The 72,089-nt window shown below is 33.2% G+C and overlaps 4 protein-coding genes and 1 long non-coding RNA gene across 6 annotated transcripts in view; 2 read left to right on the forward strand and 3 right to left on the reverse strand.

The window, feature by feature from the left end:
- Positions 1 to 505: 505 nt before the first annotated feature.
- Positions 506 to 4,837, reverse strand: LOC106352975 (sugar transport protein 10-like). Its single transcript, XM_048743961.1, has 5 exons — positions 4,581 to 4,837; positions 4,377 to 4,518; positions 4,157 to 4,217; positions 3,587 to 4,056; positions 506 to 952 (listed from the first exon to the last, which is right to left on the reverse strand). The coding sequence occupies exons 1-5, from the start codon at positions 4,835 to 4,837 to the stop codon at positions 506 to 508; spliced, it is 1,377 nt and encodes a 458-aa protein (XP_048599918.1).
- Positions 4,838 to 9,190: 4,353 nt separating this feature from the next.
- On the reverse strand, positions 9,191 to 13,754 carry LOC106355570 (sugar transport protein 10-like). Its single transcript, XM_013795491.2, has 3 exons — positions 12,658 to 13,754; positions 11,872 to 12,498; positions 9,191 to 10,148 (listed from the first exon to the last, which is right to left on the reverse strand). Exons 1-3 carry the CDS (start codon positions 13,117 to 13,119, stop codon positions 9,702 to 9,704), a joined length of 1,536 nt encoding a protein of 511 aa, XP_013650945.2. The 5' UTR covers positions 13,120 to 13,754; the 3' UTR covers positions 9,191 to 9,701.
- An 8,025-nt stretch (positions 13,755 to 21,779) lies between these two features.
- Positions 21,780 to 24,210, forward strand: LOC125580254 (sugar transport protein 10-like). Its single transcript, XM_048744503.1, has 3 exons — positions 21,780 to 22,496; positions 22,656 to 23,282; positions 23,705 to 24,210. Exons 1-3 carry the CDS (start codon positions 22,035 to 22,037, stop codon positions 24,149 to 24,151), a joined length of 1,536 nt encoding a protein of 511 aa, XP_048600460.1. The 5' UTR covers positions 21,780 to 22,034; the 3' UTR covers positions 24,152 to 24,210.
- A 650-nt stretch (positions 24,211 to 24,860) lies between these two features.
- Positions 24,861 to 29,765, reverse strand: LOC125580255. 2 transcript variants are annotated; one of them, XR_007318016.1, is made up of 6 exons: positions 29,319 to 29,764; positions 29,146 to 29,225; positions 28,610 to 29,004; positions 26,903 to 28,078; positions 26,742 to 26,796; positions 24,861 to 26,672 (listed from the first exon to the last, which is right to left on the reverse strand). It is a non-coding gene; the product is annotated as an uncharacterized LOC125580255 (long non-coding RNA). The 2 variants fall into 2 exon arrangements; XR_007318015.1 differs by having other exon boundaries at positions 29,146 to 29,765.
- Positions 29,766 to 69,435: 39,670 nt separating this feature from the next.
- Positions 69,436 to 72,089, forward strand: part of LOC106356758 (sugar transport protein 10) — a 6,291-nt gene continuing 3,637 nt past the window's right edge. Inside the window, exon 1 of the mRNA XM_013796479.2 lies at positions 69,436 to 72,089. This exon is cut by the window's right edge and continues 1,984 nt beyond it. The gene's annotated coding sequence lies outside the window, so the exon portion shown is untranslated.

Raw genomic sequence — 72,089 nt, forward strand, 5'->3', positions numbered from 1 at the left:
ATAACACGCATTTTTTTTTTGATACATCCTATCGGTTGATCATATCAGATTCAGGGAGAATGCAATTAGTATTACAAAGTGGATTCGGTTATACTAAGTGGGTTGGTTATACTGCGTGGTCCAAATTTCGAATGTCTTCCGACTAATGTAAGATGTGGACCTATCTTCTATTACAGCTCATTATGTTAACCATTTGGGCCGAAGACAAAACTTAGACTGACCAATCAACGATAATTTAATTTCCAAAAGAAATCAAACCAATGACTGACGTAGATAGACAACAACCACCAACCATCAAGAAAGCTACACTACTGCTTGGTTTTTGGTTTATCGTGTAAATCAAGCATTTGGTTTATTCATATAAGAAATGTCTTTTAAAGAAGCATTGTATATATTTAGGTAATGAATCAGGTAATTAACAAATTATCTAGACAGCATTAACGTGAAAACAACTCATAATTGATCAACATATATGACCGAACCATTCCACTTAAACCGAATTGGTTTAGTTTTCATCATGTCCACCAATAACTGCATCATCTGGAATGTAATTTTTCCAGAACCAATGTTGCTTCCAAATTCTTCCCATCTCTTCAATGGGAACACCTCTGGTGTCCGGAAACAAAAAGTAGATGAAGATGGTCATGATGGCAACCATGCCTGCAAAGAAGTAGAAGAGACCAAACTTCATGTGACAAAGCATTGTCAAGAAGAATTGACCGATGAGGAAAGTGAAGAACATGTTGACTGAGACGTTGATGGCTTGTCCCGCTGGTCTGATTTCCAGTGGACAGATCTCACTGGGTACTAACCAACCCAATGGACCCCATGACCATGCAAATCCAGCAACGTACACACATATGAAAACAAGAATCCAGTCTGCTGTTGCTGGTGTCAAGGTTCCGGTTCCCGTGGTTCCGAATTTTAAACCGATAAATGAACCAACAAGAATCTGAAAAGATAAACAAAACATGCATCAATCATATATGTGACTTTGTTTAGGAAAAAGAAAGAAAGAAATATATATACACCCTAATAAATCCCCTATATATTAATTGAGAAGCATTTGAAAAATTAGAACCTTAATTTTGTATTAATTAAAAAAAACCTCAAATCCTAGGTGGCACTCTAAATGCCTTCTAAATTTCATTTCAAAGAATTCTAGAGTATCTAATATAAAGTATAGTTTAATCTAATGGTGTCACATTATTCCATAATTATATAACACTAGAGAACATTATATTAACCTAAAATATATGAAGTGTGTATTTTTTCCTTAAATAAAAGCTACGAAATTACCTAATATGATTTACATATATACGAGAATTAATGATTATGAATAATAAAGATTTGATAACAATTTTTGCATCCTTCTTCATTTTTGTTTAAATTTATATTATTAAAAAAACTTTAACAATCACATTAACCATATAATAAAAAATAAGATTTTTTCTTATATGTTATATTTTGAATTTTTAAAATGACTTTAAATTACAAAAATGAGGAAACCTTTATATGTTATATATTTTTTTTAAACAACTTTAAAATACAAAAATGAGGACACCATATATGTTATATTTTTCTTATATGTTAAAATTTTCTTATATGTTATATTTTAAATTTTTTTAAAAGACTTTAAATTACAAAAATGTAAGTTTTCCTTAAGTATACGACTAAAAACATTAAAATGGCATGTATCAATTCGATGATTGATTTGAAAGCTTTCAAAACCATATGGAAGATAAAAGTCAAAATAATTCGAATGTGAAAACAATACTGTTCACTTTTTCAAGAATATGTTCGCTGGAAAAAATAAGGTTTTTTTGTCATATTTTGTTTAATGTCCACTAGAGAACATTATATTAACCTAAAATATAAGAAGTGTGTATTCTTTCCTTAAATAAAAGCTACAGAATTACCTAATATGATTTACATATATATGACAATTAATGATTATGAATAATAAAGATTTGATAACAATTTTTGCATCCTTCTTCATTTTTGTTTAATTTTATATTACTAAAAAAAATAAACAATCACATTAACCATATAATAAAAAATTAGATTTTTTCTTATATGCTATATTTTGAATTTTTTAAAATGACTTTAAATTACAAAAATGAGGAAACCTTATATGTTATTTTTTTTAAAAAATGACTTTAAAATACAAAAATGAGGACACTTTATATGTTAGATTTTTTCTTATGTGTTATATTTTGAATTTTTTAAAACAACTTTAAATTACAAAATGTAAGTTTTCCTTAAGTATACGACTAAAAACATTAAAATGACATGTATCATTTCGATGGTTGATTTGAAAGCTTTCAAAACCATATGTAAGTTAAAAGTCAAAATAATTCAACTGTGAAAACAATACTATTCACTTTTTCAAAATTGTGTTCGAGGAAAAAAAATAAGGTTTTTATGTCATAATTTGTTTAATGTCCACTAGAGAACATTATATTAACCTAAAATATAAGAAGTGTGTATTCGTTCCCTAAATAAAAGCTACGAAATTACCTAATATGATTTACATATATATGGCAATTAATGATTATGAATAATAAAGATTTGATAACAATTTTTGCATCCTCTTTCATTTTGTTTAATTTTATATTATTAAAAAAAATAAACAATCACATTAACTATATAATAAAAAATTAGATTTTTTCTTATATGTAATATTTTGAATTTTTTAAAATGACTTTAAATTACAAAAATGAGGAAACCTTATATGTTATTTTTTTTTAAAACGACTTTAAAATTCAAAAATGAGAACACCTTATATGTTAGATTTTTCTTATATGTTAGATTTTTTCTTAGATGTTATATTTTGAATTTTTTAAAACGACTTTAAATTACAAAAATGTAAGTTTTCCTTAAGCATACGACTAAAAACATTAAAATGACATGTATCAATTCGATGGTTGATTTGAAAGCTTTCAAAACAATATGGAAGATAAAAGTCAAAATAATTCAACTGTGAAAAAAATACTGTTCACTTTTTTCAAGAATGTGTTCGATGGAAAAAATAAGGTTTTTATGTTATAATTTGTTTAATGTCCAATCCGATCAACCCATGATGTATTAATTATAGTTTTGTTCCATTATTTTTAATAAAAATTGATCCGATCCATCGGAAAAAAATTATATAATAACAACAAAAAATATTTTATATATATAAATAAAATGATCACATATATAAAAAAAACTATCGATAATATATATATAAATAAACTCACAGGTCTTATCCTAGTTACATATTATTTTCAAGAAATTATGGTTCTTTTTACAGTTTCCATGTTCGGTTGTAATGATTATAAAAAGAAAAAAGTAATTTAATCATCTAAATATTCAAGAAATTATTCTGGTCCTTTAAAAACATGTGTTGTTAAATTGTCATTGTTTTTATGAAAAATACACTTTCCATATATCTAAAATATTTCTAGTCCCCTAAATGTCGGAACCGGCTATATTTATGATTGTTGTGCATGCAAACGGATGTTTTAGCGATTAGAGTGGAAAAGCTAATGCAAACACAAATAAAGATAGAAAGAATTGAAGGCTATGTAAAACTGATTTGTACCTGACATATGAACATTTGAATGCCACCTTCAAGGAAAAGAAACCTTCTTCCAAATCTATCAACCGAGTATAGGGAGACAAAGGTCGCGAGCACGTTAACTACACCGGTTATTACAGCCGACATAAGAGCAGCATCATCTCCAAAACCAAGAGTCTTGAAGAGAACAGGAGCGTAGAACATAATGACATTAATTCCAGTAATCTGCTGGAAAAAGGGAATGGCCGAGCAGAAGACTAAAGCCGGTCTGTATTTGCTCTGCCTGATGTTTTTCCATGGATGTTCTACCTTTTTAGCAGCTTCACATGCATCGCGTATATCTTGAAACTCATGGTCAACGTTTTCCGTTCCTCGTACTTTCTTCAACATTTGTTTTGCTTCCTCGTATTTGCCTCTCTCAAGCATTGAGTTTGGTGTATCGGGCAAAAAGAATGATCCGATCACCATAAGAATTGCTGGAACAGCTGCTAAACCTAAAGAAACCCTCCACCCATTTTTAGCCATATATATTAGATGTTCCATAGTTGATCAGATTCGCCACCAAGATTCCAGACGTAATAGCCACCTGGAAACAAATGTTTAGCGCTCCTCTTATCTTTGCTGGAGCCATTTCCGAGAGGTAAACCGGAGTTGACTGAAAAGAAAAACAATTCTTATTGAGAATCAGCATAGACAATATACATACATGATTTTATTTTTGTGGTCACAAAGTTCCGGACCTTTGGTCTATATAATGTTGCATGAGGCATATCACATATATATTTAGATGATATACAACAAATTTAGACCTAACCTGATTAGCAAATCCCACACCTACACCGAGCAAAAGTCTACCGATGATGAGCATTGTGACATTAATGGCAAAGGCGTTGATCAGTGCACCGGTGAGGAAAGCAAGTCCACCGGTAAACATGGAAACCTTTCGTCCATACTTCCTAGTAACAACCGAGCCACAAAGGAAGCTACCAAAGCTGCTAAGTAGAGAGAAGAAGTAAACAATTGGAGCTTTCGGTCATCAAATTTGCAGTAAGCCGTCTCGTGCTTCGCCTTTACCCTCTGCCGCTCTAACAGTGGAAAGAACTTGCTAAGAAACTCATCCATTGATGTCACACCTCCTGAGATTCCAAGGTCATAACCAAAGAGGAGACCTCCCATGGCCGCAACCATACATGTTATGACAACGAAAACTGTGACTCCTCCTTCATAATCTCTTCCACCACTTCCTCCTTCTGACACAAAACCTCCACCTGCCATTTTTTTTTTTTTTTGCTTTTGTGCTTAGAAGGAAGGAAGGAACGAAGTGTTGTGGCTTAATTTGAAAATGGGATTCACTTTGTGATCCTTTAAATAGATAATGTAATGACACTACAATTAGGGGTTGTATTACGTGCATTGTGTAATAAATTTTGATCTTATCTTTGTTTGGCTTACGATTAGCTTGTTAGTAACAAGAGTTGGTTAACGTTAGACACCAAGTTTCATGCAGAATCTTTACTGTATTTGACTGTTTGTTATACCGTTTTTAAGACCTATTTATCTTTCCATGCATTTGTATAAAAACTATGAGTTTTCCAGCGCAAAAACAATAATTTTTAATAAAATATTTTTTTAATAAAAAAATAATAATTTGAATTTGGACATAGTTATTTTTATATTTCAACTTCAACAGTTTGAAAAAAATAATAAACATATTTTTGTATTCCTATTTCTTTTGTTTTGGTTTAACTACTTCAATTTGATTTTATTTAAACTTTAGTAAAGTTAGAATTATATTTTATAAAACAAATTTTTATTTACATTATATTATATTAAATCTAATTAATATATATTTTAAATATATCTATTACCACTTACTTTATATATATATACATATATTCTAATAATTTTTTGTTGGTTATAGTTAAAATATGTCAAACTGAGAAACATAATTTGTTAATTAATCTAATGAACCGATAAATTTAAATATAAATTTAAATAAACTTTTAATCATTTACCAATCAAAAAAATATTTGATTAGTGTTGCTTTAGTTTTGTATTTGTTGATCCACATTTACAATTAATTTTGGTAAAATGTATATTTATACAAAATATGATATATAAGTTCTTGTAAATAATATTTTCGTAACTATATTTACTATTTAGTTTATTTTTATTAATATAATTATTTTAATAGTGATATATGAGTTATTAGTTTTAATATATATTAGTAGTTTTGTCAAAAATAAATACTTATATAGAAAATTAGCATTAATGATGATGTAGAAGTTAATAGTTATTACCATATTTAAAAAAAATAACCAAAAATATATAAAACTTTATAAGAAAAATTGTACATGTCACAATTGGATTAGTGTCATGTTATATTTTTCCAAAGCTATGTCATCATTTTTTCTTAAAGTGATTTTAATGGTGACACATGTAAAAATCATTTGGTAAATAATGTTTATGATATATAAGACAGTATATATTCATAATGATCATGAAAAATATAATACCTATTTATAAAGTTTCAATACCTATTTATCTTCTTTTTTCGTTAAATAGCTTTCAAAAATTAAAGTGATAAAAATAGATTTCATTAAATGGTTAAATAGCAATTATATCCTCACTTTATAATTTTAGTTAATTATTTATTAAATAATAAAATAAATAAATAAATATTAAAAGTTTCCAAATGATAAAATCAAAAATAGTTTTTTTCAATTTCTTCCCTTCTAAATCTGTTTTTGAATTTTATTTAAATTCTCTTTTCAGAAATTTTTGTTTTTAATTCTTTTAAATTTTGTTTTTTTTGGAGAAACGATCTTTCTTAAAAAAAAAATTTAGAAAGATCTTTCTGAATTTGCAAAAATAATAATTCCTAATTCATGAATGTCTTTGGAAATATGTAGATAGACTTATTGATAGTGGTTTTAAAACTGGTCCGACCCAATGGTTGGATCCGGTTCGATCATGAACCGGTCACGTACCTGGAACGGGTCTAATAATTGGTTTGACCATGAACCGATTACGTAACCTGATTGGATTTTTGAGTTATTGAACTTATAAACCATTAAAACTATCAAAATCCATAAATCAACTATATGAACAAAAAACTATTTTATATTTATTATGTTTAATGTTAAAATTTATTTATATTTTAATTATATATCATATTTTTTCACATTACTTTAAAATTTATATACTAGAAAAATATTAAACCAAGTTATTGAGCCAGACATGACCCGGTCGAACCATATTGAACCGTGATCGAAATAATATCCGGTTAAGCTTCCGGTCCAGTTTTAAAAGCATTGTTTATTGAATAAAACTTGTATATATATTTAGAAATGTTTCCTAAATGTGTATGGTATCCTCCTAAAATTGATGTATATGCATATTTAGTAAAATATTATTTAGTATTTTATTTTAAAAAACATAGGAAAATGATTATAAATATGTATAAAATCTTTATAAAATTTAGATATCAAATATATGAAGGCAATTCGAAAACATTAGCAAGATGTTAGACATATAATTCAAGTTGAGTAATGTATTCATAAAGGACTTACTATATATAAATTTAAATATATATTTTAAATACATATTTGTAAAAGTTTTCCTAAATATTATGAAAATATTATACTTATTTATCAATATCTTATTAAATCTTAGAAATATATTATACTTATTCAGGAATGTATTCATAAAGTTAAATTCAGAAAGATATCATACACATTCAAGAAGGTGTTCATAAATTCTTTATTAACAAAAATCGTTTCCAACAAAATTTCAAAAACGACAAATTGAAAAGAAATTAAAAAAACAAAAATATATTCATTTCAATTTTTTATTAAATATTTTTTATTTGTATATCTGTAAAGTATGGATGTATAATTTTTATTTACCTCTTTAATGCAACCTATTTTGGTTATTTTGATCTTTGGAAACTCTTTTTCTGATAATTTTTTTTATTGCTATTATATAGTATTTCTATAAATATTTTTTGAGATAAATATTAATTATTTTGATATTTAATATTTTAAAATTATAATAATATTATTTGATAAGTCAGTTTCCTACGTGTTGCGATCACACTAATTCTTACGATGATTATTTACTGAGATACCCTTAATTAATTTTTAATATTATATCTAATTGTCTTTATTAAAACTTATTTAATAATTTCAGTCAATTAGAATTTTTAGTTTTAACATTGTTTTCTATAATTTTCCTAATAACATATATAATAAAAAAAAATTTATAAAATAAATAACGAAAAATATATTTACAAAAGGAAAAAAATTATTTTAAGAATTTGTTTTTTTTTATAAATATGATTATAAAAATATATTATATTTAAAATGTGATTTCACAAAAAAAAAGTTTACAAAAAAATATTAATATTAAAAAAGAATTACTCATCTCTTCAAACTATGCTCTTAATAAACTAATATATATATATATATATATATATATTAATTTAAATAACACAAATCAAGATATCTTTGATGAATTAAAATATTTATAACTACAATTATTGAGATGATTTAGTCATTTTTACTTAAATTTGTTTAGTTAATTTTTTTATGGAGATTTATATATATATTTTTTTTCAAAATACATAAATAAATAAAATATACAAACTTAAAAAAATATGATTTACCACCAAAAATTAATTAATGCTTTATTGTTTTTGGTTTATAATTTTCTTATATATTTGCACAACCTGATAGACTTATAATAATAATATATAAACCAATATGATTGTTATGTTTAAACTATTTAAAATATTTTCAACTTCAGTTTATACATTAAAAAGTATAAAATTATTTTAAAATTTACAAAAATATCTTTTAATTATTAATTTATAAATATTTTATTTATTCATAAGGTTTCAAAATTTTATTGGTTATATCCGTTTATGAAACTTTGTATTTATCATCACTCTAGTTTCTTTTATATTTTTGTACAAATATACATCAAATTATACCAAAACAAATTACAAGAATATAGTTTACATATTTAAGATGAAGAACTCAACTAATGCAATGAATAAAAATAATCAATTTTTTCCTGAACTAAAATAATTATATATTATACTTCAATCTGAAGAAATATATGATTTGAATATAACCCACAAAATGAGTAGCTGGAACGATCCAAAGTTTTATACACAAAATAAAAATTTAATTAAAAATAATAAAATATTATTATTTATAATTATATTTTATTTATTTTTATACATAATTTTTATAAATTATGGAATGGCTCAAACTTATATAACTGAAATTGAAATATTAAATACTGCTACAATTAAGTTTTTGTAAAATGATATATATATATATATATATATATATATATATACAATAATTTTGATAATATTATGTATATGTTTATTTATGTAATTTTAAATCGATCAATACTTTATTTTATTTTTATTTGATTCTCAAAACAACATATATCTACTTGTACTTATATATAAATAAATTCAAAACAAAAACTAGTAAGCTATAAAATTAACGGTTTAGGGCCTATGGATTATTGTTGTGAGTTTAGAGTTTATGATTCCTGATTTACGGTTAGAGTTTTATAATTTTCTTTTGAGGGTTATGGTATATTGCTAAGAGTTTAGGATTTAAAGTTTATGATTTTTCATCACCAGTCATTTGATAATAATCTGGCTATTAAAGTATATGTACTTTGAAATGTTATATTCTAACCTCTACAGATTATATTAGTCGGATATATAACTGCATAATTATCTTGTTTATGGTTTAGGGATTATTTCTTTGGGTTTAGGATTCATGATAGTGTTTGAGTTTATGCTTTCTTAGTTATGTTTATGGGGGTTTACTGATTATTCTGTTAGGATCTAGAGCTTAGGGTTTAGATTTATCTTTTATGGAATACTGTTTAGGGTATATTTAATAGGATTTTGATTTATGGTTTCATTGTTAGTATTCAACTTCGAGGAATCCTAAACCATAAACATATAGAGTGTGATTGGGTAAAACGAGCGTAGGAGAATGAGTAAAATTAGTAGAGGAAATGATATAATAAAAAATTAAGACTAGCGCAACAACCCGGAATTGAGAAACATATATGCCCAAACTAATTCCACTTAAAACGAATTTGTTTAGTTTTCATCATTTCCACCAATAACTGCATCATCTGGAATGTAATTTTTCCAGAACCAATGTTGCTTCCAAACTCTTCCCATCTCTTCAATGGGAACACCTCTAGTCTCCGGAAACAAAAAGTAGATGAAGATGGTCATGATGGCAACCATGCCTGCAAAGAAGTAGAAGAGACCAAACTTCATGTGACAAAGCATTGTCAAGAAGAATTGACCGATGAGGAAAGTGAAGAACATGTTGACTGAGACGTTGATGGCTTGTCCAGCTGGTCTGATTTCCAATGGACATATCTCACTGGGTACTAACCAACCCAATGGACCCCATGACCATGCAAATCCCGCAACGTACACACATATGAAAACAAGAATCCAGTCTGCTGTTGCGGGTGTCAAGGTTCCGGTTCCCGTGGTTCCGAATTTTAAACCGATAAATGAACCAACAAGAATCTGAAAAGATAAACAAAACATGCATCAATCATATATGTGACTTTGTTTAGGAAAAAGAAAGAAAGAAATATATATACACCCTAATAAATTACATATTATTTTCAAGAAATTATGGTTCTTTTTACAGTTTCCATGTTCAGGTTGTAATGATTTTTAAAAAGAAAAAAGTAATTTAATCATCTAAATATTCAAGAAATTATTCTGGTCCTTTAAAAACATGTGTTGTTAAATTGTCATTGTTTTGATGAAAAATATACTTTCCATTTTCCATATATGTATCTAAAATATTTCTGGTCCCCTAAATGTCGGAACCGGCTATATCCTTTAGAGCATGATTAACCCCGGAATCTTAAGATGTGATTCTTAGCGGAAGTTAAGAAACTGTTTTTTAATTTTTAACTAAAAAACCTAAGAACCGCTTCTTAAATAAGGACTTTAAGAACCGCTTCTTAGTTTTTTAGTTAAAAATTAAGAAACAGTTTCTTAACTTCTGCTAAGAACCATACTCTAAGAACTCCGGGTTAATGATGGTCTTATATATTAAAGGAGAAGCATTGTAATAAATACATTCACACTGTAATAGACACGTACGTGCCAACCTCACAATGATTTGATAATAAATATGCTAACGCGTTCATACTATATTCATAAATGTGTTCACAATATATATTTCGTATTTTTTAATATAAAACTCACATGCATGGTTCCAATAAAATTTTGGATTTTTCGGTTCGAATAAAAAAAATAACAAATTAAAAGCTAAACTATATAAAGATATATATATATATATATATATATTATTTTTATTATTTACGGATAAAATTGGGAAAAATATTTATAAATTTCGATTTGATTCGTTATCCGTTTTGATTTGAACCAAAAAATATGGATATCCATAACTCTACGAAGCAAATCAAATACTAAAATACAATTAAAAAAAGCAAATCACTAATACCTATATTTTTAAGAACGAATATCTAATTCGATATGTTATATGCATATATATACATATATGTACATAATTATATATATATATATGTTATATATATTATAGTTTATATAAGTTTTACAATATTCTTATGAATTAAATTTATTATATGAGGTATTAAAATTTATAAAGTTAAATAATATTTTATTTTTGTAATAAAATGTTATTATTAAAATTTTCAATTATTTTAAAATTTTTTATTTTATCTACGGATCAAATCGGATATTCTTTAAAATTCTAAATTATTTCTTTCACTACTGACCAAATTGTAGTAAAATGATTTGTCTTAATAATTTTCTTTTCTTTTTCTTGAACTATTATCCGCTTACAAACTATGATATGAAACCATTGGTTCGACATGACGACTATCTAAAATTCATAACATGAAAATAAACAAATAATAGTAATTTTTGGTTTTTACCGAAAAAACTAAAAAATCAAACATTCTAACCGAATAAACAAAAATAAATATTAATTTAAAATAATAGTTATATTTTAGGAGATTAAAAAACCAAAAAATAATTTAAAACCGAACTGATATCCAGATTAAACAAATTTAATGTGTTTTTATTAAAAATAACGAAATTAATAATCACATCCCGCGCAAGGCACGGATTATTAGCTAGTTACGATTGTTGTGCATGCAAATGGATGTTGTATGATTAGAGTGGAAAAGCTAATGCAAACACAAATAAAGATAGAAAGAATTGAAGGCTATGTAAAACTGATTTGTACCTGACATATGAACATTTGAATGCCACCTTCAAGGAAAAGAAACCTTCTTCCAAATCTATCAACCGAGTATAGGGAGACAAAGGTCGCGAGCACGTTAACTACACCGGTTATTACAGCCGACATAAGAGCAGCATCATCTCCAAAACCAAGAGTCTTGAAGAGAACAGGAGCGTAGAACATAATGACATTAATTCCAGTAATCTGCTGGAAAAAGGGAATGGCCGAGCAGAAGACTAAAGCCGGTCTGTATTTGCTCTGCCTGATGTTTTTCCATGGATGTTCTACCTTTTTAGCAGCTTGACATGCATCGCGTATATCTTGAAACTCATGGTCAACGTTTTCCGTTCCTCGTACTTTCTTCAACATTTGTTTTGCTTCCTCGTATTTGCCTCTCTCAAGCATTGAGTTTGGTGTATCGGGCAAAAAGAATGATCCGATCACCATAAGAATTGCTGGAACAGCTGCTAAACCTAAAGAAACCCTCCACCCATTTTTAGCCATATTAGATGTTCCATAGTTGATCAGATTCGCCACCAAGATTCCAGACGTAATAGCCACCTGGAAACAAATGTTTAGCGCTCCTCTTATCTTTGCTGGAGCCATTTCCGAGAGGTAAACCGGAGTTGACTGAAAAGAAAAACAATTCTTATTGAGAATCAGCATAGACAATATACATACATGATTTTATTTTTGTGGTCACAAAGTTCCGGACCTTTGGTCTATATAATGTTGCATGAGGCATATCACATATATATTTAGATGATATACAACAAATTTAGACCTAACCTGATTAGCAAATCCCACACCTACACCGAGCAAAAGTCTACCGATGATGAGCATTGTGACATTAATGGCAAAGGCGTTGATCAGTGCACCGGTGAGGAAAGCAAGTCCACCGGTAAACATGGAAACCTTTCGTCCATACTTCCTAGTAACAACCGAAGCCACAAAGGAAGCTACCAAAGCTGCTAAGTAGAGAGAAGAAGTAAACAATTGGAGCTTTTGGTCATCAAATTTGCAGTAAGCCGTCTCGTGCTTCGCCTTTACCCTTTGCTTCTCTAATTGTGGGAAGAACTTGCTAAGAAACTCATCCATTGAGGTCACACCTCCTGAGATTCCAAGGTCATAACCAAAGAGGAGACCTCCCATGGCCGCAACCATACATGTTATGACAACGAAAACTGTGACTCCTCCTTCATAATCTCTTCCACCATTTCCTCCTTCTGACACAAAAGCTCCTCCTGCCATTTTTGTTTTTGCTTTTGTGCTTAGAAGAAAGGAAGCAAGGAATGTTGTGGCTTAATTTGAAAATGGGATTCACTTTGTGATCCGATCCTTTAAATAGATAATATAATGACACTATAATTAGGGGTTGGATTACGTGTATTGTGTAATAAATTTTCATCTTATCTTTGTTTGGCTTACGATTAAGAGAAGTAGCTTTGTTAGTAACAAGAGTTGGTTAACGTTAGACACCAAGTTTCATGCAGAGTTTTTACTGTATTTGACTGTTTGTTATACAGTTTTCTTTCCTAGACCTTATTTATCTTTTCACTTGTATATAAAAATATAAGACAGTATATATTCATAACGATCATGAAAAGTAGAATCGTGGCATTTAGTTATTTACAACTGTTCTCGTTGTTCTAGCTAGGCTGGGCGTTCGGGTCTTCGGGTCGGGTTTGGGCCGGTTCCTTTCATGTCCGGGTCTTTCGGGTCCTAAATATTTAGACCCAATAGGTACTTAGAAATTTTCGGGTCGGGTTCGGGTCGGAATCGGTTCGGGTCTATAATTAAAATACCCATAAAATATCTGTAATTTTTCGGGTCCATATCGGGTCCGGATTGGATTCGGGTATTTAGGATCTAAAAAGGACATGGCATACCCAACGCGATCAAATTTAGTCGATATTTGTCATATATATCTAAAATTTTACAAAATAACTTAAATAAAACTATTAATAATTAAAATAAAACAGTTTTAAAGTCTAAATTTTACATTTTAAAGCTTCATATTACTTAAAAAATGTTACAAAATAATAACAAATATTGTTAACAAAAGATATTTCAACTAAATCATAAAATAATATATATAAAATAGAACAAAAAATCATAGTTTTAGATATACGTTTTTTTTAAGTCGGGTACAAATCGGTTCTTTTCGGGTCGGATTTATTCGGGTCCGGGTCTATTCGGGTCGGTTCTTTTCGGTTCCGGTTCTTTCGGGTAAAAGAAATTTAGACCCAAAAGGTATTTGTAAATTTTCGGTTCGGTTCCGGGTCGGATATTTTTTAGTTGGTTCTGGTTCGGGTTTTCGGGTCCAGGTTAAAATGCCCAGGCCTAGTGCTAGCTACTTAATAGTCTTTTTTAATTTTTATACGTTAAATAGCTTTCAAAAGTTAAAGTGATAAAAATAGATTTCACTAAATGGTTAAATGGGTTTTGAAAATATGACTCAAAAATTATATATTAAATAAAAAAAATATTAACAAATTCAAAATGATAAAATCAAAGATAACGTTTTTGAATTATGTTTCTCAAAATCTATTTTTCAAATTTTCTTTAAATTCTCTTTTCATAATTTTTCTTTTTAATTATTTTTTGTTTTCAAAATTGTTTTTGGGAAAAGATATCTCTTAAAAAAACCTTTAGAAAGATCTTTCTCAACGTGTATGATATCTTGAATGTCTAAAAAATCATAATTCATGAATGTCTTCATATAAATATGTAAATAGACTTATTGAATAAAACTTGTATATACATTTAGAAATTTTTTCTAAATGTGTATGTTATCTTCCGAAATTTGATGTATATGCATATCTAGAAAAATTGTATTTATCATTTTAAAAAACTTACGAAAATGCTTATAAATATATATAATATATTTATATAATATATATATCAAATATAGGAAGGCCTTTCAAAAACTTTAGCAAGATATTATACATATTTAAGAATATCTGACTAAATATACATATAATTCAAATTGAGTAATGTATTCATAAAGGTCTTACTATATATACATTTAAATGTATTTTAAATGGAGTCAATTAGCTCAACATACCTAACTTGAATCAAAATTAGGAAATTACTTCACAGCTGGAAACTCACATTTACTGTAGCAAAAAATACATAAAGTGACCATTTTATATTTTTTGATTGGACACATAAAAGAAGATAGAGGAGTGAAAGCTTCTTCTTCATCATTTATATTTTTCGGCGTAAGATTTCTTCTCATTTTATTCATTGATGTTGATAGCTTCAACTTCTGATGTTCTCTGGTATGGAAAAGCCGTCATTTTAGAATCCCATTTGGCCAAGACGGGTTACTAAGATTTTTTGTCTCCCACCATTGACGGCTTGTAGCTTCCTGCAACATAACTTTGAAGCTAATCCTCTCACCAACACAGCTGAGGAAGGCTCGTATCTCATGCATCCAGCTGGTAAAGAATCAGAAGAGTGGAAGAAAAATCCCTAATTTCAAGTCATTGTTCCTTTCTTCAACTTCCTGTGTCGACTGCTAAAGATTCCTGTAAATTACTAATATGTTAACCTAAGAAGTTGAACGCTACATTTTATCGTGTTATATGAATTGTTAGTGGGTAACTTATTAATCCCAAGGTATGCTGCCAATGAATATATCGATCGATGCTTTGTTAGCGAGCTATATTTACATGTAAAGAGTAAAAGAATCATTAGCATATATAGAAGTAAATACTCAGATCAATCTAATATGTTTCCTACCATCTAAAACATAATGTTAAACGCAAAATAATAGTTTATATATAATACGATAACTGTTAACCAATAAGAATGTAGAAGCTAAAGAGATAATGACAGAATTATTCCGCTACCTTAAGTTTTAACATCTAACAAATTATGTATCAACTAACTAAAATTATTTCCAATATTTTACCATCCATTTAAATAGGCGGCAACAAATCTTAGTAACAGCTAATCATTTATGTATTAACTAATACTTTGTATTATCTAAACAACTATTTATCAATTACCATCACCCACGGTTTGTTAACATATAACAAAAACATTTATCAGCTCACAGTACCAAATACATAGCAACTAACCATATATTTAAGTTAACAACAACTTAAACTGTTAAATCGTATCTACAACACTCGCAGTTGAAATGTGTTAGATCCATGTCCTCATCTCAATCTCAGTAAGAATCCATTCTTTCTTTAACTCGTGAATCAAAAATATCTCTATGACATGCCATGAAATCAATTTAAATCTTCCATATCATGACCGATTGGAACTAACCGCCGGAGTAAATACATAATGATCTCGTCGATCGAGAGAGACGTACTCGTTAGGACCATATGATGTGTTGAACAGAGAAAATATATGATATGTAGCCAAAAAGAGAGACGCAGTGGTAAAAAGTTGGCTCTAAACCTCGTCATGAACATTATCCTAGGTACGACAAGGCTTGGCGACTGTTTCAATCAAGGTAATCGTTTTCATCTGCCGTTTTCAAGAAGGTATAGGAGACGACAACAATAACAGAGGAGAAAAGACGAGGGCGGTGGTGAATTAAATCTTGTTTACGGAAGAAGAAATATACAAATGAAATCATTAGAAATAGAAGTGAACATGATTTTTAGAGAAATGTATCTCCTCTAACGCTCTCTCCTCCCTCATCAAAGAAGAAGACTCTGCCGGTGGTGTTTGCTCGGCCAGCGTCTGTCGGCTCTCGAGCAACGGCGTTGAGCCTGTCCTAGTATCTTGTTTCGTTGTAAGGTCCTCGGTCTCCTTGTTGTGAGATGAAGCAATGGTCCACCATGTGAGCTGAGGTTTGTTGTAGGCGTATGTGTCCCAGATCTGAGAAGGTATGATGCAGCAGTGACTCTTTCAACCCAGCCAGTGGCTTCCTGTCCTAATGGCTCAGATCTATCCGCCCCCTTCCTTTGTGTAGGCGCGTGAAGCGCGTGAATCACCCGGGTTTCGGTGCGGTGTTTAAGCGAGTCTTGTGGCTCTCCTCTCTCATGGTGGTGGCTCTGTTCCAACTTCTTATCCTGCAAGTGGATCGGGTTTTCTTTTTAGATAGTCTTATGGTTTAAGGTCCTCTCCCTCTCTAGATGTACTCAAATCTGGTCTATAGCTTCAGTCCTATATGGATTGAGCGGAGAAGATGAAATTGGACTCCATTGACACAGATCTTGTCAGATCTGTGATTAGGTGGTTGGTGTTTGGAAGGATTGTTGGGCCTTGCCGAAGTTTGAAGGCGTGTCTGAGGCGCGTGGAGAGTCCTATCAAAGGCCAATGGCAAGTTTTCGTTGGATTTGGAGGACAAGCTACAGTGACGGTTTTCTATGGCTAACAGACCGATTTCTTTTCTTTTGATCAGTAGTATTGTTTCTCATCTAGGGTTTTTAGTTTATGGTCTGTTTTGATGTCTTTGTTTTGTCTAGGCTCTGATCTTTTGCCTCAAAAATCTTCGTTCTAGTTTGGCTCTGGGGTCATAATATTTTAACCGCCGGCTAGTGTCTGGCGTGTCTTTTAATCGCCGGCTTGGTTTGGACTTTAGATCTTATGTATCATCTTGTAATCCCTGGTGTTCGGGTTTGAAATATTATGATTAATAAAACCTCATATAACAAAAAAAACAGAAGTGAACATGTTGCTGAGAATTGTAAGGAGATAGAGGAGAGAGACATAAAGGTGGGTGAATGATATTATTGGATTATCAAATTGTAACGGTATTATTAATAGTGAAATGTTGTGTACTTAATTATGGCTTTTTATGGGTATATGGAACGTAAATACTCTTTTAAATACATATTTATAAAAGTTTTCCTAAATATTATGAAAATATTATACTTACTTATCAATATATTATTAAATCTTAGAAAGTTATTAAACTTATTCAGGAATATCTTCATAAATTCAAATTCAGAAATATATCATACACATTCAAAAATGTATTCCTTAACTTTTTATTAATAAAAATCATTTCCAACAAAATTGAAACAAAAAAAATTGAAAACAAATTAAAAAAAAACGAAAATATTTTGATCTTTGTATATATGTTTTTGAAATATTTTTATTTGTATATATCTGTAAAGTATGGGTATAATTATTATTTACCACTTTCAAATTCGTAAATTTCAATTTTTTTAATAAATATATATTATACAAGTATGGGTACAATCTGTTATATATATATGGGGAATTGGGTTGTATAATTTTCAAACAAATTATAATTCATTTGATAACTACAATCTGTTACAGTATTTTATGTAATAATGTTATATTACCCTGAAATTTAACCTGTGTAACCTGCTGAAAATTATTTATTAAAATAAATATTAAATAAATGATTTAATAAATTGTGGTTATCATTGATGCACATCTCTTTCTTTTCTTCTTCCTCTTCTCCTCCAATCTCTGTTTTTTTTTTCATACATACGAACACAAACCAGTTCATCTCAAGACGAAGAAAGAGCATGGATTCTGGGCTTGTAGAATTGAGTTTGGAGGAGAAGATTGCATAGTAGAAAACGACGAGGTGACGTCACGATTTCTTTTTTTTTTAGTCTCTTTAATGTTGTTGATCTTGATTTTCTTCGTTGTTATTTAAATTGTTATAATATGATGTATTGATATGGTATGGTGAAAAATAATTACTCTGGACCAGTGAATGCGTGTATCACCATGTCTGCAAAAAGAGGACGATGTGAAGAAAATGAACTCGTCGACTATACTATATGTAGTGAAAGAAAATTATAGTCTAGTACGATTCTTATATTTTTGTACCATTCGCAAGTACCAAACTAAATAGTATGCTACATTTGTTATATTATTGTACCATCGATTGTTTGATAAATTCATTATTTATCAATTTCTGGTTTACAACTATATGTACTATACTATGTATTTTTTCTATACTATTTGGGTTTAGAGTTTATACTTGGGTTTAGGGTTTAGTGATTAAGATTTAGGGTTTAGTATTTGGAAGGTAGGGGTTGAGGTTTGGGTTTAATGACTGTATTATGTATGTTCCATTTGACGATTAATAAAGAGTGTTTTATTTTACTCACCAATTTGTACTATACTATGTATTTTGTTCCATTCTATTTGGGCTTAGAGTCCATATTTGGGTTTACGGTTTAGTGATTAGGATTTAGGGTTTAGTATTTGGAAGGTGGGAGTTTATGTTTGGGTTTAGTGATAGCATTTTTGGGTTTAGTATTCAAAAGTTAGGTCTGAGTTTAGCATTGAGGAGTTGTGTGTTGGATTGGAGTCCTATACTATTCAAAAATTAGATTTGGATTTAGTTTAATATTACATAATATTATATATTATTTTCAGATTTTGATAATTGAGTTTAGGGTTCAGTAATTAAGGTTTAGGGTTTAGTATTTAGATGGAAAAGTGATGTTTAAAGTTTAGGGTTTAGTATTTAGGAGTTGAGGCTTGGAGTAAAGTTTAGTATTTACTAGATGTGAGTGAATTTTGAATCTTATTATATTTCACTGATATGGTATAGAAAAATCAGATGCATATTTATGTGTTAAACAAAAGTGTGGTATTGGTTGTATTACGTATGATAATTAATTGTGGAGTGTCAAATTGTTGATGTCATCAACTTTCTCTTTTTATTACGGGCAACTTGAACAAAAAAAAGTAATACCGGCTTAAACTTAACATAATTGTTATGGATTTAATTATGTCAAAATCAATGCTCTGCACTTAATTTCCTTTTCAAATTTGGTCATTTGGCAAATTCACCTTATATATATTATACAAGTGAAAAGATAAATAAGGTCTAGGAAAAAAAACTGTATAACAAACAGTCAAATACAGTAAAAACTCTGCATGAAACTTGGTGTCTAACGTTAACTAACTCTTGTTACTAACAAGCTACTTCTCCTAATCGTAAGCCAAACAAAGATAAGATCAAAATTTATTACACAATACACGTAATCCAACCCCTAATTATAGTGTCATTATATTATCTATTTAAAGGATCGGATCACAAAGTGAATCCCATTTTCAAATTAAGCCACAACATTCCTTGCTTCCTTCCTTCTAAGCACAAAAGCAAAAACAAAAATGGCAGGAGGAGCTTTTGTGTTATTTTGAAAATATAGAAAAGAAAACTAAAATTTAAAATCTTATTAACTGAAATTAGTAAATAATTTTAATTAAGGCAATGAGATATAATATTTAAAATTCATTAAGGGTAGCTCAGTAAATAAGAATCGTAAGAATTAGTGTGATCAAAACATATAGGAAATTAACTTATCAAATAATATTATAGAGATTTTAAAATATTAAATATTAAAATAATAGTTTTTTTATCTTAAACATATAGTTAGAGAAGTACCCTAGAATAGCAATAAAAAAAATTTATCACAAAAATAGTTTCCAAAGATCAAAATAACCAAAATAGGTTGCATTAAAGAGGTAAATAATAATTATACCCGTACTTTTTAGGTATATAAAAATAGAAAATATTAATAAAAAATTTGAAATGAATATATTTTCGAATTTTTAAATTTCGTTTCAATTTGTTTTTAACATTTTTAGGAAAAGATTTTTATTAACAAAAAGTTTAAAAATACCTTCTTAAATGTGTACGATATCCTTCAGAATTTGAGTTTATTAAGACATTCCTAAATAAGTATAATATCATTCTAAGATTTAATAAGATATTGATAAATAAGTATAAAATTTCAAAAAAAATTAGAATTTTGTTTTATAAATATGTATTTAAAATACATTTATGCATATATAGTCAGACCTTTATGAATACATTACTCAACTTGAATTATATGTATATTTTTAGTCAGATATTCTTAAATATGTATAACATCTTGCCAAAGTTTTTGAAAGGTTTTCCTATATTTGATACCCAAATTTTATAAAGATATTATACATATTTATAAGCATTTTCGTAAGTTATTTAAAATGATATATTAAAGAATATTTTCCTAAATATGCATATACATCAAATATAGAAGATAACATACACATTTAGGAAAAAAAATCTAAATTTATGTACAAGTTTTATTCAATAAGTCTATTTACATATTTATGAAGACATTCATGAATTAGGAATTATTATTTTTCGCAAATTCAGAAAGATGTCATACACGTTAATATTTTTCTAAGTTTTTTAAGAACTATTTTTCCCCAAAAAATACATTTGAAAACAAAAAAAAAATTAAAAACGAAAACTTCTGTAAAGAGAATTTAAAGGAAATTTAATAACAGATTTTGAAAAATAAAATCAAAAAATTATCTTTGATTTTATCATTTTGAATTTTATAATATTTAATTATTATCTTATTTAATAAATATTTAATTAAAATTATAAAATGAGGATATAATTTTTATTTAACCATTTAATGAAATCTATTTTTATCACTTTAACTTTTGAAAGCTATTTAAAGAACAAAAACAAAAAAAAAAGACTATTTAGTAGCACCAGGGCCGGCTTAGATAGGGGCGAGCGGTGCGACCGCCCCTGGTCCAATTTGTTGTCCCCCTATTTTTTAATAGATAAGGGTCCAATTTGTTTTTAAAAATACATGTATTTTAATATTAAAAATAAGAAAAGGGTGCCAATGTTTTTTATATGAAAGTATTTTTTTATTTCCATAAATTTATTTTTAAAAACATTTCTGGTATTTTGGAAAAAACATATATCTATTAGATTTTTTAAAGAAAAATAATTGTTTAAGGAAAAAAACATATATCTATTAGATTTTTAAAAGAAAAATATTGTCATAGGGTCCATGACACCATTGAGCCGGCCCTGACTAGCACAACAAGAACGGTTGTAAGAAATTAAAAGCCAATATTCTACTTTTCATGATCATTATGAATATATACTGTCTTATATTTTTATACAAATGAAAAGATAAATAGGTCTTAGAAAACGGTATAGCAAATAGTCAAATACAGTAAAAACCATGCATGAAACTTGGTGTCTAACGTTAACCAACTCTTGTTACTAACAAGCTAATCGTAAGCCAAACAAAGATAAGATCAAAATTTATTACACAATGCACGTAATCCAACCCCTAATTATAGTGTCATTACATTATCTATTTAAAGGATCACAAAGTGACTCCCATTTTTAAATTAAGCCACAACATTCCTTCCTTCCTTCTAAGCGCAAAAGCAAAATAAAAATGGCAGGAGGAGCTTTTGTGTCAGAAGGAGGAAGTGGTGGAAGAGATTATGAAGGAGGAGTCACAGTTTTCGTTGTCATAACATGTATGGTTGCAGCCATGGGAGGTCTCCTCTTTGGTTATGACCTTGGAATCTCAGGAGGTGTGACATCAATGGATGAGTTTCTTAGCAAGTTCTTCCCACAATTAGAGAAGCAAAGGGTAAAGGCGAAGCACGAGACGGCTTACTGCAAATTTGATGACCAAAAGCTCCAATTGTTTACTTCTTCTCTCTACTTAGCAGCTTTGGTAGCTTCCTTTGTGGCTTCGGTTGTTACTAGGAAGTATGGACGAAAGGTTTCCATGTTTACCGGTGGACTTGCTTTCCTCACCGGTGCACTGATCAACGCCTTTGCCATTAATGTCACAATGCTCATCATCGGTAGACTTTTGCTCGGTGTAGGTGTGGGATTTGCTAATCAGGTTAGGTCTAAATTTGTTGTATATCATCTAAATATATATGTGATATGCCTCATGCAACATTATATAGACCAAAGGTCCGGAACTTTGTGACCACAAAAATAAAATCATGTATGTATATTGTCTATGCTGATTCTCAATAAGAATTGTTTTTCTTTTCAGTCAACTCCGGTTTACCTCTCGGAAATGGCTCCAGCAAAGATAAGAGGAGCGCTAAACATTTGTTTCCAGGTGGCTATTACGTCTGGAATCTTGGTGGCGAATCTGATCAACTATGGAACATCTAATATGGCTAAAAATGGGTGGAGGGTTTCTTTAGGTTTAGCAGCTGTTCCAGCAATTCTTATGGTGATCGGATCATTCTTTTTGCCCGATACACCAAACTCAATGCTTGAGAGAGGCAAATACGAGGAAGCAAAACAAATGTTGAAGAAAGTACGAGGAACGGAAAACGTTGACCATGAGTTTCAAGATATACGCGATGCATGTCAAGCTGCTAAAAAGGTAGAACATCCATGGAAAAACATCAGGCAGAGCAAATACAGACCGGCTTTAGTCTTCTGCTCGGCCATTCCCTTTTTCCAGCAGATTACTGGAATTAATGTCATTATGTTCTACGCTCCTGTTCTCTTCAAGACTCTTGGTTTTGGAGATGATGCTGCTCTTATGTCGGCTGTAATAACCGGTGTAGTTAACGTGCTCGCGACCTTTGTCTCCCTATACTCGGTTGATAGATTTGGAAGAAGGTTTCTTTTCCTTGAAGGTGGCATTCAAATGTTCATATGTCAGGTACAAATCAGTTTTACATAGCCTTCAATTCTTTCTATCTTTATTTGTGTTTGCATTAGCTTTTCCACTCTAATCACTAAAACATCTGTTTGCATGCACAACAATCATAAATATAGCCGGTTCCGACATTTAGGGGACTAGAAATATTTTAGATATATGGAAAGTGTATTTTTCATAAAAACAATGTCAATTTAACAACACATGTTTTTAAAGGACCAGAATAATTTCTTGAATATTTAGATGATTAAATTACTTTTTTCTTTTTTAAAATCATTACAACCTGAACATGGAAACTGTAAAAAGAACTATAATTTCTTGAAAATAATATGTAATTTATTAGGGTGTATATATATATTTCTTTCTTTCTTTTTCCTAAACAAAGTCACATATATGATTGATGAATGTTTTGTTTATCTTTTCAGATTCTTGTTGGTTCATTTATCGGTTTAAAATTCGGAACCACGGGAACCGGAACCTTGACACCAGCAACAGCAGACTGGATTCTTGTTTTCATATGTGTGTACGTTGCTGGATTTGCATGGTCATGGGGTCCATTGGGTTGGTTAGTACCCAGTGAGATATGTCCATTGGAAATCAGACCAGCTGGACAAGCCATCAACGTCTCAGTCAACATGTTCTTCACTTTCCTCATCGGTCAATTCTTCTTGACAATGCTTTGTCACATGAAGTTTGGTCTCTTCTACTTCTTTGCAGGCATGGTTGCCATCATGACCATCTTCATCTACTTTTTGTTTCCGGAGACCAGAGGTGTTCCCATTGAAGAGATGGGAAGAATTTGGAAGCAACATTGGTTCTGGAAAAGTTACATTCCAGATGACGCAGTTATTGGTGGACATGATGAAAGCTAAACCAATTTGGTTTAAGTGGAATTGGTTCGGTCATATATGTTGATCAATTATGAGTTGTTTTCACGTTAATACTGCCTAGATAATTTGTTAATTACTTGATTTATTGTCTTATATATATATATGCGAAGCTTTTTTATATTCATTTACATATTTTGTCTACATTTTCTTGGTCTTGTAAGTCCCTTATCTCACTACAAGAAAACATCAATTTTGTAACTACAAGAATAGTTGGAAGATAGTTGCAACTATAGATATTATGACTATTTTGCAACTACTTGATTCAGTTAGAAATAGCTCGTCGCAAATAATGTTGGTTGCAAATTAGTCCCAAAAGAGCGACTGAAGTAAGACTATATAGTTAGTGGTATATTAGCAACTCCTTTGTAACTAAGGTCGCAGTTGCAAAAAATAATTTGAGACCACGGTTTTGGTCTTCTATTAGTTAGTAAATAGTAGTTGCTAGTTAGTCTCTTTTTACTTGCGACTAATTTAAAACACTAGGGATAGTTTTTGCATTTTAATCTATTTTTGTCCCTTGCTTACTAATATAGCATTCAGTTTTTCAATGCATTTTATCTTCACTATCTCCTCTTGTCTTGTTTACATTTGTTTTCGCTTTCTGTCGTTTGATTTGTCTTAATTTTGGCTTGTGTAATAACTTAACCCTGCTAATTCTTCTTTCATTCTTTATTGATTGATATTTTTATCTCGCTTAGCTCTGTGTTGCCACTAATTTGCTCGAATCATTTTTCATCATCTGCTTCGTATTCTTTATATATTCATTAACTATTGTCTCCAATCTCTTTAAATCCTAAAAATCATACATGTTCTTTTGTTTATTAAATCACATATTAAATATTGTTGAAACTGTTTATTTAGTCTAATAAATCCTTACGATTATAACTAAGATGATGGATAAAAGACTGATTATAATTTAGTTGAAATTAAAGTCTAAAGCAGAAGTTATTAAACTTGCAATCCTTCTTTTTGTCATCCAATATAGCTTTAGTCAAATCAATTATATTGATTTAGAAAACCCATAAGCTATTTCAATCCCAAACAACAAAAAAACAGGCGCATTTGTTATTGACGCTGCGGCGGATTTCTTTTACTATAAACATAATTTCTTGTCACAACTGTTAATAAACCCAAATGTGTTTACAAAAGCTACCCATATAAGAGTTTCATACTCATTTCTCTTTCTCCAGTCATCTCCTATGTTAGTAGCTATCATAATACAATCATCAAACAAATGACATATCTCTTGGTTCCATATAGAATATGCAAAAGGACTGTTTTCTGTAGACTCCATGATCACTGAGTATTATAAATATCAAACTCTGTCTATGGTCTATTTATATGTTAAGAAAATGCCTCGAAATGTAGCTTCCAAATAATGATTTCCAGGTCAACACATTGCATGTTAACCTCCACAATGGGATCAGCGGATCTGCAGATACCGCTACATGTCGAGTTGAACGCAGCTACACATATGTTCCTTGCTTGTGCCTTTCATTCACAATCTGTAATTCTCCCAAGAACCAGAATCAATGTTAAATGAGGTAAAAGTTTTAGAGTCACAACAGACTTTGTATAGCCAAGCCCAATAAACCAAGCACCCAACGTAACATCCCCACTTGCCTATTTGTGCAGAAAATGACTTGATCATTATATAGTAGCACCGAGAAGTTAGATGGAGAATGAGGTATGAATGCAAAGTAGACAAAACAGTTAAAATCTTACTGATTATGAGATAAAAAGAAATCAATTCTCTTGAAATGGCGTATAACTGTCCAATAGCGTAACAGAAGTACTTGTTCCTGTTCTCACCAAACTTCCAATTCTAAATGTATATATAAATCAATTAGAGTTATTGTCAGCACTCTGTTGCGATATTTGTTAGCTAAAATAATCCACCCAACATAATAGGAAAAAGAAACCAACGAAATTGTAAAGCTAACCATCAGCTGAGATGCTTTTGTTGTCCTGACACTTTGCAAGCTTAGTGATTTCACTGTCAAAAGCAACAAACTAAGCAGTCATATACATCCCAGACATTTATTTACAAACGGTTCCTAGCACAGAAAATGCATATTATTATGTTACGGATGATAAGTTTGATGCATATTTCTACTAAACATTTGTGCCTACTGAATTACCTTACAACACCCATTGCATTGTGATTTTGGCATGTTAAAGCTGAGAATCAACATTGGAGCTTGTGTTAGCATTTGGAACATGAAATATAGCACCATCAATTTTCAGTGTTAATTTCATTTACAATAGCTGTGCAAAAGAACTCTGCTAGTAAGGTAATCATGATTAGTAATTCTTTACATCTTAGTGTCGTACAACTTCAAAACGATAGACACTTACAATCGACGACTCTCAAAGATGGACCGCAAACCATCTAACGATATGCTTACCTCGTCGTATAAGTAATCCATGTCACTTTCCTCCCACGGGTAACGTTGCTGGTGCATATCAATTCCCTCCACCTCTTCCTCATCATTAGGATACTCTGCAATATACCCTCTGTAAGGTTCAAATTTATGTCGCTAGAATTATCAGAGAAAGAAATATAAAGTACCCTCCAAATCTTCAGGAGCATCGACATTTTTTTTATTCAATGATCTTCATTCAACCTAATAACCATCAAAATAAAAAGAATGTGAGGCACGTAATCTTCAAAATCCAAGTTTAATGAAGGGAAAAAAAAACTCAGGAAGACATAAAATGTCAAACACTCACTGGCTTCTTCTTCTTTTACTTCTTGGCTCCCGTGAATGAACTGTCAAAACCATCATTATTTGCAGGAAAAAAGATTAAACAAAGCAACTGATGAAAAGAAACAAATATGTTTCACAGCACATAAACTCTTCTTGAACAATCAGGCAACAAATAGTATGTCTCCCGTGTGACTCAGCTGAGTCCTCGATGGCATCCTGAACGACAAATGTCTTCTTCTTCTTGGTTAGATCAAAGGGTGCAAGCTAAGGATGACGATGACCAAAGAAAATTAAAACCACACAATCATGATTTATCAGGCAAAATAAAAGAACCGATGATGAATTTATTAAAGATGGGGAGATGTAGAGACTAAAGAAGAAAAATTGATTCATGAAACTCAAAGAGTCAATCTGTATTTCTTAGATGAGTCATGAACCGATGATTAAAAATTGAAAGCCCTAAACTTCCATTGAAGAGAACGCTTACAGACCAAAGAGGTTTATTGGGCTTTTTTTAACGAATCTCATTTCAAAACGTGAGTTATAAAGTATTTATTAAATCATTAGATAAAATAAATAAGTGTGGGTCCCACAGAGAAAACCGAAGAAGCAAAGGTTTCCGACCATCATAAATATATATTTGTGTCAGCCATCAATGTACAAAGAATCCTTTAGCTCAGTGGTATAATTGTTGTTGTTTAGATCTTAATAACCCGGGTTCGAGTCACAGACTTGACACTTTTTCACACTTTTTAAAAGTGGGATCCACATATTACTGACGTGTCGCATCAGGAGTGATGCAACTGCCCTATTATAATGTAGATTTATAAGTTAGTGGCTAATTTAAGTAACTAATTTGTTACTACAATATTTATTTTTAGTTACAAATTAGTTGCAGTGGTTTGCGACTATTTAGCAGCCACATTATTGATATATGCTTATAAATTAGTTGCATAATTTAGTGACCAATAAAAAATTAAATTGAATTTCTTGTTTAAAAAAAAATATTAATTTAGAAATAAAAATTTATTATAATATTAGTTTTGGAATCAGAATTTATATATTAACTTCGAACTTAATTTGAAAATCAAAAGATAGAAATACAACAATTGAAATATTTTAAATTCCTATAAATGCAGAAGAAGTCGACTTTAAAATCTTTCGTTTCAGTTTCGAACCGGAACCATTAAGACCAAACCTACAAAATGAAAAGATAAAAACAAAGTTACAAGTAAGGCAAGAATGTATAGAAAGCAAAGAAATGAAAAATTGAACCAAACATAATCAAAGCTCAAGATGTCATTACTAAAACAAGAAAACCATAAGTGAGAGAAAGACTTAACATGTCAAATTCAAGCACTGAAACAAATTGTAAGGCTTATGAGCCAAATAAGCAAGTAGTATTCCCAAGAGGTGTCGTACTTTAAGCTAGAACATATCATTATGAAAGTAAACAAACCATAAGTAAGACACAGACTAAACTTGACAAATTCAAGCATTTTAACTAGTCGTAAGGGTAAGGCAAAAACAAATAGATTATCATGAAGTTAATGTAAGAGTTTTAAGGCAGACAAATAAACCAAACACAATAAAAACTTAACCAAAATGAAGTGGATTATCATGACGATGTAACCATAAGTGGTGGAAATCAGCCAAACTATTAAGATATGTTTTAAACACACAACTAAACTCACCAAAATGAAGAGTTTAAGACAAAACCATGACTTACTTTTGCAAATATGAACTGGATATGTGTGTTTGCAGGTATTCTTCTCTGGAATTAGACCGGGCATCATTGGATGGGAAAGGAAAGACCTAATAATCAAATGGATCGCAGGCAAGGAGCTAAGATAAAGTGAGTGCTCACCATTTGACACTTACAAGCTCAAAAAACACCAGACTCCACCGACTGAAGGAACGACATTACCTTCGTACAAATCCACAAATCAAAGAGACCACACAATTTTATTTTATTAAACATCTAGAATTAGAAGAACCCAAATCTACAATATGAAGGAGAAAAGGAGAGAACCCATTACCGAGTGGTGCAGGCTTCTTTCTCCTAACAGGCTTCTTCTGAGGCTGATTGTTGACATAAGCTCCCACTGCTATACTCCCCTCCCTCTGCCACAGTTATCAACCCTTTCATCAGTCTACTAAAATTTAAAAAATTGGTGGCACTTCCTTGACATTTCAACGAACACATGGTGTGCTAAAAAAATGAGAAACAGAAGAACAAAAATAGGGTTAGGCTAAGAATATAACCTGGTGGAGAGGGAACGAGTCCAGTATCTCTCTTGGGTCCATTGATAAAACTAGTTCGAGCCCCTTTCACCGACCACACTCTGTTTCTCAGACACACATCGAAATTAAAACATTGTTAGATTACAGAGCCGAAAACAACAACAAACGGAAGGTTTTTTTTTCCCCAAAATTACAAATTTTCGGCTGCGGAAGGCTTCTCAAGCCTCTTCCTTCTCTGATAAACCTCGACCTGAGGTACTTCTCTGAACCCATCTCCGTCTTCTTCCTCTGATCTAATTATCTCAGACCAAAGATCAACTGTCACCAAACACCAACCTTTTCATGTTATACATAATTCTGAGTATGAAGTGTGATTATCTAAAGACTTTAGCAAACTGGAGTGTGAAGACAATCAAAATTAGGTGAAGAGAAAATTCTGAGATTGGAGTGTGAAGAAAAGAAAAAAATGATGAACATAAAGGTCTAAAATGAAGAAAGACGATTTGGGTATCGAAAATCTATTCCCTAGAAAATGAGCGCTATATTAAAAAACATTGGACCTTAGAGCCAAATTGTGCGACTAAACTGTAACTATCTAAAGGCATATAGTTGCAAAATAGTGACATATGTAAAAGAAAATTACAATGAAATTTACCACTTATTTGCAACGCCTCATGTTTTGCAGTTTCAAATTAGTGGCTAACAAGTAACCCTAACAATACCCTAAACCTTAAATATCATTTATTTGCTTTTTAAACTAGTATATAAGAGAAAACACTTGTTATAAACTTATCAAATTATTAATGTACAATAATCTAATTGATTAACCCAAATCTAAATCATTGCACTTGAATGTATTACAAGTGACTATTTTGTAACTTCTATATGTTTTGCCGTTGCAAATTAGTAGCTAAAGATACTTTTAACTCTAAATTTCATCCTTTTATTTTTAAAACTTATATGTAAAAAGAAATGATTTTATTTAAATAAAATAACTTGAATCATTTTTGTAAAACAATCTAACTGGATAAATGTAAACCTAATCAAAATTACTATACATGAATGTAATACAAATAGATGATACATGTTTGTAAATATTTGTGAATGTATTAAATTTATATAAAAAATACCCATTTATGGGTTTCTTACATTATTCTCTAATGATACATAGTAGAAAATGTGAAAATAATGTATTTTAGACAATTATTGAAACAAATATGATAGTAGTCGCAAAATAGTGACAAAAATTGCTACTAATTTCGACTAAATAAATTTTTAGAAGTTGCAAATAAGTCACAAAATAACTGTATTTATACATATATGTAGCAGACATTACAACTAATTTTTTACTATATCTGGCATGTGTGATATGTTTTCATACCAATATTTAGCCATTGAATTGTTACTCTTTTTACTACAGTAAAAAATGTCACAAAATTGTTGCTACTAATTTTCCACTCCTACAATTCAGTAGTAGCAAAGCAATTACAAATTGAATACACATACTACTATTTTGCAACCACAATATTAAACATACTAATAAAAATGCTATTCTTTTGATTAAAGTCACAAAAGTATAATAAATATGTAGCTACTATTTTGCAACTATGATAATTAAATTATACAAGTAACTGATTTATAACTATTAAATTAAGAATATAAGTTTTAGTTGAACATATATTGCTTTTTTTTTACTACTATTTTGGGACTACATAATTTAGTGACAAGAGAGTTACAAATGAATCCCAAATTAGCAACCGTATTACTACTGCATGTTTTAGTCGAAAAATTGCAACTAAGGTACAACTCATTACACATAATAACATAATAGTTGCAAATCCATTAGAAGGTAGTTTCACATATTTGCCACTACCAACCGTAGTTGCAATTGTAGTCACTAAATTAATGTTTCTTGTAGTGTCTGTTAGATCTTCTAGCTACTTTATTCAACTCGGTCATCTTTTTAACGCTAAACTAGATTCTGATCGGCGGCGCGGTTGAGCGGAATTATTTATATTTGTATTTTTAAAATTATTATTTTATTATCTGATGATGTTTTATAAACTTTGGTTCACGTCAAGATTGTATTGTTTGATTTTTGGTTTGGTTCGGTTCCAGTTCGATTATGGTCTTTAATTTTCCTTTCAAGAGATATAGTCAGTTATTTATGAATAAGGGTTTGGTTTAAGTTTTGTTATTTAAAGTTTTTGGTGTAGTTCATCTAATTCTGCAATAATACTTTATTTACAGTGACATGTGCGCTTGCGCGAATTATTTTTTATTTATAGTTATAAATTAATATTTATATTAAAGAGTATATGATGTTTGTTAAGTATTAAGAGAGTTAAGTATTAAGAGCAGCATTATCGGGTAAAACTGTAAGGAGTTCTAAAAGAAAATAATATAATAATATTCTAACTACATGACTGTATATTCATTTTTTAGAACCTGTTGAACAGTTAACAAAGCTACATCTGTTCTTTTGCCATCCAAACCGGTTCTAAAGAGTTGAGTTTTTAGGATTTTTATTCTTTCTCTCATGTGTTTTTTCTCATGCTTTAATGATTTTATCTTTTCTTTTATTTCTTAGAACTTCTACTAAAACTTAAAATTGGAAGTGCTCTAAGTACATAATAGTAGTCTTCATTTGTTTTTGTGATTGTATTATTAAATAAATGCATTGTTATCGTGTAATTTCCCAACTTAAGAAATGTGTTTTTCTTAGATTACATTTAAAAATGTATGAGTATTTACATTTTTATATTTTTATAAAATATGGGTTTAATCTTTTGGATAAATTTAAATGTTAGAACCACAATATACGTTCACAATTAAAAAAAACATAAAATGTTGTTTATTAAAATACACGTAGTGTTAAAGCCGTCAAAATTATACAATCTCCAGCATATTACTATTGTACATTTAGTATTTCAATTTGTTTAATTTTTGCAAGTCTTTTACGTGATCATATGTGAAGCCAAGTTAGACAATCTATCATGATGATGCTTCCTATTGTTCACCCTATCACCAAGTAAGTTTACGTCCACCTTCTTATTATCATTAAAATATAATTAAAATTAAAATTAATTCACTTTTATTTTAAAAATTAAAATTAAAATCACATAAAATATTATAATTATATTTTACTGATAACTGAAATTTAAATTAATTGCTTTTTGGAAATAAATTTTTTAAAAATATTTTGTTAGAATTGTTTTAGAAATATCATTTGTATTTGAAATAAAAAATAAAATATTAAAATATATCAATAATATTAAAACAGAAGCACTTTTTATATACTTGCAAATTGTGTAGGTTGAACCATTACATTTATTTAATTTCCTATTATTTCTCATACAACTAACTTAGTTATTATTAAATATATATTATATCTAACAAATTATTTTAATATTTCAAAAAAAGATATCTAAAAGTTTCTTTTCGTAAGATTTCATTTTTAAAATATATTTTAATACATTTTTGCTTAAAATGTAAATACACATTTCTTTTTAATATTTACTTTTAAATAAGAAAACTCATAATTTATATTAACTATAATTATAAAAGAAAATTAACTCATTTTTGATTTATAGAATCAGAAATAACATTTCTATAATATCTATATATACATAATTTATATTTGTAATTAAATTACTACACCAATTAATAAATATAAAGTAACTTAATCCATTTATTAACTATTTTGTAAATTATAAAATAACAGAACAACATATATTCATGAATTTTACAACATACTTCAACTTATTAAGCAAATATTAAACTAAGATATGTAAACTAATAAATAATTTCATATTTTAATATGTATATTTAAATTATAAAATTATAAAATAATTCAATATATTTACCAAGTATGAGATGGGTTGAATGACATATAGTTAATTTATATAATAATAAAATAAATTTTGACCAATATGAAAAACTAAAAATAAATTCATACTATAATTTAAATCTATAAAATATAAGTTAAATTGATACGAGGCGGGTTATATAATGAATTATCGTATTTTCATAAAATTATATTCATGTAAAGTTTAATTAAAAAATTTTTGTCGACGCTCATCTTCTAAGATCAAGTGGTAGCCGGTCTTGAGTCGTCTCGAAGATTAATTTATTCAAAAAAAATATTTACTGAAAATTAGAAATTTTGTACATATATACTGTAAAAGGTTTGTTGGACCATTTCATTAATAACCTAACCACTTAAATTAAATACAAATCTATAAATACTTCTTTCCTATTTTTGTAAGAATCCTGAACTTAGAATATATATTTCCATAATCTTGCACTCTCTAAATACTTTTCAAAACATGTAATAAATGTATCCACCATATTTTAACATTGGTGTTCTTACTAAATAATTTTCCATATTTTAACATATATATTTATTTACAAAAACATACAAATATATTTATAGAAGTTATTGTATCTTAGCATAAACAATTTCTATAATATTTTGATAAGACTATAAATCATATAAATGCACATAACGCAATAACCATGACCGAAAAACTTGCATGTAGTGCTTGAAATTCTCTTTCTGCTTTGATATGTGTTAATTTCATACCTCCGATTTGATTATCTGAATCAGTGGTTGCTTCTACATAGTTTTTAGTAATAGATATCAAATAATATACCATATACATATATATATTTAAAATTAATGGAATATATAAAATTTGATTTTTGGTCTAAACGGGTTTGAGATTGAATTGAAATCGATCAAAAAGGAGATGAATTTAAATAAACGGGTTTGCCTATTTTAATTCCTGAACAAAACATCTGATAAAGTTTTATTAGATTTCATAATATAAATCATCCTGCACTTTGAAAACGCGGATCAAAATTTAGTTTTATTCTTTATTTCTGGCTTTTTAGTTGAAGGTACAACACAGATTTTAGGTACATTAACTTTTAGGCTTAAGTATTGGAAAATAGACGATGTGTAATTTGGGATTCTGATTGTGTTAATACCGTAGCACTTCTAGCAATTAAAAAATTAAAGAAATATGTTAGCCTTCACATAAAATTGTTCTTCTTTCATCGTATTTTGGTATCAATTATTATATTTTCATTCTGACTTTTCTTTATATATAATAACTAGTTAGTAATCCGCGCTATGTGCAAAGTGAAATAGTTTATTAGAGCATGATTAATGTGGGGTTCTTACGATGGGGTTCTTAGCGGAAGTTAAGAAACAGTTTTTTAACTTCCGCTAAGAACCTCACTCTAAGAACTCCGGGTTAATCATGGTCTTAGATTATTTATTGTATGTTGTACTAAAGAATTTGTTGTATAGTTTTTTCCTGGAGATGAGCATTCATATATCCGTTCGGATTCAGTTAATATATTCGGATTCCGAATTTTTAGGGTTAGAAATTTAAATCGTCTTCTGATATATGGTGTTTTATACATCTTGTATATATGCTTTTCAATTGGTTTTCAAGTCTTTATCAAGTCTTCCTAGTCCTTATCGAGTCTTCCTAGTCCTTTTCGAGTCATTACAGGTCTGGAGTTGCATTAGATAGGAGATGCACCAGCTGGAACAAAAGAGGCAGAAAACAATGCAATTTGGTGATTTTCACGCAGAACAGTCTTGATGACTGTTCCGGATAGCGGAGCAACCCCAGTGACTGTTCTGGATAGAGCGGAACAACCCGAGTGCCTGTTCCAGCGGCAGAGATTTTTAAGGAAACTACAACCTATTTCGGGATTTGCCCTAATCTCTCTATTTTCTCTCTCAGCCGCCTGTGGCTTTGATATATCTTCTTTTTCTGTTTCTCCTGACTATTCTACGCTACTTTTTACACAAGGAACCAGACCTTAGAGTTGGAGACTTTAGATTTTGCTACTTTGTAAAGGGAGAAGGCCATCTCTCTCGATTTAGAGAAGAACCCCCTGAACCCTATTACTTTATTTCAGTCATATTTCATGCTGCTTTATATCTCTGTCTCTGTGTTTTCTTGCTTCATGGCTGAGTAGTCAGCTTGCTTAGTCTAGGGTGTCAGGGTGTTAGATCCGTGAGCTTGACATAAATAAGTTATAAATCGATTGTCTTCATTCACTGTTTTTCTTAAGGCTTGCATCAAGTTAACCACTTAGTGCCTGATTCTAGGTTTAATCTATTCATCAAAAGTGTTATAGGTTGCTAGACATAACTTGAATGAGCATCATATCCCTAACCAGATAAAGTAGATGTTAGGGTGTTTTGTGAACAGATCGGACTTGATCTTAGTGTTTTTCATCGCATCTCAGTCCAAACGACAGTTTAGGTACTGAGATCGATTGACAAAAGGTGAAGCACCACGACAGTGGGCTGATCTATCTTAAGTGATTCGAGTTCTAGACTGGTCTTTAATCGAACTTGAATAATTGTTTGGCTCACACTTGTTTAACACCCGACCAAACCACCCTAGGCTAGCATTTTAATCATTTGAAAGCTTTAATTAATCTTATTACTTGCTTGTTACGAAACCTTAATCTCAAAACCCCATCATTGTTTTAGCTAAGTATTGATCCCATAAAGATAAAGTGTAATCGTTGGTCTCTGTGGATTCGATCCTAAAGTGCTACATCGACATACCATTCGATTGTGGTAGTGTACACATTAGGTTAATTGGGTTAATTGGTGTGCGTATACACGTAATATCATCTTCTAATATTTACAAATTTTGGTTCGGATTTGGTTTGAATCATTGCGTATTCGGTTTGGATTTGAATTCGGATATTCATTTTAATTATGTATTTTTTTAAAAAAAATCCGAATATACTTAATATTAAAATAATATATAACATAAAATTTTGAATAATGTAAGATTAAATATTTAAATTTACATAAAAATTAGTTCAATTTAAATATTTGGATAGAGAACAAATAAATATTTTCAGTATTTTGAACATTTTCTATTATTTTTAGATACTTACTTGTGACTATGTTGATTTTTTTAGATATTTTCATATTTTTGAATATCTAATAGGTATAAAATTTAAAATAATTAACATATTTGAATATATATTTGTGATTTAGATATTTTTGGTATCCAAAATATTTTAGTTTGAATCAGATTCGGGTCTGGTTATCCGGATATTAAACTTTTAGAGCCATCAGAGTACTTAATCAGATTTAGTTTGTGTTTAATATTGCTTTCAAATCTAGTTTAGTTCGGTTCTTTGAATCCAAATGTTTTACCTAGACTTACTTTCTTCTACCAATATAAAGAAAAATAAAATAAATGTAAAATAAATATTCTCGGTTTATTTAACATACATAGTTATTAGACTATACTTTAAAAATACCAATAAAAAGGTTGAGAATCGTGTCAATATTTTTGGGCATGTTGTAAAACTGACGTAGTCTAAAACCAATAACATTTATTTTCTTATAAAAAATTCTTGGTAAATATAATAAAAATACGATACAATCGAGTGAAAAGTGTTAGAGTTGCGTGAAAAATAATGTGATCTCTTCACCCAGCACCTGAATTCCCTTTTTCAATCGATTTCACGAATTTTCTTTTCTTTTTAAAACTTTTCTGATTTTTTTCTTGCAATCTGATTATGTTTCTAATTTTTGGCCTGATATGAAAACCCCGTAAAGAAAAACAGTATTTCTCTTAACTAAAGATCTAACTTTGTGTGTGGTATATTTTACCTCTGTTTCTTTAATTCATAACCAACCACAATTATTTATTGCCTTCGTGTAAAGAAGCCTCAACCATGACTAAGTTCGGCAAGATACGAAACTTTCAATTTCTAAAACATTTTCATTCCATCATTTTAGTTGATGTGAATCTTAATCATTTTTTAATTTCTTTCTTTTAAAATGATATTATTCAATAGTTATACGGAGATAATTTCAGTTCACTATTATAAAAGTTAAAAATGCAAGAACTAAAAATGAACTAATTAAAAAAAAATTAGTGTGAACACATTAAATTGTCTGCCGTAGAATTAAAAAAGTTAGTATGTGAATACACTAATTGTTAAATGATCGTAAAACCGATATATCAGCATACTCAAATTAAAATCGATGTGAGACTGTCACGTGTTCAATGTAGTATGAAACCATTAAATGATAATACGACAATGCTTCTTTTTTAATATATAGGAGATTATTCAGTTTGCCATGTTGTAAATTCATGATTCTACAGAAGGAGGTGGAGAAGAGAGAGCAGGTGCTCACGCATCGACCAAGAAGAAGTTTAAGCCACACCGTTTTATTAATTATATATAGTAACCCAAACCGGTTTATTAAACCGTCTCCTTACACTTTATTTGAGAACTAAAGAATTCTATTGCTAAAGCAAGAAACAAGTCATAAGGAGATTAAAAAGTCATCCATAGACATTTCAGTGTATCCTAAAGGAGTAACCTTTTTTAAGTGATTGAAGTACCTCATCTTTAGTAATTTTTCTAGGTATAAGTAATTTAATTTAATTTTTTAAACAAAGTAATTAAACATCTAAAAGGAGAAATATGTTATAACTAAAAATCTTTTTGAAAAAGATACTCCATCCGTTTCATTTTAATTGTCATTCTAGGTTTATACACATGAATTAAAAAAACATATGATTTGTATATTTTCAAAACAAAAACACAATTACCTATAAACCTAACTATTTTTCAACTAATTAGGAAAATAAAGTGAAAAATCTTATTAATAAATTTTGTTTTGAAACTCTAAAACGACATTTATTTTGAAATGAAATTTTTTTCCTACGATAACAATTAAATTGAAGCGGATGGAATACAAACTAGTGATGTGCATAAATGAACCAAGTCAACTTCTCGACTAAATCTAATCCTAATCGGTCGATTCTTGTCTCAGTGCGTATTATCTTGTTTGTTTTTAAATTTATAAATGTGCCCAAATATTCCTAAACACGTTAAAATTTAAATTCGATGCCCAAACGTACCTTTCAACCGTCACAGCGTCGTACCTTTGAAGTTTGAACCATCACAGCGTCAGTCATACAATAAACGTAGCCGGTTAATTGTTGAAATAACAAAGATGGGAAAACGGTTGGTTCGTGTCCAAACATTTTATAAACGATTTTAAAATGCCTCAAACAGATATAAATTAAGAATATTATTATCATAGCTTTTTCTCTTAGATAAATATATCTTTGAGATCAAAGTATATTATTATAATATTTAATATTCTAATATATAAAATACATTCCAATAAAATATTATATAAATCATTTAAAAATTACAATAACTAAAACACAGTAAAATATTATCAAATGTATGAACACTTGAACATTTTACTTTCTCGCTAATGAACGGTGCATTAGCCACTTGCGCGTTCAAAAATGAGAAAAATCCATGCACCTCGATACAACCATAAACATATAAATCACTGAATTAGATACAAATATTGATTTAAGCTATATAACCATGATTGGACGAATATTGATTTTAGTAATAACCCGCGCACATGCGCGAAGTGAGTTTTTATAATAATGTTTGTTTATTAAATAGTCTTAATATTATGTAACACTATAATCTTTATCTATTATAAAATGACGAATATACATGTTGGTCTCTTAAATATATAATCGTTGTTGAAGAGTTAACATATTACATTTCATTTTAATTATTTTTAAGACTTCATATGCACGAAAGAAAATTAAGTTTTGCGGGTGACACAAATCACCAAAACCAAATAGGCAACATCGATTGTATAATGACGAAATGAGATTAGGTTTTCTGCTCTCGATTTGTTTATTATTGACTTTCCATAAGTGAGTTTATTTTCTAGCTCTATAAAATTGTGCTTTCATTTTCGTCTTTGTTTTATTGATATGATTTAAGTTTCTTTTTTTAACTTCTTCTATGAATTCGGTGAATTAAATTAGTGTCAATTTAAAAAAAATGAACATCTATAAAAATTAGTTTCACTCCAGATACATATCTAAGAATCAAAATTTTGAAGAAAAAATCACCGGCAAACTATATTAACAAATTAGTGTTCAAATATAATATATTAAGATGTTATATAGAATATATAAGTGCGGACTTGAAATATAAATGTATGTCTAGTATATATTCACCAACTCTGTCTAAATATCATCTAATTCTAGAACAACAAAACAAATTACTTATTTCACCAGTTCGGGTAATATTTGAATCCAAACGGGTAATATTCGAACCTGAATGGATATCCAAAGATAACCAAACATAAGTATACTTAACCTTATATTTCTAGTTTACTTCTCTCATTTTATTCAAAATATTTATATTAATCATGCTTGTTGTTAAAAATTAGATAATATACATATAATTATGGACAAAATTATTTGCTACTCATTTAAAATATATATCAAGCTTTTGGTTCTTGCATTAACAAAAGTTGCATCTAAAATTTTAAAACAACAACTATATTAGTGTTTTTTTATTTTTAAAGTTTTATCTTCAAACCAATTAATAGTTTATTTTTTTTTAAATTTAAAACCAGTTAAAATATATTTTAAATACAAAAAAACTTAAACAATGAATCATTAATTTATTTTTTCTTCAAAATTTAAATATCCAAACCCGGCCCAAAATATCCAAACCCGAACATAAAATACCCGAACCCGACTCGAAATGTAGAAATATCCGAATGGGGTTTATACTTTTATACTGAAATACCCGATACGAACCCGAACGTGTATCCGAATGCCCACCTCTATGATATATGATCATCATTTGTATCTTGCTTGAACAAAAAAATAGTTAAACCATTGATCACAAAATTTTCAATGTGGAACTTTTACCTTTTTTTAGTAATTTATAGTCGTTTTTTAAAATTCAAAATAAAAAATATAAGAAAAAATCTAATTTTTTTATTACATGCTTAATGTGATTGTTTAATTTCTTTTAATAGTATAAAATTAAACAAAAACAGAGAGAGGTTAGAAAAATTGTCATCAAATATGTATTATTCATAATAATTAATTGTCATATATATGTTAACCATATTAGTTAATTCTGTAGCTTTAATTTAAGGAAAGAAAAAAATATTCTTTTGTACACTACTAATTAATTTGATAGTTAGTTTAATAAAAATCATAGTATATGTTTATATGGAAAAACTTATTTTTCTAACAATTCTAAGAATCATGCTCGATCGTGATGACACGTGACTACAAAAATATGTTGTAATGCTCCAGGATTAATATATAGGGGATTTCGATGTTACGAACTCTCTACGGAATCAACACAAGGAATCAATGCAAAATCCTGTTGGAAAGGCCTTGATACGAAAATGTCGAGATCTTGACAAAAATTCAGAATTTCATACGAAAATTGTAGGGTTTTTCATGCCGTGCGTTATTATGAATTATTATTTCCACAAGTTGCTAGTAAAACAAACAATTTGTATTAGAGAAATGTCAAATACATGGGAAGAAAATAACAGACAAATATTTTGTTAGCGAGTAAGATTACACTTGGGAAAGCATCGTCAAATTTGTTGTATAATAAAAGTGAGGTAATTGTATATTATATTATTCTTTTATGTATTTGGTATATTAGGAAGAAGAAGGAAACGATAGTGGAGTAGAAAGATGCAAATTGATTGATTTATTTCTCAGCACAAACACATTCCTTTTATAGTACAAAATATAATGTTTAGTCAGCTCTTCTTTACGGAAATAAAGACACGTGCTTATGACAAGATGATGTTAAAGTGAGACATGTGTCTTTTGGATAATCATCTATATTATAATACTCCTCCTTGATTATCCATCTTGTATTACGTAGTGCCTCGTTAAAAACCTAGTCATAGAAAAACCCATTGGGACAAAAACCATGACAAGGAAAAAAGATTACACTGCCGTAATCTCCCCCTGAGAATAGTAGATATAGATTTCAAATTGATATTAGGAAGAAGAAGGAAACGATAGTGGAGTAAAAAGATGCAAATTGATTGATTTATTTCTCAGCACAAACACATTCCTTTTATAGTACAAAATATAATGTTTAGTCAGCTCTTCTTTACGGAAATAAAGACACGTGCTTATGACAAGATGATGTTAAAGTGAGACATGTGTCTTTTGGATAATCATCTATATTATAATACTCCTCCTTGATTATCCATCTTGTATTACGTAGTGCCTCGTTAAAAACCTAGTCATAGAAAAACCCATTGGGACAAAAACCATGACAAGGAAAAAAGATTACACTGCCGTAATCTCCCCCTGAGAATAGTAGATATAGATTTCTTGTCACAGGTCACGCAAATGCCGCATTCCGATACCATAGTACGTGTTTTCGGAATGTTGTATTCGGAAGAGCTTTTGTAAACAAATCAGCTGGATTGTCGCATAACCGTACATACACAATGTCCACCTCTTTATTTTTCTCGAGCTCCCGTATGTACGAGAAAAATCTCGGAGGGATATGCTTTGTTCTGTCGCTTTTGATGTAGTCTTCTTTGAGTTGAGCGACACAAGCCGAATTATCTTCAAATATTTTCATCGGCTCTTTCTTGTTAACAATTCCGCTTAATTCTTGTATGTGGTGACTCATTGACCGAAGCCACACACACTCTTGACATGCTTCGTGAAGCGCAATAGTTTCTGCATGATTCGAAGATGTCGCAACCAGAGTTTGTTTCTGGGACCGCCAAAAGATCGCGGTTCCACCAATTATAAAAACATTGCCGGTTTGTGATCGAACCTTATGAGGATCTGATAAGTATCCTGCATCTGCAAAACCAACCATACTAAACTCGGTTTATCTAAAATAAATCAACCCTAAATCAATTGTACCTTGGAGAGAACGAATATGTTCTCGACGCCGTTCTAATTTCCATAAATAGGAAATGAGCTATATCTCGCAAAGACATTAGTGTCTAAAAATATATTTAATCAAACACAACTCGCAAGATATATAAGCTCATATATGCTTTATTACCATTAGCATCTCCAAAGTACTTATTTATATAAGATCTTGCCAGGATCTTTCAAAATATCATCTCCTTTAACATCGAGAGATCTATTTACCATTGGAGTACTCAACGGAGTTGCTTTATCCATATAAAAGCGTTTCAACAACCTTTTCGTATACTTTCATTGATGCACAAATACTCCTTTTCGGATCTGCTCTATCTGGAGCCCAAGACAAAACTTTAGCATCATCAACCTCCTTTTGAGTTCCAATTATGTTCAGGTCATCTACATATACAGCAATGATCACAAAGCCAGATGACGATTTCTTTATAAAAACGCATGAACATATCGCATCATTCACATATCCTTTACTCAAAAGATATTCACTTAAGCGATTGTACCACATGCGTCAGGATTGCTTTAATCCATAAAGTGATCGCTGTAACTTGACCGAACAAATCTCCCTGGATTTTTTTCTTTCAATGCCCCTGGCATTTTCAATCCGTCAGGGAGTTTCATACATATATCGTTATCCAACGATCCATACAAATATGTAGTCAAAACGTCTATAAGATGCATTTCAAGATTTTTAGATGCCATTAGGCTCATCAAAAATCTAAACGTAATTGCATCCAATACCGGGGAATACGTTCCTCAAAATCAATTCCCGGTCTCTGAGAAAAATCTTGGGCAAATAATCAGGCTTTATATCGTGTTACTTTTCTCACGAATACCCACTTATACCCAGCAAGATTTATATTCTCAGGCGTTATGACTATAGGTCCAAAGACATTCCTTTTATTTAGGGAGAATAATTCAATTCGAATGGCCTTCTGCCACTCCTCCCAATCATGTCTTTTAACATTCCTAAATGGACCTTGGATTGGGATCATCATTTTCATGATTGATATCTTTGGACACAGAAAAGGAGAACATTTCATCAACATCTTTTATCTATTACTTTTCATCAAGGGCGTAGTTGATGGAAATCTCATACTTTTCTGTTCCCTTCTCGTCATCTGGATCCATATCTTTATTTGGTTCTTCATGAACTTTTTCATCCATGCCTTCTTTCGGACATTTTCAGTATCATGTTCTTCTGGAACCTTTCCACTTATGTCTTCTTTCAGACATCTTTCAATATCAGGTTCTTCTGGAACCTTTCCACTTATGTCTTCTTTCAGACATCTTTCAATATCAGATTCTTTTGGAACCTTACTATTTTGCTCATCCAATTTCTTTTTTCTTTCGGGGATTTTTTATCTCTAGAACCCGCTAGTCTCCCCCTCTTTAACTGAACCCTAGGCTCATTCATTTTGTTACCATCAGTTTGTTCTTTAGGAACATCAACTCTTGATGGAACATTTTCAGCGGGTATATCATGTCGTATCTGTGAACATATTTGGTAACTGGTTTGCCAAATTATGCAAATGCACAATTTTCTGAATTTCCAGCTCTCATTAATTCATAGGAGAGTCAAGGTGTAACAACGACTATGTACACCATGTAATCTCTTTGGGATTTTTTTCTAATTCCTCCCCCTAACGCAAGAAAATCATCCTCATCAAATGGCAATCGACAAACTGTGCCGTAAATATATCACCAGTTACTGGTTCAAGATACCTTATATATGGTTTGTTCTAACTCTTCCAGAGTTTTATACATTCCCGAGAGCATCTTTAACTCTCCATGGACTACTAAATATCAAGATGTAATTCAAGTCATTTATGTCCTGCCAGACATTTTAATATACTGCATCTATTTTTTAATATACTGCATCTATTTTTAAATATTCTTTTTCGAGTGCGAACATAATTTTTTCAATGTTCCACTTACTAGAATTCTTTAATTCTCCCCCTCGAGATGATGACACTCCATGTCTAAAATCTCATACTGAATCCCACTCTAGAACCAATAGCATATCCAGTTTTCCCATTTGGGATGAATTATGTTTCAAATTCTTTAGAATGATATCTTAATTTGGGGTCTGCTTAAAGAAATCACATATAGTGAACTTGTTTGATGATTCATCACCCATGATGGTTTCTTTTATTTTCTTGACATGCTATATGTGAAAAACTTCTGGTTTTTTAACATTTCACAATAATGTCGATAACATTATTGAAGATGGCTATATATCAGTAAAATTCAGGTTTACCACTCATTTATAATTTTGCCATCTTTTTCTTATGCAAGCCTTTTCACCATAAGCTCTTCTAGAGTCAATAGTATTTTTTTTTTATATTACTAGATACTATACTTATATATTTTGAGAGAGGAGAAATATGTGTTACCTTTAGTAGTCATGTACGATGACCCAATATCCGCCAGGTATATCTATCTACATCCTGAATCTCACAATCTTATTCAGGAAGATAATTCTCATATCACATCGATATTTTATTTTCATTTTCTGGACCAACCAGAAAATCTGAATCATCAATATGAGTATTCAAGCTATGAAAATGGTTCGGGCTCATAAGAGACGAAGTTTAATATATTTCCTTTCTCTTGTTTCTTTTTGATTCTCGATATAGATCGGCTAAATATTTGGTGTACGACAACTATGTACCCAATTTTCTTTCTGGCCGTATCTATAGCAAACCTTTTATGTTTGCCTTTTATTACCCGACCCTTTCATTTTCGTGGAAGTTCTCATTATTCTCATAGGGACGGAATCTTCTTCCTCGTCCTCTTCCACGACCATGATAGCGGTTTCAACCGCATCTACACCCTCGTCCTTTTCTAGTAGGACCGACTTGATGGTTTAGTATCATGATTTCATTTTTGTTTTTGTTTTTTTTTTCGGTTTACTCAGAGGATTTACATCAACTCCGATTCTTTCTTTCAAGGATTTAACTATCAAAGATCTTCTAAATCTTTTCTCATGATACACCTCATCGTATAAACCATCATTGAAGTGGGGTAAAATATCATGGTTTTTTTTTCTCATCCGATATCGTTTCAACTTATCGATGATTTCTCAAAGCTCATTTTCTCTCAGGTGTATCTCTACACCTACTGCCCAAGTCATATAATTATTTCTCGTAATATCAAGGGCATCTACTTTGAGCTTTGTCAAATGTGACATGATAACCGTATTCATAGAATAATAATATATAAAGACGAAAATTGAAATGCATAATTTAAGTGCAGAAATTAAAGGCAAAAATTTAAATTGCAAAAATTTAAAGAGCATAAATAAAATCGGGAGGCTAAGCCTACCACATGATCCGAGGAGTCATAGACTACCATATTGATCATTTTGTCAAGGTTTGAGGAGACATGGTTTACCATATTAACCTTTTCTTTTTATTCAAGGTCCGAGGAGACTTAGTCTACCATTTTTGACCTTTTCTTTTTATTTACGGAGCAAAGCCTTTCACGTAACCTTTTTTTTCAATTCACGGAGGCAAGCCTTCCACGTGTTTCTCTGATCGTGAAGGCATAGCCTACCTTAACGATCAGTCGGGGAAGGCAACGTCTATCATCCTGAAAAATAAACGGAGAAGACCTAGCCTCTCACTCCGGAACAATAATAAAATTTAAATAAATTAAGTATATTGAAACATATAAATTTAAACATTACCTCGACTGGTTTAAGAACTTAAACCTCAATTGGTCAGAGTTTCGTGCTAATAACGTGTTGTATAATAAAAGTGAGGTAATTGTATATTATATTATTCTTTTATGTATTTGGTATATTAGGAAGAAGAAGGAAACGATAGTGGGGGAGAGAAATGGAAACTGATTGATTTATTTCTCAGCACAAACACATTACTTTTAGACCCTGTTCTAAAAATCGGCCGCCTAGCCGCCTAGGCGGCCGCCTAGGCGCTACGCGTCACTTTTCCGCCCCGATTTATGCCAAATCGGTTTAAAAAATCGGATATCCGATTTTTTCCGCCTAGACCGCCTAAATGACCGCCTAGCCGCCTAAATGACCGCCTAGCCGCCTAGGCGGCCGCCTAATTTTTTTTTTTTTTTTTTTTAATTTTTTTTTTAGTTTTAATAATATTTTTATTTGTTTATTTGATCTAAAATTTTATAAATATCATTTATATTCATAATTTTGATGAAAATTACACTATATTAAATTTATATATTCTATTTGTGTGTTTTATACAATCATAAACATGAAAATGTATTAATGTTATACACAATTAAAGATTAACATGTTTTATAACATAGTAAACCATCTAAAAATTCCGCCCCGCATAATTTCCGATTAATCCCCGATTTTTTCTTTAGGCGCTAGGCCCAACCCGACTGCCCGACTAGCGCCTACAGCGTTCCAGAACAGGGCTTTTAGAGTACAAAATATAATGCTTAGTCATCTCTTCTTTACGGAAATAAAGACACGTGCTAATGACAAGATGATGTTAAAGTGAGACATGTGTCTTTTGGATAATCATCTATAATATAACACGTGCTTATGACAAAATTCACTTTCTTCGTTGTATTTTTACAATAAATGGTGTATATATGTTTATGTAATAATTTATTTTTCGAAAGTTCTGGATACTAACTTTGTAATATTAAATTCTTATTGATAAAATTTATTTGTTTGCCTAAAAAATTAAGGCTGGCAATGAAAAAGAAATAAGGTATATATGCTCCATATGTATATATACTGAATTAGATTGAACATTGATTTCATTATCACTTAACAAAGGATCACTAATCATTGGGGCTGTGAGAATTGTTGTACCTTTACACAACCATAAGTATATAACCACTGAATTATATACTATACTAGGAGTTAATTCGCGCTACGCGCGGAGCTATTTTGATTTTTAAATGATAACTATATAGTTATTCATTTGGACGTTGTATTCTGAACAACAACAAAATTCTAAATTGTATGTTTGTGTGAATAGTAATTTCTGTAGAAAAAAACAGAAAATTATACATTTTTCATATAGATGTTTCATATAATTTTCCATTTTTTATATTATATATTTACTTATTATTTAAATTTTCTTAATTTGTAGGGCAACTCTTTCAAATAGTCGTTTTTAAGTTTTTGTCACAAAATAATCATCAATAAGGAAATGACCAAAATAATCCATTTTATTTTGAAAATTTTAATATTTCTTTTTTATTTTTCAAACTTTGAAATCATATCCACAAAACTCCAGCACATAACTCTAAACCCTAAGTCTAGTTTATTTAACCTTATAGCATAGATGTATTTTAACTCTTTAATAAATGTTTAATTCAGATAAATGTTTAATTTAGTTTTTCTATTTTTTTATATTGTATATTTACTTACTGTTTATCTTCTCTTACTTTGTATAGTTATTTATTATAAATTTCTTGCTTTTATATCAATCATAATATTACGATATATATTTAATATAATATTTTATTTCTTATATACTATATTTACTTATTATTTATTTTTTCTTATATTTTATATTTACTTATTATAGTATATAACATTTCTATATGATTAATATTACTAACAATAATATTAAAATTTTACATAATATTAAATTATAAATCTATTATAATATTAGAATAAAAATAAAATATCATAATAATATTTCTTATTATTTATTTTTATACGAATATTTTTATGTCTTTTTTTTACATCAATCATCTACAAACTCATACTGACTCTGTAAACCAAACCGGTAACTTTGTCCATGTGAACGACGAAAGACGGTTGTTTCCTAGCACGGCGTGCTAAGCTATCCGCCTTTTGATTTTCTGTCTGAGGTACATGAACGATCTCTGAGTTTAGAAAGCTTCTTTTCAGCAGTTTAATGTCTTCCTGATAATTGTCAAACGCTGGCCATTCTTCTGGTTCTGAAACTATCTTTATCAATTGAGAATAATCTCTCGCAAATGTGACCTGAAATTACCGTAAATTCCTCATGCATTCCATTGCCCATATTAGCGCTTCTACCTCCGAATGAAGAAGTGAAAGACTTGCCCGGACATTCCGTGCCCCTAGCAATCCATCAAAACCAGCTAAAGTGATGTACCAGCCTTGTCCTGAGAATTGTTCCTTATCTTTCCATGAGCAATCTATGCAACACCATTTTCCTGGTAATGTTGGTACAATTCTTTCATGTACTTGATTTGCAACCCTCTGATTATTTTTTACATGTGCCTCCGCCCAAAGTGTTGATTCTAATTCCAGTAGTTTAAGCGTATCTCTTGGATCAACATCCAAATTGCTAAAAACTTTGTTGTTTCGACCTTTCCAAATATACCATAATATCCACGCAAATTGGTGATCTTCCATTTTTGGATTAACTCTCCAAAAAAGATGATCCTTATTTTTATGTCTTATAGTCTATATTTACTAATTATTTATTTTACTATACATTTTTCAGATAGATGTTTAATTTAGTTTTTCCAGTTCTAATATTGTATATTTACTTATTTTGTATTTTTCCTTATACTGTATATTTACTTATTCTAATATTACGGTAGATGTTTAATATAATACTTGTATTTCTTATATTGTATATTTACTTATTATTTATTTTACTATACATTTTTTCAGAGATATGTTTAATTTAGTCTTTTCATTTTTTAATTGTATTTTACCTTTTTTTTTATACTATAAATTTACTTATTCTAATTTTCTTGTTTTTATAGCAAATTATAATATTATGATAGATGTTTAATGTGATAAAAAAATATTATCTTATATTCTATGCTTATTTTTCTTATATTGTATATTAACTTACAAAAATATTTGAAAATAATAAAATGTTAAACTATACATTTTCAGATAGACTTTTAATGCAGTTTTTTTTATTTCTTATATTGTATATTTATTATCTAATTGTTTTGTTTTATATCAAATCATAATATTATGATAGATGTTTAATGTAATATTTCTATTTCTTATATTATATATTTACTTATTATTTATATTTTTATATAGATTTCAGATAAAGGTTTAATGTATTTTTTGTATTTTTATATTGTATATTTACTTATCATTTATTTTTCTTATATTTTATATTTACTTATTCTAATATTATAATTGATGTTTAGTGTAATATTTTTATAATGTAAATTTACTTTTATTTATTTAACTTTACACTTTTCAGATATATGTTTAATTTAGTTTTTCCATTTTTTATATTGTGTATTTACTTAATGTTTATCTTTTCTTTATTTTTATTTTTATATCAATGATAATATTATGATATATATTTAATGTAATATTTTTATTTATTATATTGTATATTTACTTATTATTTATTTTTCCTTATATTGTATATTTACTTATTATTGTTTAATGCAATGTTTCTATTTCTTATATTGTTTATTTACTTATTATATATTTTTTCTTATATTGCAAATTTACTTATTATTTATTTTCTATTTTTTAAATAATAATGCCACATGTCATATTTTGGAAGAATTTTTTTCGCTGATGTGGACGCTCTACGGAGCCTCAAAATGTCCATTTTATTAGTATAGATTATACTATATTATACTATATATTAAAGAAAGTCAATAAAACAAAATAGGTATAAATTTTGAAATCAGTTTTGACTTATGTTAAAGTACTCTTATTTAACATTTCTGTGCATCTCTTTCAGTTTATGCAAAAGGGTTACCAAATAATAAATTTCTTTGCTAAACTTTCTAGGTACAAGTAATTATACAATTAGGAAAAGAGAAAACAAAATTTTCTTCTTCTATAAAAGGTAATATTTCAGTTTAAAGTCTCTCTGCTTCTGTAACTTAGAATCAATATTTGTCGGTACACCGGCCGATGTAATCTTATGATTGCCCGTTTGGATCAAAAATCAATATATTTGATATTAAAAAAAATATTCGAAAAAATGAAAGCAATTTTTTTTCTTTTATAAAAAGAAAGAGAAAACAATATGTTCTGACTCAAAAAATTTCTTGAAAAAGACACAAACAAGTAAAGAATTATAATATCGACTATATAATATTTTCATATAGCATAATTAATATATATTAAAAAAGCAGGATGCTTAAATTAACCATGTCTGACAAACTTTAGAATGGAAAATAATCTTCTTGGTTTTATTCATCGTAGGAAAGGTTACATACATATACATAATCTTCCTAAAATTGATATTCCCATATCGCGTAAGATATATACAATATATGTTAAACAATAGGATATCTTAATACCTCCCCCTCAATTTGGAGCATACAAGTTTGCTATGCCCAACTTCTATGCCCAACTTGATGAAAAATGCATCAAACTCCTTCTTCCCTAATGCATTCGTGAGTATATCTGCTAATTGATCTTTTTGTTGAGACATGGATTGGTTTAATATAACCATGAACAATGTCATCCCGAACAAAATGACAGTCTTGCTCAACATGTTTTGTCCTCTCATGGAACACTGGATTAGAACTGATATGAATTGCAGGTTTGCTATCACACTTCAGAGACATTGGTCCATCATGTGCTATTCCGAGTTCTTGAAGGATTATCCTGATCCATCGTAATTCAGCAGTTGCCTCTGCCATTGCACGATATTCAGCCTTCGCTGATGATCAAGAAACTGTATCTTGTTTTAGACTCTTCCAAACAATCGGTGATGAACCATACTGTATTATCCAAGCGCTAAGTGACCTTCTTGTTAATGGACACCCCCCCCAGTCCGAGTCACACCAACCGCTTACATGAGTTGATGACTCCGCACGCAAAAGTATACCTTGCCCAAGTGTTCCTTTGAGATATCGTACACACTTCAACGCAGCCAGCCAATGCTCCTTCCTGGTCTTATGCATAAACTGAGAGAGAGTATGAATAGCATACGACAGATCTGGACGTGTTGCTGCTAGATATATAAGTCGACTGTTGGGGTCAAAATCGGTCACGACGGAATCAATGTCTGAAAGTCCGTAAAAATCGGCATGAACGTTTTTACGAAAAATAAATCTTAGAAAAAGATTTATTTTTACGAAGAATCTTGCGGAGAAAACACATTCAAGAAAAATCGGAGAAAGACTCGAACAAGGTTGCCGCGTGTTGGGGTCGAAAACAGTTACGACGAAGTTAACGTCCAAATCCCCGAAGAAGAAAACGTAGAAACCTTCTTCGACAAATACTTTTTCGAAGTAGATTCTTCTTTACGAAAATCTTTGCGGAGGAAACGCGAGTCATCGGACAAGAGCTCGAAAAGGGTCGCTACGAAGCAACCGAACGCGTGTTCCGCTCGGTCGCTGCATAGCAACCGAGCTCGAGCTCAAGCCAAAGCTCGGTCGCTACGTAGCGACCGAGCTCGAGCCGAAGCTCGGTCGCTACGTAGCGACCAAGCTCTTCCGAAACGTCGATACGACATTAGTCCATGCATTCTCGTCTACCCTTCGATGATATCTCCCGAAGACCGTAGCGAACCCATTTCACGTTCCCCGCCATTCTAAGTTATCGATCAAACTTTGCCGCAAAAACCGCGGAAAGTTCGTTCTTAATCGAAAAAAGCCGTAATAAACGCTTCGAGTCAGAAGACGGCCCAAAGGGACCTAAGACATGACTCGAGGCCCAACTTACGATTTCTTAACCAACAGCCTGTAATCCGCAAGATGGTTTACGCTTGGTTCGCGAGGAAAGATAAATGTCAAGTTTCCGAGGATAAATACGAAATTTTGAAGATAATTACGAAGATCAGAAATAAATGGAATATCTCCATTTTTATGCTATGGCGGCTTAAGGGCATAAGGGGAAAAGGGTAAACCGACCTTGGAGCCAGTATATAAGGAGTCCTAGGCGAGAGGCATGAAAGAGGACTTTTTCACAGCAAACTTAGCACCTAGATCGATTTTAGGCAATTTTCCGTTTTTGTTATTCGAGCTGCGACTCAATTAGGTTTTTGCCGTCTTAGGGTTTTAGAACTACGAATCTCGCCGAAAGCTCTCGTAGCCCAGGCACTTACTTTGTTGTAAACGCTTAAACGCAGATTCAGAATAAGAACTATCTTGCTCTCTTTTTCGATTTCTTATTTTATTACTGTTCTCGTTTCGTGTTCTGATTGCTTGGCGTGTGGTATTAGCAGATATCCGGGACCTCTGGGAAATTAGGGTTTTCCTACTTTCCTAATTTAAACGGAAATCGACAGTGCGAATTTCGGTTCCCACAGTTTGGCGCCAGAAGGAGGGGGGGTACGGATCAATCTAACTCTCAGCCACAAAACGCTTGATCAAAACAATGTCTGGAAACACGAAAGACAAAATCGCAGTTCGCAACAACGCTGGTAAGACAACCCCAGCCGCCACTGCGCATATGGCCAACGACTACGCAAACGCCATAGTGTCTAAAAAAAAAACCGAAAAAAAAACGGAAAAAAAAACCTAGCCGCGACTTTTCACCAACAGGAAGTGCTACGAAACTAGCTTGCGATTTCTCTGTCTAAACATAAAGGAAAATGATAAATTTTATCAAATCCCGTAAGTTTGGCTCATTACTTTTCGGAAGGTAAAACTTGTTCTCCCAAAAACCGCAGAAAACCCCTAGGTTAATCGCGGAAAAAGGAAGCACAGCAAATCGATTACACAGCTCGGTCGCTACGTAGCGATCGAGCTCTAGCCAAGCTCGGTCGCTACGTAGCGACCGAGCACGCACAAGGCTCGGTCGCTACGTAGCGACCGAGCACACACAGAGCACGTAGCGACCGAGCACGCACATAGCTCGGTCGCTACGTAGCGACCGAGCCTTCACACAGCTCGGTCGCTACGTATCGACCGAGCACGCACACAGCTCGGTCGCTACGTAGCGACCGAGCACGCACACAGCTCGTTCGCTACATAGCGACCGAGCACGCACACAGTAGCGACCGAGCACGCACAAAGCTCGGTCGCTACATAGCGATCGAGCTCAAGCCAACTCTCCACTCGCTACGTAGCGACCTGCAAGGCCTCAGAAAGGTCCTCATTTGTGTTCTCGTTTGAATCCTCATCGAAACGCTTTTCGTTTCGCCTCGATCGGAGTTTCCGTTGAGATTTTACGACGAAAACAAGTAGGACTCTTCTTGGCTTGCTTCCACTCGCTACATAGCGACCTGTCAGACCTTCACTCGCTACATAGCGACCTGTCAGGCCTCAGAAAGGTCCTCCTTTGCGTTCTCGTTTGAATCCTCATCGAAACGTTTTTCGTTTCGTCTCAATCGGAGTTTCCGTTGAGATTTTACGACGAAAACAAGTAGGACTCTTCTTGGCTTGCTTCCACTCGCTACGTAGCAACCTGTCAGACCTTCACTCGCTACATAGCGACCTGTCAGGCCTCAGAAAGGTCCTACTTTAGGTTCTCTTTTGAATCCTCATCGAAACGCTTTTCGTTTCGTCTCAATCGGAGTTTCCGTTGAGATTTTACGACGAAAACAAGTAGAACTCTTCTTGGCTTGCTTCCACTCGCTACATAGCGACCTGTCAGACATTCTCGCTACATAGCAACCTGTCAGGCCTCAGAAAGGTCCTCCTTTAGGTTCTGTTTTGAATCCTCATCGAAACGCTTTTCGTTTCGTTTCAATCGGAGTTTCCGTTGAGATTTTACGACGACAAGTGGAACTCTTCTTGGCTTGCTTCCACTCGCCACGTAGCGACCTGTCAGACCTTCACTCGTTACATAGAAACCTATCAGGCCTCAGAAAGGTTCTCCTTTAGGTTCTCTTTTGAATCCTCATCGAAACGCTTTTCGTTTCGTCTCAATCGGAGTTTCCGTTGAGATTTTACGACAAAAATAAGTAAGACTCGTCTAAACTCCTTCGCTTGCTCCTACTCGCCCTTACCTCCATCTTTGTGTTCTCCTTCAAATCTCGATCGAAACGTCTCTTGTTTCGTCTTGATTGGGGTTACCATTGAAACTTTACGATAAAAAAAAACCCGCAAAGATTTGTTTTCTCGCTTGGATTCATATTAATCGTATAAAACGGCAACGGTTAACCTAACATCTTAGCCGCCTCAACTATACGATTACGTTGAACCTTTTTAATTGACGTCGTATCTAAGGAGAAGATAACAGCCAAGTTCGGAAGATAAATGTCAAGTTTAAAGGATAAAGACCAATATCGAAAATGGCGAACATACACGAGAAGAGGAAGGGGAAATAAGCAAGCAAATATGAGAAGAGACAAAACTGCGTCTTCGAGAGAACTAAGGTATTTCCGACTTGAAAATTTTGAAATCAGACTTGGAATTTTCGTAGGAAATTACTAAGAAATAAAAACGCCTTTGAGACTGCCATAGAACTTTAGGGAACGAAAAACCTAGGTGGATAGTCTAGCGAACTAAGTCTTAGGCGATTTTTCTTGTCTCGATATATCGTTCCATAACTGTTCAGCCAGATATTGCAAACTGATCTAAACTCTCTGAAAATCGAGAAACAATCGCCACGCATATCAAGCTCGCTTCCTAAAGAGAGAAAAAACTAGATACATGAACGTCGTCTTAAAACCGATTCGTTTCTAGCAATTTTCTCGGAACCGACATATTCCATGTCGTCAAAGTGGAAACAAATCAAATCACAGTCCAAGCGTCGTCTTTAAATCGTCCAGGATTATTGATCATTTCAAACCTTAGAAGAAGAAACATACACAACCCTTCAAAGTATCGGTTCAACTGATTTCTGTCGTAAAAAAAAAAAAAAAAGAAAAAAAGAGGGGAGTAGGTACGTATACTATACTCGTATACTCCCAAAGTTCAAAAACTTTTGCAAATCGTCAAGAAAACGATTTTGTCAAAGCAAATCGTCTCAAATAGGCAAACGACAATCTAAAATTCGTCTAAACGCTAGCAACATATCCAGACGATCATGAACATAATTTCAAAGACTATACATCATTTCTTGTCGCAATCATGCGTACAGAAAACATATACCAATATCAAACTGAAAATCGACGATTAGCCAAAGTATTGAAGCCCTTTCCAGTTTTAGAAAGCCAGTTTCGCTTAAAAATTTCTACGAGAAATCTTCAATCACCAAAGCATTTCTTTCAGTTTCCGTTGTACCAAGTGAGTCACGGAATAGCATCGAAAACATTTGTGACGAAGAAAACTCGAGAATAGATGTAGCATCGTGCACAAAGAGACGCTTTCCTCTCGATGGTGGCTAGATCCACCTCTGGTCGACCAATTCGTTCCAGAAACGAATGTGTCATGAGAATCCATTCACAAGACCTATGAAAAACGTTCTGCGACTAGATCGTAATGAAATAAACTTCGGTAACACTCCATGAGTAACTCCAAGCAACTTTCACCAAGGATCAAAATCACAGCAGAAACGTTTCTCGTGAAACCCACAGAAACAACGCTACTTTAACATATGTTTACATATCACCGATCTACAACCTTCGTAAAACCAGTCCCCGTTACTTACGCGAAAAATCCTTCGTACAATCAGACCAAGTCGTACGAAGAAACTTTCTAAAGTTAACATAACAGGCTTTATGAAGAACCATGCGGCTCGCTGGCTTCTGCTTTTCTTTTCCCTCGGTCACATCCGAGAAGGCAGTCGTCCCGCCACTGACTCCACACTGGTTATGTAGCAAACCTCTTGGGCTTCTTCTTCCTCAGGCAAAAAAGATTCTATTTTCATAAGACTATAGGTCACATTATACGAAATATTCATCGTATAACTGAAACCTAGAGCGGAGAATCGTTTTCTACGACTATCGGCCATATTAGCATGGATAACCCCGACATATTTGGCCTATCAATCTCGACAAGCACTCTTTGGCCCTCGGTCAATTAAGCCTTCCACTAAAGGTCCAAACCAATATTTGCCATCCCCTTTAAGGACGATCGTAAACTAACATGACCTTAAATGTTAAAGTACCATGGTCTAATCCTTGACCTACAACATCCTTGGCTATCTGAGTGAACACATCCCTCACGCCAAGCCAAACTATTTGAGAAACCATAGCTCCATCACTTAACGGTTAAACGACAATCTACGATTTGTCTAAAAACGTCGTGTGACTATTAAGAGAATATTATCGTATAGCCTACAGTCGGAAGTCATATGATAAATTCTTCGTAATGAAACTCAGTCATAACAACCAAATAGTTAAAGGAAGATCTAAACTTTTTGAAAATTGACCGAGTTCAATACGCTCCACAATGCACTTTAAGCCCGCAACGTTTTACCCATAATACGCGGCATGTAAGGAAAAATTCGTAACAAAGCTTCTAGATCTATACGAAACATCCTCAAAAATGCACGAAATAGATCTCGGGAAGCCAACACTTCACAAAGCACTATGAAGGAAAACGCTTCTTCCCATGGAAAATTTACGCGACACCTCAGTCCTAATTCCTCGATCGCAAATCAAATTATTAGCATCCAAACAGGAACAACAATTTTGGCTGCGAACATCCGCAGTCAAACAAGAACGTTTCTCAAACGCAAGACTAAGACTAAACCCTTGCAACATCGCAAAACATCTTCATGCCCGCGAACATTTCAAACATGAAACGCGGCATACGAAAGAATAACAAATCTTCAGCCTCGCGAGACATTGCAGACGCCTGAAGATTTGTTCTTTGACGAAATTTCATTCCTCGATAAAAACACTTTCTTGGAAGACCAGACAGTCATACGCACTAACATCTTCTCAAAACATATCCTTCGCGAAGACTCGAAACGGTATTTTTTATCATTAAGTTTGTTGCTGATCACAACGAACTCTTAACGTCCTAAACAGACTTAGCCATCTCGTGGAGATGACTCTCGTACATCCGACACAAGGATAATAGCGCTATAAAAGAAACCCAAAATTTTTGGTCAGCACTTCCAGGAGGCTTAAAAATTGTCCTTGGAGAGATGCTCGGTTCCAACCATACAAGTCGTATAAGCTGAGAACCTATCGCGGACTTTAAATCGGTATGGAATCAGGATGAAACTGAAACGGGATACGTAAGTCGAATTAGTCATCGCACCCTCTAAAACCAGGAGTAAACCTAGGTCTTGCCCTAAACCCAGCGCACTGGTCTCTAACATCTCTAGGCATAGTATCAAAAACCTTGATACGAGATCCCATAATTTGTCTCTTTGCCAATATTCGAGCGTCTTCAGAAATCCCGCAATGTTTATACACCGCGGAAAACTCTCGAAACAGATCACGGATATAGCAGTTCACACAGAGTTAGATTACGAGATGACAACTCGTAGTCTTCCTTCTACACCCATATAAAATGCCATCGGCAGTAACACGCCTGATAACCGCTACATAAAAACTAGACCGTAAAGGTCTCGGTAGAAAACAAGTCATAAGAACCTTAACTCCAAGACGAACTACGAAAGGCTTCATCCCTTCAACAAGGGTACGTAGGCAGCCGTCATAAGGCGCAGCCCCAATCTTATCGCATTTTACTCTTAGAAGAGCGAGAAGACCACTTACCACGAACCTTTTCGACCATTAATTCCGCCTAACTCACCTAACTTGCCAAGCCACTCGCTAAAACCTCACGCTAGAAGCTCATGGTTCTAACGAGCCGGGGGGCTAACTGTTGGGGTCAAAATCTGTCACGACGGAATCAATGTCTGAAAGTCCGTAAAAATCGGCATGAACGTTTTTACGAAAAATAAATCTTAGAAAAAGATTTATTTTTACGAAAAATCTCGCGGAGAAAACACATTCAAGAAAAATCGGAGAAAGACTCGAACAAGGTTGCCGCGTGTTGGGGTCAAAAACGGTTACGACTAAGTTAACGTCCAAATCCCCGAAGAAGAAAACGTAGAAACCTTCTTCGACAAATACTTTTTTGAAGTAGATTCTTCTTTACGAAAATCTTTGCATAGGAAACGCGAGTCATCGGACAAGAGCTCGAAAAGTGTCGCTACGCAGCAACCGAACGCGTGTTCCGCTCGGTCGCTGCATAGCCACCGAGCTCGAGCCAAAGCTCGGTCGCTACGTAGCGACCGAGCTCTTCTGAAACGTCGATACGACATTAGTCCATGCATTCTCGTCTACCCTTCGATGCTATCTCCTGAAGACCGTAGCGAACCCATTTCACGTTCCCCGCCATTATATGTTATCGATCAAACTTTTCCGTAAGAACCGCAGAAAGTTCGTTCTTTATCGAAAGAAGCCGTAATAAATGCTTCGAGTCAGAAGACGGCCCAAAGGGACCTAAGACATGACTCGAGGCCCAACTTACGATTTCTTAACCAACAGCCCGTAAGCCGCATGACGGTTTACGCTTGGTTCGCGAGGAAAGATAAATGTCAAGTTTCCGCGGATAAATACGAAATTTTGAAGGTAATTATGAAGATCGGAAAAAATGGAATATCTCCATTTTTATGCTATGGCGGCTTAAGGGCAGAAGTGGAAAGCATAAACCGACCTTGGAGCCAGTATATAAGGAGTCCTAGGCGAGAGGCATGAAAGAGGACTTTTTCACAGCAAACTTAGCACTTAGATCGATTTTAGGCAATTTTCCGTTTTTGTTATTCGAGCTGCGACTCAATTAGGTTTTTGCCGTCTTAGGGTTTTAGAACTAGGAATCTCGCCGATAGCTCTCGTAGCCCAGACACTTACCTTGTTGTAAACGGTCAAACGCAGATTCAGAATAAGAACTATCTTGCTCTCTTTTTCGATTTCTTATTTTATTACTGTTCTCGTTTCGTGTTCTGATTGCTTGGCGTGTGGTATTAGCAGATATCCGAGACCTCTGGGAAATTAGGGTTCTCCTACTTTCCTAATTTAAATGGAAATCGACAGTGCGAATTTCGGTTCCCACATCGACCAATGAGACGTATGTACTGTTCTGGATCAGCAAGTAAAGGTCCATCAGCGAGGCTCAGTTTGTGATTCTGATCAATAGGAGAACCAGCCGGTTTACACCCCAACAGGCATGTTTCCTCGACGATATCAGTAGCATACTTTCGCTGACCCAAGTAAATCCCTGCAGGACTTCGCGCAACCTCTAAACCCAAAAAATACTTCACCGTCCGAGAACTTTCATGTGGAAACATAAAGACAAATAATCCTTGAAGGACTTAATCGCAGTAGGTGAATTTCCAGATATGATCAGATCATCGACATAGATAAGAATCCTTAGTGAAACTCCATTCTTGTTATACAAAAACAAAGAATAATCAGACCTTGTTTGTGTAAACCCATACGCTCGTAGAGCCTCTGCAAGTTTAGCAAACCAGCATCGAGGAGCATGTTTTAAACCATACAGCGACTTCTGAAGACGACACACTCTTGTTTCACCATCAGGACGAAAACCTGGTGGAAGCTTCATATAAACTTCCTCTTGGAGATCTCCATGTAAAAATGCATTGTGCACATCCATCTGATGCACCTCATGATTCATCTTGGCAGCAATATCCAGAAACAAACGCACCGTTTTCATTTTAGCTACTGGGGCAAAATTTTCCTCATAGCCTAGCCCCTCCTCTTGATGAGTCCCCAATACCACCAAACGAGCTTTATAACGTTCCACCGTACCGTCAGATCGATATTTTATTGTAAACACCCACTTACATCCAAGAGCTTTCTTATTGGGGGAAGATATTCAAATCTCCAAGTTTGGAGATCTTGAAGAGAGTCATATTCTTTATGCACTGCGTTTCCCCAATTCGGATCTTGCATAGCTTCTTGAAAAGTCTTTGGGACGACAGAAGTCTGAAGAGCCATCAAGAATTGTTGATGCTTAGGCGAGAACCTGTCACACGAGACATAGTTTGAGATAGGATATGTCGTACCTGAGGATTGCTGTGGAGAGGGTGAGAGTGAGACGAGAGAGGACGAGGGACAAGAGGACGAAATCGCATCTGTCACATAATCGTGCAGCTTCACATTCTTTTTCTTTGTACGGTGACCACGACCTAGCAACTCTCCAGTTGGACCCGTTAAGTTATCTGCAGCCGTCGCAGTTAATGGTTCTGGCTGTGCCGGAGTTGGGACTAAGTTTGATTGTTCAGTAGAAGTCCCTGATCCACTAGCTTCAGGTATTGAGACATGTGGAGTAGCCATGACCACAGAATGGTCATCATCAGAGTCTGAATCAAATACTCTCATCATTGGATCAGTACTTAAAATCTTCTCCTCATTCAATATCAATGGAGGTGAAACAGACGTAGAAAAATGAAATACCGTCTCTTGGAAAATTACATCACGAGATGTGAACACCACTTCTCGTTCTAGATCAAACAATCTCCAACCTTTCTTGCCATAGGGGTAACCCAAGAAAACACAACGACGACTCCGAGATTGAAATTTATCACCCTTATGATCGATGTTATGTGCGTATGCCAGGCAGCCCATAACTCGAATATGCTTGTATCCATGCGCATGACCATATAGTATCTCAAAAGGAGTTTTATTCTGTAAGAGAGCAGACGGAGTCCGATTGATAAGATAACCCGCAGCTAGAATACATTCTCCCCAATATTCAATTGGTAGACTCGCCTGAAACCGGAGAGCACGAGCTATATTCAGGATATGACGATGTTTACGCTCCACCCGGCCATTTTGCTGTGGCGTATACACACACGAATTCGTCACGTCGCTCCGGGTGATGGAGGCGCGAGCGACCTCGCTGTGTCGCTCCAGGTGATGGAAGCGCGAGCGACCTCGCTCGCTGTGTCGCTCCAGGTCACGTCGCTCCGGGTGATGGAGACGCGACCGACCTCGCTGTGTCGCTCCGGTCAAGTCGCTCTGAGATGTGTGTCACAGCGACTTAAGCGACTTCATGTAGTCGCTCCGGGAAGTCGCTCCGGGCAGTGCTCGTCCAAAGATCACTCTAATCACCTCTCTTGAGCTCCAAATGTACCCAAATGTCTCCAGGAACTCCATGTGGTACTCCAATACCTAATAGAGACATATGTATGCAAAATGCAACCTAGACATGGCTAAATCCTAATCTATATGATGAAAATGCACATGAATAAATGGATAAAACAATGTGAATATGCAAGATATCACTAGACAACGTTTGAAACGTGGTAGACCAATAGGTTCCAAAGATAAGAACCCAAAACTAAGAAAGGTGCAGAGAATGAAACCGAGGTTGTTGAAACCCTATACACGACCGCAACCGTTCCTAAATCCCGGGACTTAACCGCGGCTGATCCCAAAACCCTAATAGCGATCGCGGCCGATCAATAATGCTTAGATGCGGCCGGCCCTGATGTATCTAATACTGATTCTTGTGACGCCAAGATTCAAGGTACTGAAGGTCCTAATAATAATGAGATCTCAATAAACTATGTCTTGTCTGGGATACAATGGAACAGAAAGAATGTCGACATTGATGATATATTTGCATACAAGGTAGCACTTGAACTTATGGATTTGAATGAGGATCATGAATCCACGTCTATTTGTGAGTGCACTCAATGATCAGATTGGATCAAATGGAAAGAAGCTATAAACGTGGAGTTAAACTCTTTAAAGAAGAGAGATGTCTTTGGACCAATAGTCTGGACACCATATGATGTTAAACCAGTCGGCTATAAGTGGGTCTTTCTAAGGAAAAGACACTACAAGAAAACACATGCTTAACGAGGAAATTTAACGAGGAAAAACAATCCTCGTAAATTTACGTCGATTTTACGAGGAACTTACGTGGAAAACTAAAGTCATCGTTATTTCCTCGTAACGTAACGACAAAAGTGTTTCGTCGTAAAGTACATGTAATTTAACGAGTATTTTACGAGGACAAACTATTTCCTCGTAAATACGACGTAAAGTTTGCGTGTTATTTACGAGAAAATAGTTTACGTGTATTTACCGAGGAAATTTTGAATCCACCAACTTTGTAGGTGTTACACGTTTTTTTTTTTGCCACCTAATTAATTTTCGTCGTAAATTCATAGGAAAATTACAACTACCAGATTCGAAATTTCCTATAAATATGGATGTTTGAACATCATTTTAAGCACACCAACAACAAAAAACGTGAAAGAAAAAAAAATGGCTGGCTCCGGGACTATTTACGAGTTGCGGAAGTGGATGTATATGCATAGAGATGCTAACGGGAGAGTGACGAAAGAATACCTTGCGGGTTTGGAGACATTTATGCATCAAGCATATTCAACACCGCTCGCCCAAGAAAGTGGTAAGATGTTCTGTCCTTGTCGGAAATACAACAATTCGAAACTGGCAAACCGTGAAAATGTTTGGAAGCATTTAATAAATAGAAGTTTCACGCCAAATTACTATATCTGGTTTCAACATGGAGAAGGTTTTAATTATGATCAGAATGAAGCTAGTAGTAGTAATAGCAATTTTCAGGAAAAAGAACCGGTTGATCATCATTTGCATAATGAAAATAGTTACCATCAGGAGGAGATGGTAGATTATGATAGGGTTCATGATATGGTAGCTGATGCATTCATAGCTCATGATGAAGATGAAGAACCTAATATAGATGCAAAAAAGTTTTACGAAATGTTAAACGCGGCGAATCAACCACTTTACAGTGGTTGTAGAGAAGGTCTCTCTAAATTGTCGTTAGCTGCTAGAATGATGAATATTAAAACTGATCACAATCTACCTGAAAGTTGCATGAACGAATGGGCGGACTTGTTTAAAGAGTATTTGCCGGAAGACAATCTGTCTGCTAATTCTTATTATGAGATTCAGAAACTGGTTTATAGTCTTGGGTTGCCTTCGGAGATGATAGATGTTTGCATAGACAACTGCATGATCTATTGGAAGATGATGAGAAGCTAGAAGAATGTCGTTCTGCAAAAACCCACGATTCAAGCCGCAAGGACGGGGACGTAATAGGGTACCGTACCAAAGGATGTGGTACCTACCAATTACAGACAGATTGAAAAATTGTATCAATCAGAGCAGACTGCTGGAAAGATGAGATGGCATGCCGAGCATACTCAGACGGATGGTGAGATGACTCATCCATCAGATGCAAGAGCCTGGAAACATTTCAACAAAGTACATCCGGATTTTGCTAGCAATATCCGGAATGTGTATCTCGGACTATGCACAGATGGATTTAGTCTGTTCGGAATGTCAGGGAGACAATATTCATTGTGGCCAGTATTTCTTACTCCATACAACCTGCCACCGGAGATGTGCATGCAACGGGAGTTGCTATTCTTGACCATATTAATACCTGGTCCGAACCATCCAAAAAGGTCCCTGGATGTTTTCCTACAACCACTGATAAAAGAGTTGAAGGATTTTTGGTCAACAGGGGTGAGGACGTATGACTGTTCAATGAAGACGAATTTTACGATGCGAGCGATGCTTTTGTGGACCATAAGTGATTTTCCTGCCTATGGGATGTTGTCTGGATGGACTACACATGGGAGATTAGCTTGTCCATATTGTAATGGAACGACAGATGCGTTTCAACTGAAGAATGGTAGGAAGACAAGTTGGTTTGATTGTCACCGTCGATTTCTTCCCATTGGCCATCCTTACCGAAGAAACAAGAATTTGTTTAGGCACAAAAGGGATGTGAGAGACACTCCTCCTCCATATCTAACTGGAGAACAAATTGAAGCGCAAATCGACTACTACGGAGCTAACGAAACAGTTCGTTGGGGTGGTAATTGGCATGTCCCTCGTAATATGCCTGATTCTTACGGTGTTCATCACAACTGGTACAAGAAGAGTATATTTTGGGAGTTGCCATATTGGAAGGATCTTCTTCTGCGCCACAACCTCGATGTGATGCATATAGAGAAGAATTTCTTTGAGAACATCATGAATACAATATTGAATGTCCCAGGGAAGACAAAAGACAACATAAAATCGAGGTTGGACTTGCCGGATATTTGCTCAAGAAGCGAGTTACATATTAAAAGCAAAGGACAAGTTCTCGTTTCGATATTCAGATTATCTTCAGAAAAAAAAGTCGCTGTTGTTCAACTGAGTGGCATCAGAAGTGAAGTTCCCTGATAGGTATGTTTCGAATCTCTCTAGATGTGTTGAAAAGGGTCAAAAGTTCTCCGGGATGAAGAGTCATGATTGTCATGTCTTTATGCAACGACTACTGCCCTTTGCATTTGCGGAGCTACTTCCAACAAACGTACATGAAGCACTTGCAGGTACGTAGTGTATTATATCATAATAATTTACAAAATAATATACCACTAACAGTGTGTTTAATTTTTTTGGAATATAAAAGGCATTGGAGCATTTTTCAGGGATCTGAGCACACGCACTCTTAAAGAAGAAGTTGTGGAACAGCTTCAGGAGAACATTCCCATCTATTGTGCAACTTGGAGAAGATATTTCCTCCCAGATTTTTTGACGTCATGGAGTATCTAGCTGTCCACCTCCCATATGAGGCATTGCTTCGTGGACCTGTACATTACGGATGGATGTATCAGTATGAGCGAGCCATGAAATATTTGAAGGGAAAAGCAAAGAACCTCGCGAAAGTTGAAGGTTCTATAATTGCTGGAAGTTTGACGGAAGAAGTTTCTCACTTCACATCGTACTACTTTGCGTCAAAAGTACGTACCCGGAGAAGAGCTCCAAGAAGATATGATGATGGTGGTGTTGTGCCAACATATGCAGTTGCTGGTGTTCCAGACATCTTTAGCCAGATTGGGCGACTCGGTGGGAAGTCTAAAGAGGTTTGGTAGTCGAGTGAACAAGACGCTCATAGTGCACACACCTATATTCTACTCAATTGCGAAGATCCATTGATGCGTTATTTTGAAAGGTAACATATATTGACACTTCGAAACACATATAAGTATAATTAATTGTATAATTGCGAGAGATTCATTCCTATAAAATGTGATTTTACAGCCTATTTGTTTCTCAAGTCGAAGAAATATTTCCTGGTATATCCACAAGTGACGTAGACAAAAGAAAAGATCAACACTTCATTAAGTGGTTGCGGAATCAGGTATTAACTCAAACTCTTTTTTCATACATGATCTGTATTTTATTAACATTCTCTTTATTTTTGCAGGTTGATTATGACGACGACGATGCAGATTATCCTAAGTGGTTACACGAAGTAATTCAATCTCCACTTGTAAAGGTCACCACATCACAGATGTATTTCACACGAGGCTATACTTTTCATATATATGAGTATGGTAGACAGCGGGCGACCAGTAACTATGGAATATGTGTGAAAGGGGAAACAGATTTCTACGGGATCTTGACGGAGATTATTGAAGTCGAATTTCCAAGGATACTGAAGCTGAAATGCGTCCTCTTCAAATGTGAATGGTTCGACCCCGTCGTCAACAGAGGTGTTTGGTCTAACAAATTCGGTGTAGTTGATGTCAACGGTGGACGAAGGTACAACAAATTTGAGCCTTTCATCTTAGCTTCACAAGCAGACCAAGTTACCTTCCTTCCATACCCTCGGATGAGAGATTCAAGTATAAATTGGTTAGTAGTGATCAAAGTTACACCTCGAGGACGAATCATCAGTGGAGAAGAACCATCATTACAAGAAGAACAGATAAATGAAGTCGAGGAACTTGAACAAGAAATTGATGACATCCTTCTCATTGATCCGCATAATCACGAGTACGAAGATCTTACCGATGATGCCACAGACGAAGCTGTTGAAGACGAGTTTAATGAAAATGATGATGTTTCTAGTGATGACGAGAATGTCGATGTATCCGATTGATGTATTTGTTTTATGAATAAGATGAGGGAGTTTGTTTTATGAATAAGATAATGTGGGGTTTGTTTTATGAATAAGGTAATGTGGGAGTTTGTTTTATGAATAAGCAAATGTGGGAATTGTGGTTTGGAATGGAAATAAAGATGGGGTTTGGAATATATGAAGTAGAAAATAAGGAATATGGGGTTTGGGGTCTGGGGTTCCGGATTCTAGGGATTTAAACATAACACTCGTTAATTCCACGTAAGCACAAATCGTCGTTAAAGACTCGTAAGCCAACGAGGAAATAACGACGAAATATTAAAATAAAGAACGCGGGCTCGTTAATTCCACGTAAGCACAAATCGTCGTAAAGACCACGTATAAGAAATCGTCGTAAATTCCACCTAGGCAGAAATCGTCGTAAATACCTCGTAAGCCAACGAGGAAATAACGACGAAATTTAAAAATAAAGATGGAGTTTGGAATATATGAAAATAAGGAATATGGAGTTTGGAGTTTGGGGTTTCAGGTTTGGGGTTTGGAATATGGGGTTTGGGGTTTCGGGTTTCGGGTTTGGGGTTTAGAGGTTTCGTGGTTTTAGGTTTGGGGTTTCAGGTTTGGGGTTTGGGGTTTGGAATATGGGGTTTGGAGTTTGGGGTTTCGGGTTTGGGGTTTAGAGGTTTCGGGGTTTGGAATATGGGGTTTAGGGTTTCGGGTTTCGGGTTTCGGGTTTGGGGTTTAGAGGTTTCGGGGTTTGAGGTTTGGGGTTTGGAATATGGGGTTTGGGGTTTCAGGTTTGGGGTTTGGGGTTTGTGGTTTGGAGATTTCGGATTTTAGGGATTTAAACATGATACTCGTTAATTCCACGTAAGCAGAAATCGTCGTAAACACCACGTAAAAGGATTTAAACAAAACACTCGTTAATTCCACGTAAGCAGAAATCGTCGTAAATACCTCGTAGTGTAAAAACTAGAAAAAAGGAAAAGGATAAAAATACCAGATTAACATGTGGCAAGACTTCCAGCAATTATAATATGTAAGTCTCGCCTACATGAATTCTAATATCTTATCCTTTTCCTATTTTTTCAAATATTTATAACATGAATAGGATTTTACTGAGGAAAGTGATTTCAGATAGGGTGTGATTTGGGAGTTTGTGTGTGGTTTGAGAATGAGAGTTGTGGTTATATATATAGGAAAGCAAGGCTCGTTAATTCCACGTAAGCAAAATCGTCGTTAATACCTCGTATATAAAAACACGGGCCTTTGTGATTCCTCGCAATTTCCTCGTATTGAAAAACACGGGCCTTTGTAACTGCTCGCTATTTCGTCGTAATTTTACGATGAATTTGCGACGATATGTAATCTTATATATACCCCGAGCGCTCACTCTTTCTTTCCTCTCTACTTCCTCTCCACTTCCTCTCCATTTCGTAGCAATGGTAAGCCTCTCTAATTCCTCTCTAATTTGGTTAGTTTAGGATAGATTAGGTGGTTAGTATAGGGAATTTAGATAGGTTTACGGATTTTATGCTATTTAGTGTTCATTAGGTGGATAATGTTGGGAAATATACTGTTCATGTTAATTTTAAAAATTTAATTTTTTTCTCAGGTTCGAAAAGGAAGACTTACTGCCCATTACAGAGAGATCTTCGGTGAGCCGGGTAGTCGTTTAGACCCGGCCTCTTCTTCAGCCCCCAGTTCTTCGGGTCAGGAGACTGTCCCCGAGACTCAGTACACTCAGAGAGTCTCTGGGTCTACTTCTTCTAGTGCACCATCGGCTCCTCATGTGCCTTCCCCGATGGCTCATCCGACGATGCCTCCTCCTGTGCCTCCTCCGATGGCCGCCGATATTCATCCCGTTTTGATGGTGCCTCCGAGTGCTCCTTACTCGCAGTACACTGTAGAGGACATTCTCCGTCTGCCAGGCAGAGAAGGTTTACCAGTCATCGACCCCGACCGACCGGACGGAACTTTGTGGTATGTTGCATTAATTTTTTTTAATTCGTTTAAAATTCTTTTATAACATTAAAAAATAATTTATATTTTAAATTTGTATTTTCCTGGTGGGGGGTTGACGGATGTCTTGCATCGGACGTAACCGACACGATCAAAATTTACGCTGTAAGTTTCTATTAATTAATTATATATACTTTAATTTTTTCATGATTTATATATATACTTTCTAAAAAACTAATTGTTAATTTATTTTTTCCAACAGCAAAAATATAATTGGGCCTTGGGATCACTGAGAGGGTGAGGAAGAAGTTTAACGCGAAGGCGAAAGTTCGCTTGTTGGACACGGTCTCCAACTGGAAGGGTGACTGGATCGTGAAGGGGTATGACCGTGGCAAACCCGCTGAGCTCACCACGGATGTGTGGGATAGCCTTATCCGTTATTGGCGCCTTCCTGATTCCATTAGAATCGCCCAGGCTTGCTCTAACTCCCGTAACACGGTCGATGAGCACGGAAACGGGCCGATGCTTCACACTACGGGCCAAAAACCCCACGCCGGTGTCCGTTTGGAAATGGTAATTAAATATTTTATTAAATAAATTTTTTTATGTAGATATTTTTATTCTAACTTTCTTAAATGTTTTTTACGCCAAAGAGACGGGACATCTCCCATCTCTTATGGAACTTTACGAGAGGACCCACAAGAACAAGGCGGGCGTATTTGTAGATGGCAAGTCCGAGAAAATCTACAACGACGTGGTTGCTCGGGTTGAAGACCGCCAGACTCAGCCGACCCAGCAGTCTACCGACGGATTACCCGTCACCTTATCCACACTTGAAGTGGATAAGATTTACGAGGAGGTAAATTTTCAAAATTTTTAATTTTTTATTATTCATTTAATATAACTTTAAATTTTTACTAACAATATTTATTTTTTGTTTTTAAGGTTGTCCCTAAAAAAAAGGGACGGACGTTGGGGATTGGTTCCGTCAACAATGTTCCGAGAGCGACATCGTCTTATGATCAGCGACGGGATGATGAAGTCACTGAGCTGCGTAGAGAGTCTGCTCAGCTGCGTAACGAGTTGGCCGCGACAAAATATCGTATGGGTGGAGTCGAGGGCTTCTTGGACGTTATAGCGGCCACAAATCCCGAATGGGAGTCCATGTTGAGGAACATGCGACAACAACATCCCATTCGAGGCGAGTCATCCGACGTACATAACGAGGTGGATGTTACGAGGAGGAGTGATGAATTCTACCAGGCGATGAACGACCCTTAGTTTTTTGTTTTCCGGTTGTTGTATTATAAATTCAAAACTTATTTATATATAAAATATTTTCATATTGATTTATTTTTATTTTAAATTTTAATTTTATTAATAAATTAAATAATTTTAATTATTTTTTAATCATATTTTTTAATTTTGTAAAATAATAAAAACGAAGTAAATTCGTAGCTAATGTACGACCTATTTACGTGGAAACCTTACGAGGAAATGACGAGAAATAATAAACGAGTATTTTACGAGAAAACATTTACGAGGAAATAACGAGGAAAGATAAACGAGTATTTTACGAGTAAATCCTTTCGTGGTCGTTACGTGTATTTTGCGAGGTTACACTTTCAAGGTATTTACGTGTAGTTTACGAGGAACTCGTTTCGAGGTATTTACGAGGAAATATAGCGACCTCCTTACGTGGAATTTTGACGTGGTCTTTACGACGAAATGATCTACTTCGTCTTTACGACGAAATATATTCCTCGCTAAGTTACGACGAATTAGCGAGAAAATATGTGTTACGACAGATGAGTAACGAGCAAACGTGGTTCCTCGCTAATTCGTCGTAAAGCCTCTTTTACGACGAACTCACGAGGAAAACCGCTCTCGTTAAGATTATGTTTTCTTGTAGTGCGAAGTCTCATGCACGATACCCTGTGCTCTGAAAAAATTCGACAAGCACATAAATTCAGTCCCATTATCACTTCTGATTTTCTTAACCTTTCGAGAAAATTGCCTTTCAATCATGGCAAGGAAATTTTGAATCTGTTGAGAGACCAGGGTTTTGTCGGCTAGAAGATACAGCCAGACAGCACTAGAACAATCATCTACTATCGTCAAAAAATATCTTGAACCACAGAATGCAGTTGTACGATATGGTCCCCATAAATCAACATGTATCAAATCAAAAACCTCTTTTAAATTATTAGAACTGGAAGGAAAACATTGTCGAGTTTGTTTTGCTCTAAGACACACATCACAACTTGTAAATAAATTCTCAACACTACTACTAATCTCAGTAACTCCAGAAACAACCCCCGTGATGTGAGATGATGGATGACCCAGCCTGTTATGCCACAAACTTAAATATGCATGCACACTAGCCTTCATAGCAGTCACCGGCTCAAGCCCACGAAAACGGTATAGTCCCTCTCTCTCTCGTTCACCCGCTCCAATCAGCATCCTCGTTTTGCGGTTCTGCAGAATGACCAACTTATCAGTAACCTGTCCAATCAAGAAGCTATCAGTAACTAGTTGGCCAAAAGAGATCAGATTAGTGTGAAATCCATCAACAAAAAAACGTTCTGCAGACGCAAATGCGAGCTCAATTGTATTGTTCCTTGTTTCGAAGCACAACCATTCGATGCAGCAGGTAATGTAACCGGAAGTGGTGCTATGTCTCGAAGATCAGTGAGCAGCTTGAGACAACCAGTCATATGATGTGTTGCTCCTTATCAAGAATCCACAATGTATCATTAATCTTACCCACTGAGTTTGCATTCGACTTGTTGGCATTGAGAAGACGTTGAACAGCACTCCATTGCTCATCAGAAAGTCCAGTCAAGCCAACACGATCACTGTCTGTAATCATTCCAGCCGAGTTCATCCCAGCAGAGTTTGCACTTGGAATCTGCGTGATGTTTGCTCGTGGGTTAGAGCTACCACCACGACCACCTTGAACATTCTGAGTTCCTCTTCCTCCATACTTAGGTCGAGGCTTATCAGGCCACCACTCTGGATAGCCAATAATTTTTAAACATGAGTTCGCTTCATGACCTTTCTTTCCACAAGACGTGCACGTTCGATTGAAGTCACGGTTGCCACGAGATGAGTCTGTTGGAGTCAGTCCTTGTTGCAAGATGTCTGTAGTCCAGACAGGTGCAGACGATCGAAATCCAGACGAAGGTGAAGCTTGAGTCGCAAAGCTCATCACCTGAGTTTCAGTGGTGATGTTCGAACGAATTGTCTCATTCTGCAAAATTGTCTGATAGACGCTGTCGAGGTCCGGCAAAGGTGTTATTGCACACAACTGAGATCGAATGACCCATGAACCGAATCATCTAAGCCTGAAAGAAAATCATGTATCTTCAGAGTTTCTTTTTCCTTATCGTGAGCGGCACTGAGATTGCACTCACACTTTCCACATACACATTGTTTCGACTCCATACATTCGGAAATCCCATCCCAGATTTTGGTTAAGCGACCAAAGTAATCATCAACGCTAGAACCGTTCTGTTTGCAAGTTGCCAAAGAATTTCTGAGTTGTTGAAGTCGAGCGCCACTCTTGATAGAAAATCTCTTGATAATATCCCATAAGTCCTTCGCAATCTCTCGAGTTGAGATTGTCTACCTAATCTTTGGCTCAATTGTTTGTTTGATCCAGCCAACGAGGAGGTGATTGTTGGCCACCCAATCTTCTAGATATGGAGAGCCTGCTTCTTGTTTTGGTATACTCCCATCAAGGAAACCAAATTTATTCCGAGAACTAAGAGCCATACGGAAATTGATAACCCATTCATCATAGTTCACACCATTGAGTTGAGGTTGTGATATGATAGCCCTGGGGTTATCGTTCGACGTTTAGTCATATGGCGATATTGTTTTATATTTTGGATTCGCAGCAACAATCGACATGATGGTAGTTGATTTTGGTTGGAAAGAATGACCGAAGGGTCTGTTTTATATGAAGGAAAAAAGGCTCTGTTTTCAGAGATGAAAAACAGAGATAACGAAAAACGCTAACTTGTAGAGAAGAAAGCGTCTTAAGAAAATTAGGTCTTTCAGATCTGAGGCTCTGTTTCCATGACAAATTTTAGAATGAAAAATAATCTTCTTGATTTTATTCATCGTAGGAAAGGTTACATATATATACATTCATAATCTTCCTAAAAAGAATATTTCCAAATCTCGTAAGATATATACAATATATGTTAAACTATAGGATATGGAATATATCCTAATAAGGTCAAATTCTCACCAAACCAAAACTTATATTATAGCATCTCCACCACAAACAAATTCTCAATTTCCCATGCTCTTGATATTAATTTAGAATAAAACTAAAAATGGATTCTTACTTGAAAACTCATGGGATGTTTTTACGAATTCACAGCACAGTCACCATCTCTATTTTGCTCCATATGTTTTTTTGATGATGGCATAGATCTCTACCACATGTATTCTCACTGAATATATTCTAACTTGAAAACTCATGGAACATTTTTTTTACTTCATTCACTATCTAGTTATATGAGAAGTTTCTACTCTTTTGAATTTTGTTTGAATTAGTAATATGACAAAGCTTCAATA

This window comes from Brassica napus, chromosome C1, assembly GCF_020379485.1.
Source record: "Brassica napus cultivar Da-Ae chromosome C1, Da-Ae, whole genome shotgun sequence".
In the NCBI taxonomy this organism is placed as follows: domain Eukaryota; kingdom Viridiplantae; phylum Streptophyta; class Magnoliopsida; order Brassicales; family Brassicaceae; genus Brassica; species Brassica napus.

What these genes read in the sequence shown, in the direction of transcription:
- LOC106352975 (XM_048743961.1), bottom strand. Translation starts at nt 4,837, where the DNA reads ATGGCAGGTGGAGGTTTTGTGTCAGAAGGAGGAAGTGGTGGAAGAGAT. An exon ending in GTGTGGGATTTGCTAATCAG is followed by an intron (nt 4,218 to 4,376) that starts GTTAGGTCTAAA and finishes TTTTCTTTTCAG; the next exon opens with TCAACTCCGGTTTACCTCTC. An exon ending in TTCAAATGTTCATATGTCAG is followed by an intron (nt 953 to 3,586) that starts GTACAAATCAGT and finishes TTATCTTTTCAG; the next exon opens with ATTCTTGTTGGTTCATTTAT.
- LOC106355570 (XM_013795491.2), bottom strand. Translation starts at nt 13,119, where the DNA reads ATGGCAGGAGGAGCTTTTGTGTCAGAAGGAGGAAATGGTGGAAGAGAT. An exon ending in GTGTGGGATTTGCTAATCAG is followed by an intron (nt 12,499 to 12,657) that starts GTTAGGTCTAAA and finishes TTTTCTTTTCAG; the next exon opens with TCAACTCCGGTTTACCTCTC. An exon ending in TTCAAATGTTCATATGTCAG is followed by an intron (nt 10,149 to 11,871) that starts GTACAAATCAGT and finishes TTATCTTTTCAG; the next exon opens with ATTCTTGTTGGTTCATTTAT.
- LOC125580254 (XM_048744503.1), top strand. Translation starts at nt 22,035, where the DNA reads ATGGCAGGAGGAGCTTTTGTGTCAGAAGGAGGAAGTGGTGGAAGAGAT. An exon ending in GTGTGGGATTTGCTAATCAG is followed by an intron (nt 22,497 to 22,655) that starts GTTAGGTCTAAA and finishes TTTTCTTTTCAG; the next exon opens with TCAACTCCGGTTTACCTCTC. An exon ending in TTCAAATGTTCATATGTCAG is followed by an intron (nt 23,283 to 23,704) that starts GTACAAATCAGT and finishes TTATCTTTTCAG; the next exon opens with ATTCTTGTTGGTTCATTTAT.